We start from the raw sequence: 70,613 nt of genomic DNA, 5'->3' as shown, positions 1-70,613 counted from the left end.
TCCATTCATATTGAGGCAGTGAGAGACCAGTGATTGGATTAGAGAGAGGAGGAGGAACTAAGAGAAGTGAGGGGCGGAGAGAGAGGGAGCCTGGGGCCAGAGGAGGAGATGCCCAGATCCAGATGGCGTCAGATGTGTTTCTGGTGGGCTGAGAGATTAGAAATATCAGGATACCCAGCACTCTGGGAGGCAGAGGCAGGCAGATTTCTGAGTTTGAGGCCACCCTGGTCTACAGAGTGAGTTCCAAGATAGCCAGGGCTACACAGAGAAACCCTGTCTCGAAAAACCCAAATCCTCCCCCCCCCCCCAAAAAAAGTCATGCTTTGCCGAATACTTGGAAGGAGTCGGTGCTGGGCAGGAGAGAGAGACCTGTTGGGACTTGGAGCAGAGGCCCGGTGGGGCAGTACTATATTTTAATACGTTCCCACTACAGGGGAGCACCCTCATAGAGGCAGGGGGAGAGGTTATGGGATAGGGAGTTTCTGAAGGGGAGACCTGGAAAGGGGAAAACATTTGACATGTAAATAAAGAAAATATCCAATAAAAAATAGTTAAAACAAAAATAAATATTAAAAACAAAGATATTGTATGTTTGTCATGTTTTCTCTTTTTTATGGTTCCTAGATTTTACATAACTACAGGAAATCATGTAAGTATGTGTCATGTGAAAGTGGAAGCAAAACTCTTTAGAAGAACAAAAAGGACTAATACGGAAGAAGAGAAGGGGTACGTTCAGACTCATTCCATCCGTGTGTGAAAACGCGCTTAGGTGTCAGCATCGTGCCCAAGAACACGCACAATAAGAACAAGTTTCAAAAGCAGGAGAGAAAATCAGTCTTCGATATTTAAAAGCAGTCTGTTACATTATTTGTTTTAAAACCACCTCAATAGGATCAGCTGACGTTGAGAATGATGAGTGGTTTTGAGGGGGATGGTGTTTTTTTAGATTTTGTGGAGTGTTTGTTTGTTTGTTTGTTTGAGACAGGGTTTCTCTGTGTAGCCCTGGCTGTCCTGGAACTCACTCTGTAGACCAGGCTGGCCTCAAACTCAGAAATCTGCCTGCCTCTGCCTCCCAAGTGCTGGGATCAAAGGCGTGGGCCACCACCGCCCGGCTTGATTTTGTGTATTTTATCTGCATGTATATAGGGTCACACTGCATGTATGTTTGGTGTCAAGTTTGTAATATTTCCCCTAAATAATTCCCAGGTCAGCACCCTACATTTGCTTGTGTCTAGGGCCCAGAAAGGCCAGTAGAGCCTGTCAGTTCCTCTGGAACTACAGCCTCCATGTGGGTGAAGTGAATCAGACCCACATCCTTTGCAAGAGCAACAGGTGCCCTGACCACTGAGCCTCCTAGGCCTTCTTTCCTGGACAGTACCCCTGATGTCATTTTTGTCACTTTGTTGCTTTGTTTCTTCGTTTGTTTGGTGGTGTTTTTGAGTTTTTGTTTTGTTGTTTAGTGACAAGGGCTCACTATATAGCTCTGGCTGTCCTGAAACTCACTATGTAGATTAGGCTGGCCTCAAATTTAGAGACTTCCCTGCCTCTGCCCCACCCACCATGCTGAGATTAAAGGTCTGTGCCACTATGCCTGGCTTTGATGTAATTTTAAATGGAATTTAAAAGGGAACAATTTCAGGTTATTGAAAGGATAAAAAAATGATTAAAAAAAATACAGCCTAACTCTCTAATGACCCCAAAAAGTCAGAAGTTCCAGACCCCGCTCTTTGTTAGAAACTAGGTGGAAGGTCACATTCCTTGAGCTCACTGTTTGTTAGGAACTAGGCAAAAGGGCCTTGAGTACGTGATCCTGGCTCCTTAAGGCAACGGGAAATGAGCTAACTAGCTGTAGCTCTGGACCTTCGAGAAAATAGGAAACTGATTGGTCCACAGAATGCGGGCTAGGATAATCCAAACTGATTGGCCTAAAAACTATGGAGTGGTACAAATCGATTGGCTCACACTAAGTGGGCTCTCAATGCTAAGGAATGATTGGTTTGTGATTCTCCAGCTTTGTTTCAAACCCATAAAAGCTGTCCCGATTCTGCACTCAGGGTCCCACAGTCCTCTACCCCTGCGTGATGTACGATGTACGACTGTGGACCCCAGAGCCTCTGGAATAAAAATCCTCTTGCTATTGCATCAAGACCGTTTCTCGTGAGTGATATTGGTGTTGCCTTCCGAGGTGTGGGGCGCTAGGGCGCCCTCGGTTTTTTCGGGTCTTACATTATAAAATCTCTCCTCTTAAAAAGTATTCATATATGATATTTTAATTCTTTTATAATACATATGGATATTTGTTTCTATGTATGGGTTTATTTACTTATTTTAGAGAAGAGTGTTTAGTTTTGGACCCAGGACAAGGGACTAAAGTGCATATTTTGGACACCAAAGTAGATCTGGCCTCCAGGTTCTCCCAGGAGCTCTCAGTCCCTACCTGGCATACTCTGACCGGAACTCGGGACTTTCCAGTCCAGGGACAGGGCTGCCCTTCCCCCCAGAGGATCTTCCCAGTGTAAACCAGACATTTGGTTCTCTCTCTCTCTCTCTCTCTCTCTCTCTCTCTCTCTCTCTTAACTCCTCTCCCCATGCCCAGAATAAACTCCATTCTACACCATCCTGTCGAGGGCCTGGTCCCTGGGGGGCGGGGGAGATGCCTCAGCGTGGGCCTGCGGAGGCACCCCTTCCCCACACCTGTCCCCTGCTGGGTAAGTCCCTTCAAAGGGAGAAGTTGCAGGCTGAGAGCTCAGTGGGTTGGGGGAGGGGTGTATGTTGAGAAGCCTGATGACCCGAATTCCAGCCCCAGAAACAGAGTAAAGGTGAAGAGAGGATTTCCCTCACAAAGCTGACCTGTGACTTCCTCATGCTCACATGCCTGCCCCCCAGTAATAATAAAAAAGCCGCCTTAAGAGGCCAAGTTGAAAAGCACCGGAACTAGGGAACAGTGTCTGGAGGGTTGGGAGCTGATTGATCTGGGAGGGTCCTGTACAAACAGAAGTGAGAACTCTGTTTTTTTTTTAAAGATTTATTTATTTATTATATGTAAGTACACTGTAGCTCTCTTTAGACACTCCAGAAGAGGGTGTCAGATCTCATTACGAATGGTTGTGAGGCACCATGTGGTTACCATGATTTGAACTCAGGACCTTTGGAAAGAGCAGACAGTGCTCTTAACCACTGAGCCATCTCTCCAGCCCCTCTCCCCCCTTTTTTGGTTTTTTTTGAGACAGGGTTTCTCTGTATAGCCCGGACTGTTCTGGAATTCACTCTGTAGACCAGGCTGGCCTCAAACTCAGAAATCTGCCTGTCTCTGCTTCCCAAGTGCTGGGATCAAAGGTGTGCGCCACCACTGCCTGGACTCCTCCCTTTTTTTAAAATGAGCATCCGTATTTTTTTAATAATTTATTTTATGTACTTTGGTGTTTTGACTGTATATATGTCCGTGTGAGAGTGTTGGATCCCTAGAACAGGAGTTAACAAACAGTTGTGAGAGTCCATATGGGTGCTGGGAATTGAACCAGTGCCCTGGAAGAACAGCCAGTGTTCTTAACTGTTGAGCCATCTCTCCACTTTTTTTTTTTTTTATATAAAACAGTTGTTTGTTTGTTTTTTTAAGATTTATTTATTATATGTGACTACACTGTAGCTGTCTTCAGACACACCAGAAGAGGGCATCAGATCCATTACAGATGGTTGTGAGCCACCATGTGGTTGCTGGGAATTGAACTCAGGACCTCTGGAAGAGCAGTCAGTGCGCTTAACTACAGAGCCATCTCTCCAGCCCCAGCAGTGAGAATTCTAAGAGAGTAATTAACTTCATAAACAATAGGGTGATCAAGATGGCTCAGCTGGTAAAGGCCTGACTGCCTGAGTGCGATCTCTGGAATCCACAGGGTCGAAGGAAAGAATTGATCCCTGAAGGAGATAATCCTGCTCCACCCATACACACAAACTAAATCAATAAAAATGCAATGCCAGGGGTTGTTTTGGTTTATTTTATGTATGTATTACATGGCCACTGTCTTCAGACACACCAGAGAGGGCATTGGATCTCATAGAGAGTTGTGAGCCACCACGTGGTTGCTGGGAACTTAACTCAGGACCTCTGGAAGAGTAGTCAGTGCTCTCAACTGCTGAGCCATCTCTCCAGCCTGCATAATACGTTTTAAAATCTCTGTCACTGATAGATTATAATATAGCGTGTTGATGTATTTAGGAAGAAATGTAACAATATTTTTCCAAAAGAAAAGAAATTTCCACTGATTTCCTAAGTTGTTATACCAAACCCCAAACTGTAAAAACAAACCCACAGAATTCTTCAAATGTCATCATGATTGGATTCAATTTCAAAAATACCCATCCTTAGGGGACAGAGAGAAAGCTCAGCAGGTAGGAGCTCACACTGCTCCTTCAGAGGGTCTCAGTTCCCAGCTCACGACCACCTGTGTAACTCTACTTCAGGAGATCTGATGCCCTCTTCTGGATTCTGTGCTCACCCGCACTCACACACGCACAGACATGAACACACATACACGTTTTGGTTTGGGTTTTGTTTGTTTTAAGTCTCTTTTTTTGTCGTCTTGAGACTGGCCTCATTATATACCCCTAACTGACTTACTATGTAGACCAGACTGAGCACTGGGATTAAAGGAATGCACTACCATGTCTGTAAAATAAATAAATAAATAAATAACATCTTTACAAATGTATTCATGATAACTTAGTAACCTCAATCACAATAATTTCCTCCTTCTCACTAGGTAACAACTCTGTCTAAATTAAAATCAGATCTTAAATTTCAGAAACTCCCCCATTTAACTGTCTGCATCGAGTTTGCCTCATTTGTTGACCAAACTTAACTTTGGTTCATAGTTATACAATATTCTTTCAAAACACTGTTTTAGGCAGTGCCTGCCAAGTTCAGGCCGGCCCTGAAGTCCTTCTGCTGAATTCCCACGCTGGCTCCCACCTCAGTATCTTCCTGTGTCTGCCTCCCGGGTGTCAGGAGTTCAGACATGCATCACCACAACCAGCTTGTCCTTTAGAAGCTCAATAACAAAGATGAATCTATTTTATTTTTCTTCTAAACATGGACTATGTCCGACAAGCAGACAGAGTGGCCAGCTTGGAAGGGGTGGACGGAGGCCATCTAGGCTTCTTGTCTACCTCCATCCAGAATAAGGCTCCTGTAGTATTTTTTCTTTGCTTGAGAAGATAACATTTCGCAAGTATCAATGCAAATATTTAATGTGAAGTGTCTCATTTTCTCCATATTCATAAAGCAAACAAATTCTTAGTAAAATGCACATGCCAGGTGTTGGGACTCTGAGTTTCAAAGATGGTTCTGCTGGCTTCCATGGGAATACTGAGGGTCACCTTCCTGAGGAAACGGAAGATTTACTTTGGCTCCTGTTGACACGGCTGTAACGGGTAACCTTAACTGTCTCCTTTACACAACTCAAAGTCACTTGGGAAGAGAGTTTCCAAGAGGGATTGTCTAGATCAGGATGGCCTGTGGACACGTCTGTGAGGGATTATCTCGATTGCTTAAAATGCTGTCAGATTCAACCCGAAAGTGAGTGCACCATGCCGGCTTTTGGGTGCTGGGTTGTACAAGAACAGAGATAAAGGAACGGGGAGCAAGCATTTATTTCCCTCTGCTGTTCACTAGCCCCAGGCCTCAGGGCTCCGTCTTCACAGCTCTGCTAGGAAGGAGTGTAACCTGAAACTGGGAGCTAAAACAAACTCTTGTTCCCCTAAGTCGATTTTTGTCTGAATGTGTAACACAGCAATGGAAATGCAATGGGGACAGTCGCGGTTCTGCTCTTTTTGACTAAACTAGAGAGTCAACCTCAAGACTCAGACAGAAAGGCCTCAGGGGAAGAGAAGGGAAGCCTCGCCAGTAGATGTGAGAAATGAAAGAGATAGGAGGAGGCTGTGGGAGTTACTTCTCTCACTGCTGTGGTAAAACACCTGACAAACGGGACTTAGGGGAAGTGGGGAGGACAGTGGGGAGCACAGTCTCTGCGTGTAGCAACAGGCCTCTGAGGAAAGTGGTTACACTTCATCCACCGCCAGGAAGCCACAGAGAGATGAGTGCTGGTTCCTAGCTCACTAGCTCCTTTGTCCTTTCAGTCTAGGACTCTCAGCCAAAGAAGGTGCCACCCACATTCAGGGTGAGTCGAATCTTCTCAGTAAACCTCTCAGCAAACACCTTCCCTAGGATGAGTCACTTAAGTGATTCTAAATCCAGTGAAGTCGACCAGGAAATGAACTGTCACAAGGCACAACTGAGAATTCAGAAGGAGGAGGAGCCTACACAATCTTAGGATCAAGAAAAATCTTCAAGATGCAGTGAACTGTCAACAGATCATTGATGTGTATTGGAGTTGGACAGGCAAGGGTCAGAGGAACATCAAAGGGCAGGAAAGGCTAAGCAGATTGCAAGAGGCAGAAGAGGAGACAGAATAGTATCTTAATGCCCTGTATCCCCAGTGCCCCACACAACAACCAGCATGCAATAGACTGATTTAGATATTACACAGAATAAGGTTAGTTTGGGCCTTAGTCTGATAGATAGTATCACCCAATGCAATCTTGAACAAATCACTCCACTTTTGCAGTCTTGCTGTCCTTTCTGTAAAGATAAATAATTTAGGAAGATTTGACAGAAGACCCAGGATCTACCTGTGAAGACTATTGTCAGGAAGGGCTGTAAAGTAATCAAACCAGGACAGCAGGACAACAGGACAGCAGGACAGCACACTTGAAAGAAGGGCACCTTTTGTTTTACTTTGTTTTATGTTTTTCCAAGACAGGGTCTCACTATGTAGCTCTGGCTGTCTTGTATCTTACTATGTATATCAGGCTAGCCTTGAACTCTCAGAGATCTGCCTGCCTCTGCCTACAGAGTGCTAGAATCAAAGGTGTTCACCACTATGCCAAGCTTGAAAGCAAGCACATTAAGAACTAAGTTTTGGTTAATGATAAAAAAAAATTAAGTACTGTCTTAGGTAGGGTTTCTATTCCTGCACAAACATCATGACCAAGAAGCAAGTTGGGGAGGAAAGGGAATTCAGCTTACACTTCCACATTGTGGTTCATCACTAAAGGAAGTGAGGACTGGAACTAAGCAGGTCAGGAAGCAGGAGCTGATACAGGGGCCTTGGAGGGATGTTACTTACTGGCTTGCTTCCCCTGGCTTGCTCAGCTTGCTTTCTTACAGAACCCAAGACTACCAGTCCAGGGATGGCACCACCCACAAGGGGTCCTCCCCCCTTGATCACTAATTGAGAAAATGTCCCACAGCTGGATCTCATGGAGGCACTTCCCCAACTGAAGCTCCTTTCTCTGTGATAACTCCAGCCTGTGTCAAGTTGACTCACAAAACCAGCCAGTACAAGTACCTTTTGGTGCAGGCTTTTAATTTTAGTGACCTGGGAGGTTGAGGCAGGAGGACCTCAAGTGCACAGTGCCCCTGGACTATAGAATCAGTTCAAGGCCAACCTGGGCAACTTAGTGAGACTGTCTACAAACTGAGGGTTGGGGGATATAACTTAAATGGGACAATGTTCACCTAGCATACACAAAGCCCTGCTTCCAATCCCCTGCAAAAATAAAAGAAACAAGTACATATAAAGATAAGTACATCTATCCTTTTATCAATAAGAACTTGCTGTCAGACTTAAGGACGATTTTGTGGTCCGATAGGCCTCACAGAAGGTCTCACTGAGGTCGGTTTGGAATAGATTAGCAAGTGAACTTGTGGAGTCAGGAAACTAACTCTGAGGGTTCAGTCCCAGCACTGAAAAATAAAATGTGGTAAACCAAGAGGGAAAATGTGTGAGTATGTTTAAATGGTGCTAGAAAAGAGTCAGTAGATGGGAAAGGTTGAGGGTGGCCAGGGAAAGACGACGTACGAGGAGAGCGTGGGCTGCAAAGGGAAGCCAGAAGAGGGGTTTCCTGGCGTGCAGAAGAGGCCCTCCCAGGCATGTATCAGCTACACTACACAGGGTGCATTATTTTTAGCACAAATGTGCACGCGCACCATATGACAAAATTATTTTCAGAAATAAGTGTGAAATGAAGCATGGAATAAAATCCTAGGCAGTAAATGCAGAAAGAAAAAATGTTCTGTTCTTGGGAGCTCCCTAACCCTCACCAGGCGAAGTCCTGTCTTGCCACAATGAGAGGTTACCAGCAAGAAACAAACAAATGAAAACAAAACAAGATGCTTCCCCCTGACCTTGATCCAGAAACTGGTGGGCTCAAAGGTCAACTATATCAGGACATTTAGGATCTGTCTAGAAAGGAAGAGTGTTCTTTTACATCAAGATGGACTCTAACTATGCAGTCCAGACTAGCCACAAATTTATAGCCACAAATTTATAATCCTTCTGCTCCCACCTCCTGAGTATGGAATTACAGGCATATACCACCACATCAAGCAGGGGTTCTGTAGTAGCATCATCTTTTCCACAAAGCTAATCCCTCTAAGAAAGTTGCCACCAGCAAGAAGACTCACGGGGACCCAGCTCCTCAACTTCCCAACCGCCAGATCTGTGAGGATAGAACTTCCTTTTCTTATAAACTGTGCAATCTTGAGTTTCTTCTTCTTCTTCAGTCTTGCGTCTTCTCGGACTAAGACATTGGTTGTTCAGCCAGAGTTTCACGAATCTGCTTATTGAGCTTGTGGCATGGCTATCAAGTTGGGATATGACACAGGTTCTAAAACTATGGGTCACAGCCCTAAAATGGGGATCATGTGGCTGAAAGTTGGGGGTGTCACAAAAGTTGGGAGTAGAAAAAGGGTTTCTGAATGCATGAAGACCAAAAATTAATTCAAAATCAGACATTATGAATCTGGGTGTTGGCAGCAGCGCTGCCCATAGTGGACTGGGTATGTCCCTGTGTATGTCCCATAGTGGACTGTGTATGTCCCATAGTGGACTGTGTATGTCCCTGTGAATGTCCCATAGTGGACTGTGTATGTCCCTGTGTATGTCCCATAGTGGACTGTGTATATCCCTGTGTATGTTCCATAGTGGACTGTGTATGTCCCTGTGTATGTCCCATAGTGGACTGTGTATGTCCCTGTGTATGTCCCATAGTGGACTGGGTATGTCCCTGTGTATGTCCCATAGTGGACTGTGTATGTCCCTGTGTATGTCCCATAGTGAACTGTGTATATCCCTGTGTATGTCCCGTAGTGGACTGTGTATGTCCCATAGTGGACTGTGTATGTCCCATAGTGGACTGGGTATGTCCCTGTGTATGTCCCATAGTGGACTGTGTATGTCCCTGTGTATGTCCCATAGTGGACTGTGTATATCCCTGTGTATGTCCCATAGTGGACTGTGTATGTCCCATAGTGGACTGTGTATGTCCCATAGTGGACTGTGTATGTCCCTGTGTATGTCCCATAGTGGACTGTGTATGTCCCTGTGTATGTCCCATAGTGGACTGTGTATGTCCCTGTGTATGTCCCATAGTGGACTGTGTATGTCCCTGCACCCTCAGTCATGTATCCGTTTCTCTTCTGTTGCTGTGGCCAAAAGCGACTTACAGAAGTTTACTGTAGCTTACTCTTCCAGAGGACTCACTTGTCCATCATGGAGGGGAGGCATGGCAGCAGGAGCAGGAGCTGAAAAGGGAATGTACTAAAGACAGGCTGAAGCTCTGAGACCTGAGAGCCTCACCCCAGTGACATACTTCCTCCAGTAGGGCATCTCTGCTAAAGGCTCCATGACCTCCCCCAAACAGTACCAACTGAGACCAAGTGTTCCAGACCTGAGCCCATGGGAGGCTTTTCTCACGTAAACCACCACGGTTCTTTTTTTTTTTTTTTTTTTTTGGTTTTGTTTTGTTTTTGTTTTTGTTTTTTGGATTTGGTTTTTTCAAGACAGGGTTTCTCTGTGTAGCCCTGGCTGTCCTGGAACTCACTCTGTAGACCAGGCTGGCCTCGAACTCAGAAATCCACCTGCCTCTGCCTCCCAGAGTGCTGGGATTACAGGCATGTGCCACCACGGCCCCACAACCACCACGCGTTCTAAACATACAAGTGTGTGCTATTGTGTTACATGATACCAAGAAACCCTGCCTAAAACACCTCAACTCACATATAAGACTATTGTCTGTTGTTATACTGGGTTTTCCTTGTTCTGTTTATACAAAGGTTTTGCTCAGATTGAAAACATAATAGTTTAATTGTGGAAAATGCTTTTAATATTGTCCTACCGTCGTTCCTCAGCGTGCATCAAATTAGTATGCCTTTGGGTTGAACTGGGATGGAGCGTCTGGACGCAGGCGGAAAGCATTTCAGAGGGCCTGCACATAGAGCGATGCACCCTTTACAGTGTTATCTAAAAACCAAACCACTAAAACAAGAAGATAGGCTGTAGCTCGTTATTAGAGCTGCGTACACACTGCTTACATGGGTCAACCTCCAGGTTTTAAAAAGGCAAAAATAAATGAATAATAAAGGTGAAACTACATTTAAAGATGCTGAGATTTCTAAAATTCAAGGCCAGCCTGTGCTATGTGCTGAACCATAAGGCCTCTTAGAGTTACACAGCAAGCCCCAAAAGGCCTCCCCGGGACAGCAGATTCATTGCCATAATTTAAGCAGCTGGCAGTAGGCAGAGTACGTCTTTGAGACAATTACCCTGGTTTCTTTTCCTAATGCTCTGACAAACGTGACTGAAGGGAGAACACTTTATCCGGGCCCTGTTGGACATAACCCTGTAGTCAGCATTCTGGCTGGACTCCACCCCGAGAGTCACCTGGCTACAGCCAGGTTCCCCACCCCCACCCCTGCCCCCGCCCCACAGTTACCTGGCTATTGCCTTTTTTTTATTTTTTATTTTTATTTTTTTGGGTTTTTTTTTTTTTTTTTTTTTTTGGTTTTTTCGAGACAGGGTTTCTCTGTATAGCCCTGGCTGTCTGCCTCCCAGAGTGCTGGGATTACAGGCATGCGTCAGCACCGCCTGGCTCCCTGGAGACTTTTCAATGGTATGTTTAAATGCAGCTGTTTTAAACTAGGTGAAACTTAATAATACTATGATTTCTTTTTCTTGGTACCCATAATTTTTTTTAACATAATTAAGCTATAAGCTTACTTTTAGACAATGGAGCCAGGTTGGCTGGGTTTAAGTCTTGTTCTGGATTTGGGCTGGCTTGGTCTTGCACAAGTTTTGTGTGTTGCAATGACTGTGGGTTCACATGAGTCCAGATGTTTCCTTGTGTTCATCCACTGCCTCCGGCTCACACACTCCTTCCACTTCCTCTTCTGAAACGACCCTCGCATCTCAGGAGGGGGTGTGTGTGGCATACATGTTCCCCTTAGGGTTGAACATTCTGTGGTCCCTCACGCTGGGCTCCTTAGCCAGCTGCAGGTCTGTGTTAATTACCTTTCTATTGCAAATAGAAAGCTCTTCAGAGAAGAGTTGAGAGGTACATTGATTTCTACATGTATTCCAAATGAAACACACATCTGACGGTCTTTTTATTTTTATTTATTTATTTTTATGTTTGGTTTTCTGAGACAGGGTTTATCTGTGTAGCTCTGGCTGTCCTGGAACTCACTCTGTAGACCAGGCTGGCCTCAAACTCAGAAATCCGCCTGCCTCTGCCTCCCAACTGCTGGGACTAAAGGCGTGCGCCACCACCGCCCGGCCGTTCTTTTTATTTTTAAGGTGTTCATGTTTAATGCTCATGAATGCACTGAGGCCAAAGGCTAGTCTTGGGTGTCATTTCTCAGGAACCATCCACTTTTTAAATTTTTTCTAAAATTATATTTACCACTTTATTGTGGTGGATGTGGGGTTGGGGAGAGGCTAGGCAAAGATTCTCCTGCTCCCGACTCCTGAATGCTGGGATTAAGGGCATTTGCCACCCACCTTGGCTTAATACTTTTGTTTTCAAGATTTGTTATGTGTCCTGTGTGTCTGTGTCTGGGTATGTGCACATGAGTGGTCATGTAGGCCACAGGGGTCACTCTGGAGTTGGGGTTACAGGTGACTGTGTGCCACATGACATGGGTGCTAGGAACCCAACTCGGGTCCTCTGCAAATTGAGAGAGGTGTGTGCTCATAACAGCTGTGCCATCTCAAGCCACCAGCAGCACTGTCTTTTGTGAGGCATGTACTCAGCCCAGGGGTAAGTCACCATGAGGTAACTAGTCTGTGTTCATTCGTGGGCATCCCTTAAATCTAAGAGAAGCTAGTCACATGACCAGTAAGCTTTGAGGCCGTGTCCACTGAAAGAAACGTTTCCTTGAGAACAGCCCCCGAAGGGCTCCTGTTGTCTGCCTTTCCACTATGATATTAGGAACTATCGCAACTATTTCAAAGTCATGAATCACCACGCATAAGATCTGGCAGAGCAGGAGGAAGGAAGGATACCAGCTAACAAGCTGCAGTGTGACTCACGCTCTCACTTCCAACTCTGCAAAAAAAGCCATGATTAATCTGGTTTGGCACAACATTTCTCTGCAAAGCTGCTGTCTCAGGAATTTAGCTATTTCGCTTAGGGCAAAGAAGGTACTTGATTTTGTGCTAAAATCCTTCCGAGCAGAGGAGCTTACAGGTTTCCTTCCTGCCATTTAAGTGACCTTGCTGTTCTGCGTGTGGTGCAGAATTCTGGATCGCTGGAAAGGGTGATCCAGTGATAGGAAATGGTTCTGGAATTCGTAAGGTCACAGGCACTGCATCCAGTCAACTGCTGCCAACCATCCTTGACTTGTTCCTATACACACTTCTTCCGTTGGTGGCCCACTATTACCATTCCTTGGCATTGTTTACTGCTGTCTTATGGACTTCTAGGATCCTGTCTAATAGAACATTCTCCCTCTCCCTCTCCTTTCCCGGTCCCCTTCCCCACCCCCACCCTCCCCCACTCCCCTTCCCCTTCCTCAACCCCTTCTCCCCTCCCCTCCCTCTCCCCACTCCCTTCCCCTTCTCCCTCTCCCTGTCCCTCTCTTCTACTCTCTCCACCCCCCCCTCCCCTCAAGCCTATCTCCACGTTTTTGTCCTTACCTTCACTGATTTCCTTCCTGTGTCACTGATTCAAATATTCTAATTTCTCCACTCCCAAATCTTCAAAGCCATCTTATCTCTGTCCAGGTTATCTCTGTCCTGCAAACCTTAGTTTCCACCCCACCCCACCCACCCCTACCACATTTCCTTACCCTCTTTCCCTGGCTTTATTTCTTTCCAGGCATGCCAGGATCAACCTAGGGGTTCAGGCACACTGCTGGTCATCTAGGAGCTCTGCTATGGAGTTAATAGAGTTGCAACCTCAATCCCTCCCCACACCCACACTTCCTTTAAAAAATGAACCCATCCCTGGGGCTACCTTGGAGGACTCCAAGTCTGTAAGGTCTCTCTCTTCTCCGTTTCCATTGATTCCTTCTGCAATGATTTTCTATTTTTTTTATTTTCTTTTTTTTTTTCAAAGATTTATTTGTATGTGAGTACACTGTTGCTATCTTCAAACACTCCAGAAGAGGGCATCAGATCCCATTACAGATGGTTGTGAGCCATCATGTGGTTGCTGGGAATTGAACTTAGGACCTCTGGAAGAACAGTCAGTGCTCTTAACCTCTGAGCCATCTCTCTAGCTCCTTGTTCTGCATTGATTTTCAACTGTTTTGTGCAACAGGACCTTGAAGGGCAGTCAGTCTTGGTCTGAACCTCACACACTCTCTCTAGGGCTAGTTTCACTCCAAATGAATGACCTGTGTACCCTGGGATCCCATCCATTCTGTCAATGTCTATACCTACAGCATATGTGACCTCAAGTTTCCATTCAAATAGCTACCCTGTTCTCTAAACAGTCAGTAGTGACTTCTGTTTAGTTGAATCCACTCATCTTTTCAGGCTCCTCGTTCTCTTTTTAGTAATTAACAACAGCAACAACATAATAGTAGTAGTATTGAGATATACTATATCTCATATAACCCAGGATATCATATAACCCAGGCTGGCCTCTAACTTGATGGCCATCCAGTAGTTGTTTAAGATGACCTTGAACCCATGTCTACCTCCAAAATGCCAGCACTATATACATGCACTTATTTTTCATGCCTAGCACTTATTTTCATTTTCTCTCCTCCTATTCCATCTCTTCTTCCTTCTCTGTCTCGGGTTCTGCCATAGGCCTTGCACTCACTGCTCACATCAGCGTTGCCGTGGACATGTGGCAATCTTCCAGCCACTCATCCTGACTCCAGCCATTTATAGTTAAAAAAACAAAGTTGTGATTTGGGCAGGCTGTGAAGGAGACAGTTCCGCTCTAATCTCCAGAGCATCAGCTGGAGCCGCTCAAAGGCCAAGATGGGCTACACGGCAGTGGAGGCTGGGATCCTAAGAAGGCTGCTCACATATGCTTGGCATTTGTCTAGGGCTTCTGGGTGCTGGACAGAACAGCTAGACACGTACATTCCAAGTGGGTATACGAATAGCCTTCATCCTGGTGGTTGGATTCCAAAAGTAAACATCTTAGGAGACAGAGAGTTACCAGTTTCTAAAGGCCTGGCCTAATCATTGGCAGAGTTGTATCTATGAATTAAGCTAAATGTTGAATCAACATTTAGGGGCAGAGACTAGGGCCCCACTACCTGATGACAGGGCAAACTTTAAAACTGCTGAAGTCTTTACCTATTGGGGTACGAAAAGTTGATTTCTAGGTTCTGGTTTGAGCCAGGTGGTAACTATATAAATGCCTTCACTTCCTAATGTGGCATTAATCTATTTGTTTTGGGTCCCATGTGGGTCAGGATGGCCTTGAACTTGATATACAGCCAAGGATAACCTGGAAGTCATGATCCTCCTGCCTCTAGCTCCCAACTTCTGGGATTACAAATGTGCCAGGACTGCTTTTATTCGGTACTGGAGATCCAACGCAAGACTTCATGCATGCTAGGCAACTTAACTACATGTATGGTCCTACAATAGCATGACATATCTCCCTGTAATAGCATTGTCTGAAAAACGAGCTTAAAATAAAGTCTCACGTTATAGTCCATGCTGGCTTAGAATTTATAGTCTAGGCTGACCTCAAACTTGAAGCAATTCTCCAGCCTCAACTTACTGAATGCTGGAGTTCTAGGCATGAAAGATCATGGCAGGGCTGGCAGCAGCATTTTAGAATCAAAAAAGACCCTTGAAGCTAAATGTAGATCCTGTCTCTAAGTAAGTCAATAAACCAACTATCATCCCGCAAATACTACTTCGTATTATGATCTGCAATGATACATCGTTTAGGAACTCACAAATACATTCTCCCTACACTTTTATCTGAAAATAAAATGCAATTTGCAATTTCTACTGTTTGAGGTGGAGGAAATAGCATGAAACTGAATTGAGAATAAACCTATGCTCCCCCCACAAAGGCCAGCAAAGACCACATAGTGCTTTTCTGCCTTGTTTGGTAGTCTTGTGTTTTAAGATATAGGGGACATTACTGTGTGTCAGTGTACTATTGTGATTCACTCTTGCTCCTGTGATTTCATTGGGCCATATTCCATCTCCCACAGAAGAGGAAAAACCTTAGGTTGAAATTTGGAGGACCCCTGGCTGTTACTGCTACTTTTGTGACCAAACTTTGCTGTCCACAAACAAGTTAGTCTGGTGCATAGACTTTTTTTGAGTAGATCTTTATTCCACTTATGCAACTGTTAAGCATAAAGAAAGCCTGTGTCTGATTAATCTCAGATAAAAATGATGGGAGAATGTATTTGTGAGTTCCTGAACAATGTGGTATCATTGCTGATCATAAATACAAAACGGAACAAGTGATTCTGTAACAGGAGAGCAAATGTGTGTAATCTATGTTAAAGTCAATAAGCTAGTAAACACTTCATGGCTTCTCCCTTTCCTCTTCCCCCATTTTCTTGTTGGTCTTTGGTTTTTTGTCATTTGAAATATGTTTTCATTTGGTAAGCCAGAGCTTTAGGCAGTTCTCCCAAGGTCTGGAGTTAGGGCGAGCCACCATGCTTGCTGTTGGCAGTCTTACTGCCTTATGTGTAGTTGGTGTAAGCACCTGCTTGAATAAGTCTTTCTTAATCTAATATAAAGGCAGGAGACTGGGCCACCTAGTGATGCCCTTCTGCCAGGGTCAGAGGGGAACCTACGAGTAGTCTTTTACATTGACTGGTCTTGATTCTTCAAAAAAGGCTGGCACTGGGCTGGAGAGATGGCTCAGCAGTTAAGACCACTGACTGCTCTTCCAGAGGTCCAAAGTTCAATTCCCAGCAACCACAGGATGGCTCACAACCATCTGTAATGGGCTCTGATGCCCTCTTCTGGTGTGTCTAAAAGGCTGGCTCAGGATCTTTACAGCATGTTTCTTTATTACAGATGTGACTGAACTCTAGATGTGGTGGTGTATGCTGTATTACCAGCACTTGGAAGCTGAAGTACGAGGGGGCTTGAACCCAGGGCTTCTGGGACCCTTTCTAAAAATGAAAGAGTAACCCCCTTTTATGCTATCTGCCTTTCCACCAAAGAAATTCCAGTGTATTTGGTAGTATAAATTAAAACTCTGATGATGTGACCATGAATCTTTTTTTTATTTCTCATTAAATGAGCACAGGCATTAGCATATTAATAATAGATATGTTTATTACTACATATCCATCAGTGCGACTTTCAATACCACTTGAAACATGCATATCACCCTAGAGAAGGATTGGTTTTTCTAGTGCTTATTTGATACATATTACTGCAAAGCTATTATAAATTACTGAGTTGTTTAAAACAAACAAACAAACAAACAATAAATCACACTGCCCATAGACATCAACTCTTGTTACCAGAGGAGAGTTGAACAGTATTTATATGGTAATTCCTATGTCATTCCTATGAAAAACTTTATGGATATATTTCATTATTCTTTACTATTGGTACAACTGTATATGTTTTTGCAGATAGTTTCACTATTGTAGCAGGTAGTTTGGTATAACGGTTTTATTCAATTTATAAAAGCCCCCAAACCCTCTATATTTTAAATTAAATCAATTACCAATGGGGGAAAAACAATTTTTTGTAAAATCTGTTTTCTGAAAAGTCTGTACTCGTGGCAGTAAAAAACTTCTCTCAAATTAAGGCACTAATAGGGTAATGCAGCTCCCACTGAAAGTGTTCTAAGAATAATTTACATTTCAAACCGTGCATACATTTTTATATGTTTGTTAACTTAATGTCTTTTCACTTGACCATGAACTCTTTTAATCCCAACAGAAGGGAGGGTGCCTGGGCTACATAGTGAGACCCTGTTACTTAAAAATAAATAAAATCCTGCTTTATGTTTGCCTGCATGTATGTTTGTGCCCAGACATCAGAAGAAAGTATCAGCCGGGCGGTGGTGGCGCACGCCTGTAATCCCAGCACTCTGGGAGGCAGCGGCAGGCGGATTTCTGACTTCGAGACCAGCCTGGTCTACAGAGTGAGCTCCAGGACAGCCAGGGCTATAAGAGAGACCCTGTCTTAAAAAACAAAAAAACAAAACAAAACAAAAAAAGTATCAGATCCCCTAGAACTGGAGTTAAAATGATTGAGAGCACCATGCAGGAACTGGTCATCAAATCCAGTATATTTAGATAACATGTGCCATCTTAAAAAAAAAAAAAAAATCCAGAAGAATTTAAACAGATAATTTTAACCAAAGTGCTACCATCATGGCTCCACCAATCCTGCTGTTTGGAGCATCCTAACTCAAAATAGGTAGTTTCTAACATAACTGTGTGTGTTCCAGAGTTGGTGTGGTTGATGTTGATGATCGTCCTGTCCTTACCTCTCAGGTGCTAGAGTCATTCCTATCAAACCCTATTTATTTACTTACCTATTATGCGTGTCGGGGGCAGATGTAAGGATGCACACGCCGCCTCAGGTGCTCCTGGGAGGACTCTGGGTGTCCTGCTCTTCCAGCCTCTGCCTCATCCCCTTGAGGCGGGTTTATCAGTAGCTTGGCTGTAGGCCAGCAAACCCCAGCAATCCTGTTTCAGGCCAGCACAGTGCTAGGGTCATGGGCACACTCAGCCACGCCCACATGCTGGGATCTGAACTCGGGTCACCGTGGCTGTACATCAGCACTAACTGGTTAAGCCGTCTTTCCAGCTTCCCCAGAAAAAAAAATATTGAATTCACAGCATTTTAATTTCCCTGGAGAACATTATGGTCAGAGGGTTTTTTTTTTTCATTGCCTTTGCTCGCTGTGTTTTACTGCCTTTCCAAGTTTCAGAGGAGAGTGAGCCAGAGCAGTCTCCCCCAAGCCCCTTTAAGGTACATTACTCCTATTTTGTGGCTCATTTCAGCCGCTGAACTACGCAGCACAAATCGTGGGGTTTGTTCAGCTCATAACCAGTTATGTTCTTCTTCTTCTTTAAAGATTTATTTATTATATGTGAGTACACTGTAGCTGTCTTCAGAGGCCCCAGAAGAAGGCATCAGATCTCATTACGGAGAATTGTGAGCCACCATGTGGTTGCTGGGATTTGAACTCAGGACCTTTGGAAGAACAGTCAATGCTCTCAACCTCTGAGCCATCTCTCCAGCCCCCAACCAGTTACCTTCAATTCTGAAACTAAAAAGTACAAATTCCCTTAACATTTCTCCATCTTAATTTTATTTTGGATACAGGGACTCTATATTGACTTCAGGTGTCTCAGACTCTTGGGTTTTATGTGATCCTCCTGTCTCAGGTACCTATCATATTGTCCAGCTGCCCCTCCATGCCTATAGTTAGTTACTACAGCAGTATAAAAATTCTTCATTGGTCTTAGATATGACACCAAAAGTACAAACACAAGAGAAAGTAATGAATTTGACTTCTATGCCATGAAGGCTATCACCAAAAGAAATAAAAGCAATATACACAGGAGAAAATACCCGAAATGTATTCCTACATCTCAATAACAAATATTAAATAGGAAAACAAAACAAAACCCAAAATTCTAAATAGACAATCTTTCCAATAAAGACAGAAAAAATAGCCAGAAAGTAGATGACACAGAAATTCTCCTCCTCGGTTACTAACCTGGGAGAATTTGAAGAGCCGTGTGTAGACAAACTCTTAAGCAAATGTTCATAACAGCATTACAGCAGCAAAGGCCAGGGACAAAGTTCATGCTCAACAGCTGAAGGGCAGGCAAAAACAGAATACCTTACGATAGAATATTTATCAGCAAAAGGAGCGTATTGGTAAATTATGAATAGATCTTAAAACATGTTAAGGGGGCTGAAGAGGTGGCTCAGGGGAAGGGTTTGTACTGTTTTTATAAAGGACCCACGTCTGGGGGGCTGACAACTGCCTCCAATTCCAGCTCCAGAGACTATGACATCTCTGGTTTCCACGGACACTTAGGTTTTTTTTTTTTTTTAATCTTAAGAAAATAATCACAAAACATTGTATACTGCATCATTTACATAAAGCTCTAAAAAGGGTAAACTTAAATCATATAAATTGGTGACTTTCTGGGGCCAGGAAGGGGAATGACTAATATATGGGTACTGGGTCTTCTTATGGTGAGAATGTGATGCTTATTCTACTCTGCAAAAATCCCAAATACCATTACAGGGTATACCTTAGATTATGGATAACAAATGTACTCATTTCTATAAAGGCCTTGAAAATGATCATGTATACACATATTCTTGCTAATACCATTGACTCTAAAATGTTGTTTTACCCATGTGAACTTTTCAGTCATTTGATTGTGAGATAAATCACCAAATGAGTATTACAAGCTTTATTATATATATTTAATTGAAAATTATATTTACTGTATGTAGTGGTGTATGTGCTCATGACACACTGGTGGGCCTTTACTCACTGAATCATCTCCCAGTCATTCTTTTGTTTTTTTTTTTTTAAAACAGGGTCCTACTACATAGCCCTGGCTTTGCCTGGAACATGTGATATAGACTAGGCTGACCTTGAACAGCGGTCACCTTGTCAGCCTCCCCAATTCTGGAATTACAAACCTGTGTCACCACACTGATTTTATTTATATTTATTTTGTGGAGGTGGTGGTGACAGAGAGACAGGGTTTCTATGGCATTCCAGGTTGGCCTTGAACTTGTGCAGAATGATTTCGAAGTCACAACAAACCTCCTGCTTCAGCCTCCTGAGTGCTCGGATTACAGCCACTCCGGCAGACTCATTTTAATGTTGGAAATAAATTGGAATGATCAGGAATGCCAACCTTGGTTCTGGACAACTTATACTGAAGAATAGGCCCTAGTAATGCCTTTGGCTTATGGATAAAGGGTGATTATAGCTAATACATTTTGATTTCACGAACTGAAAAGCAGCAATTTAGGAACTGGACTTTTAAGAGTTTCAACCGAGTAATCAGGAATGGAGCACACAGGCTCTGCTCCACGTGGAGTATCGACCTTCGGCTGATTAATTATATAACTTAGTTTTTATCACACCAGAGGCGCTCTTTGGGGTCAAGGACGGCGTGATTCAGCAGCAAACGTCCCAGTGTCCCCTTTACCGTTGAGGTTAGAGAGCCAGGAGTAGATGGGATGTAGGTCTGAGGTCCGCCGGGATCCCTGTTCACCGTGGTGGGGAATCACGCGTAGAGTTCGGCTGCCTCTTCCGATCCCAGAAACAACGCACACAGGGCGTCTGTCGCTTAGAGCCCCAGGTCGGTTCGCCGTGGTGGCGCCGGAAGAGGGGTGAGGGTAGAGCTGCGTGGACTGAGGCTAGACTTGCTGGGGCGCAAGCGAGTTTCATTCCGCGAACTCGAAATGAATTCTCCGTTGATACCAACCGGCCGACTTCTAGAGATAATTAAAATGACCCTAACCATCCCTAAGTCTTCCGGGTTTCTTCCCCATCCTGTCCCTTCCAACACCCATTTCTCCACCCACTTCCCCGGCTTTGGCGCTTGGGTGTCTCGGAAGCAGTGATTCTCAACCTTCCCATTGCGGAGATCCTTTAATACTGTTCCTCATATTGTGGTGACTCCCAACCATAAATTTCTGTTGCTACTTAGCTGTAATTTTGCTGCTGTTATGAATCTTAGTGTTTTCCGAAGATCTCAGGCAACCCTTATAAAAGGATCGTTGGGTCCCCGCGAGGGTCGCGACCCACAGGTCGAGAACTGCTGCTTTAACGGGACCCTCCCCCACCCAAGTCCAACTACAGCTCCCCAGCAAAGCCCAGGACGGAGCGACGCTAGCGGGAGCTTCGTCACGAAGGGCGTAGGGGGCGTACTTTTATGACGTAAAAGGACGGGGCGGGGGGGCCAACGCTGGAAACCTGGACAACCTGCCCGAGGGACAGAGGGGGCGGAGGGAGTGGCGGGAGACCCTTTCCACGCCTTAGGACTTTCCATATTGATGGAGAGGGGAGTATGTGTCCTCAAACACCCCTAGGAAAGAGAAATAGCTTCGGTGAAAGCTTAATTTCAAAGCTACTCCCTCTTTATAACAACTTTTACGTATCATGTGTTACTGGACTTTTGGTTTTCTGTCTTCATCATTGTGGAAAAACCTTCGCTCTTCTTTTCCTGTCTTCCCCTTCGGTTTTGCACCTATGGTAGCGTCCCGAGTGCGCGCAGGCGTAGAGCGCTCGGGGCGGTGCCGCTGAGGGGCGGGTGACGCAGCAGCCGTCGCTGCCATTTTAAGTTGTTTGTTCTTGTTTCTTTTCCTCAAACGCGACTCAGCCCCGGACCCGGGAGGTTCCCGAGGCAGCCGCCGCTTCTGAAGCCACTCCGGTGCGGGTGGGGGAGACGAGGCTGTGGCCCCGCGGACGCTCGACCTCCTCCGTCTCGGCTTTTTCACCCCTTTCGTCGGGGGCTCTCTTGGACTATTTCCTTGAACTAGACTGTTGGGCGAAGTAGGCCTCGGGAGCCGACGCTTGAACTGAGACAACTTTGCCGGACTCACTCCGCGGACAGGCCGTAGCGCAGGGCTTCCCCTCCCTCCCTCCCTCTCCCTCCCGCGCGCTTTTCCTCTTCCTCGCCGTCCCCCCCCTACCCGCGCCGCGTCCTTCCCTCCGTCGCCGCCCGGGGCGCCGAGCCCGACTATGGGGCCCAGGTGGGGGCTGAGTGGCGGCAGCAGCGCGCGCGGCCCGGCCACAGAGCGCAGCGCAGCGGGCATGGAGGGGCTCCGTCGGCTCGTCGTGTTCTCTTGACATGGCTCCCGCCCGCGCCACGAGCAGCGCCCCCGCCGCCGCCGCCGCCTCCTCCTCCGCAGCCGCCGCTCCGCCCGCAGGCTGCGGCTAGACGGCCCACCGACGGTCGGCCTGCGAGTCCCGCTGTCCTCTCCGCGGGGACCCCGCCCTGCCGCCTAGATCCCGGCCTCTGCCCCCTCGGGAAACCACCCAGCCGCCCCCACTCGGGAAACATGGGCTGTTGAACGGGAAAGCGAATCCAGAATCCGGAAACTTCATTCCTTTCTTTTTTTTTTTTTTTTTTTTTGGGTGGGAGGGTGGTCTTCCTTTTAAGAAGTAATTATTATTAACACGATTATTTTCTTCCCTCCCCACCCCCCTTTCCAACTGTTCCTTCCCACTTATTCTCTTCCCGCCTCCTCTACCCGGGCGGGAATTGTTTCCACGTTGAAATGAGTGAGAACCCGAGTGATCCAGTGTCTCCCGTGGTGCGAGTGAGTCGCTGCCGCTGAAGGCCAGGGGTTGGGGGTGGGACCTGGGGGTCGAAGGCAGGTGATCCCCGGGCCCGGCCTGGGACGTGGGAGAACCCGCCACCTTTGCCTCAGCCATGCTCACACGAAGATAATCGAACTCCCTACCATCCCGAACCTGAACGGGGTCAAATTTATACGGAGGGCTCCCCGGGGAATGTAGAACCCACCGCAGGGCTAAGGGTGCTTGGATCCCGGGCATTAATCAGGGCTAATCACAGAGCCGGAATAACTATTAATACCGTTTAATAGACCCCCCCTTTCCCTCTGCCATCATGGTTCTCCTTGGCAGCAGCGTTCGCAGCCGCTTGAGGGTGAAAACGTGGGTGATGGGGAAGCTGGTAATGACTCCGCTGTTTTTTCTCATGACTCCTTTGGGCAACAGCTGTCCACCCCCGGTATACACTGTAGTTGATTGCAGGGAAACCCTGTACCTCTCCCCTTCTTTCTCTGCTGATTTTGCACTTTTCTCTTTGCTCACCACCAAGTGTAATCAATAGCAAAGCACTGACAGTACATAGCAGTAGTGAAATCTGAAATAACTAAGAATTAATCAGGTACTACAGCCATGGGTCTGGCTGGGTAAAATCCAACTGGGGATTTCAGTTTCATTCACCTACCCTGTTTTGGTGGTTTTCGGTTTTTTGGGGGTTTTTTTGTTTTTTTGTTTTTTTTTTCTGTTTTGGGTTTTTGTTTTTTTTTTTTTTTTGGTTTTGGTTTTTATTTCTGTATTTGGGAAGCAACATCACAATTTTCCCTTCCTTTTCTCAATTTCTAATCCCTTTTCTGAAAAGGGGGAAAATCCGGATGGATTTCACCGATTGGACTGGTGTCGACTGTGTTTTATTGCACACCTAAATCCTGATGATAGGTTTTTCATTTTCCCCTCAATGCCTTTTATTTTGGCAGTTTAGCCACATGTGTTTTCCAGAAAGTTAGTTCCAAGTTTTTTCTCCTCTTTCTTTCCTTCCCTTCCCCTTTCCCATCTAACCCCCAAACATTATTGTCCAAACATGACTGGACAGCAACTTTTGTTTCTTGACCCTGTGGTATGACAGTCTGCTAATATTGCCAGAAGGTGCAGTTTGGGGGTTACAGTTGTGATTTTAGCTATTCAATCATATTAGCAGGGGGAAAAAATGACTTGTTTCTGTTGTACTTGAGTCTTAAGAAAAAGTGCCCATAGTTTAGTGACAATTTCCAAAGGCTTTAGTACCACCTGTATTTCAAAATGGGGGACCCAAACTCCCGGAAGAAACAAGCTCTGAACAGACTACGTGCTCAGCTTAGAAAGAAAAAAGAATCTCTAGCTGACCAGTTTGACTTCAAGATGTATATTGCCTTTGTGTTCAAGGAGAAGGTAATTTAAAGTTCTTACTGTGAATTAGCACAAGTGATTTTTGTAAGTGTATATTATTTGTTACTAAAGTGTTTTGTAAATATTAGGTTTAAGAGTGTTTGGAGAAAGACTACAGCTTTTTACTCTTGGGGGTGATTCTGTGAATTGAGACCTTAGAGAAAATGGAGGGCTCATCTATATTAATTGACTTTGAAATACTTAATTCTGAGGGCTTAGTGTAGAATACACTTTTAGTTGACATTATGGACTATATAACTGAAACTTTTATGTGGAACAAAAGAGGGAACTTTGGTAAAGTTATATATAGGATATCTTAATGTAGGTGACATTTCTTATGATACAGTTAATGAAAGAATACTTTTAAATTTTTAGAAGCAGTTAAAACAAATGGTAAATTTTTGTTTAGAATTGCTATTTTTTTTGACAATTAAAAAAATCATCTAAGAGGATGTTGGGTGTGTTTATGATCTAGTTCCACAGTTAAATATCAGGTGAATTTGAGTTGTGAAAGGCAAAGAAAATTCAATGAAAGCAGTGTTGTTTTGCAATTCAAGATGGAATGGACATTTATCAACAGGGCTGTTTGACATAAGAAAGTTTCCATGCAGCCAGGCGGTGGTGGCGCACACCTGTAATCCAAGCACTTGGGAGACAGAGGCAGGCGGATTTCTGTGTTTGAGGCCAGCCTGGTCTACAGAGTTTGAGGACAGCCAGGGCTACACAGAGAAATCCTGTCTCAAAAAAAACCAAAAAAAAAAAAAAAAAAAGAAAGAAAAAGAAAGAAAGTTTCCATGCTTATTACCCCAATCTTAAGGGTTTTTTGTGCTTAAGAACCTTTACCTGTTAGATTAAGAACATTGCAAAGTGGTTCCAGAGTAGTTTTTATATTGAAGTATTTTGCAGATGCTATTTGAATATTTTCTGGGTGTGTGTGTGTGTGTGTGTGCTTGTTGTTTGACATGATGGAAAAATTGATAAGATGGATTAGTTGAAGGTATTGTTATATAGGTTCTCAGAATCTTAAATAATTTGGAAAGAATTTGTTTTTTACCTTTTATTAAACATTGATAGTTGTAGTCAGAAAATATCCAGCAATATTGACTATCATTGAACTTGACTCCATTTCAGGAATAAAATTGTTAATTTGTTTGAATATTTGCATGTTTTAAACTTGAGATTTTTGTTGTCTATAGAACCAGTTAAATTATATCAATGGTGTATCACTGAATTTTTTCTTTTAGAAGAAAAAGTCAGCACTTTTTGAAGTGTCTGAGGTTATACCAGTCATGACAAATAATTATGAAGAAAATATTCTGAAAGGTGTGCGAGATTCCAGCTATTCCTTGGAAAGTTCTCTAGAGCTTCTGCAGAAGGATGTGGTGCAGCTCCATGCCCCTCGGTACCAGTCTATGAGGAGGGTAAGTCTGGGGGGCTCCACTAAGGAGGTGTGTGTGTGTGTGAATTAAAGTTCGCAGTTTTTCCCTGAAAATCAGTAATTAGCTATTGTTATGCTTAGAGGCCTCAGACAAAGTAAAAGACATGGAGAAGCATGTAAAGCACCCGACGTTCCCTATTAGGTACTTAAGTGTTATAAATAAAACCACCTTCAAGCACCTTTTAAAAAAGATTGATTTCTAATAAAAGCATTGGTCAATTAGATCAGTGATAATGATGTATGTGATTAACTGTGACTGGTTTCTCTTTTTGTGGGGAGAATATCATGCCCCCTTTGTAATTAAAAAAAATCTACTAAAGAAAATACATGACTGCTAACCTTCCAAACTGCATTGCATTGAAGTTAATTTGGTGCATAATCCAAAATTAGTTAAAGCAGAGGAAACCTGGAAATAAATGTACTGGTCTGGAAGACGTGCATTAGCCTTGGAACAGATAGATGGCGGATGTTTGGAACAAGAGTGGAGAAAAGTAGCTAACAAAAGATTAAACTTCTGTGTAATAAGCGTGGTTTGTAGAAACTTGGAGACATTTTTGCAAAATTGCATTTGGTTTTGAAAGATGAAAATAAAGGTATAGGCACAAATAGCATCAGCTGAAGCTTTGTCACCCACTGAGAAAGCTAGGTCGTTACTGTGAGAGACACTGGTGGCCAAATGACTAGGTCCTACAGTGTAAAAGTTAGTGCTAGAGCTGGGATTAGATCGTATGCAGTCTGTTACCCTGAAGGTACAAAGGGAGAAAGTGTGACCTTTTGCACTGATGGAATGACACTGTAGTTGAACCCTATATTTGTACCTTTTGTTACCACTTTGCTTCTTTAAAACTTAAAAAAAAAAAAACGTTGTTATCATTTCTAGGATGTAATTGGCTGTACTCAGGAGATGGATTTCATTCTTTGGCCTCGGAATGATATTGAGAAGATTGTTTGTCTCCTGTTTTCTAGGTGGAAGGAATCTGATGAACCTTTTAGGCCTGTTCAGGTATTTTGTTCTAAATATAGTAGTGAGCACTTCGGTGGCAGCACCTATGATTGGCGTTACATTGTAGTCTTTGGGAATATGCTTCTATAGCTCATGAGTCTTTTCTGTCTTTTTAAATATTATATTCGAAGAAAACATTAGAATTATAGAATCCCTAGCTCCTCTGGTTTTGAATGAACTTTATTAAAATCTTTTAGTTTTTTTTCCCTTGACAAAGTCTGTTGCCTAGGCTGACCTAGAATTGCCTGTGTACCCAGGGTGACCTTGAACTTCAGATCCTCCTGGCTGCATGCCTGGTTTACTTAGCTGAACATGGACCCTGGGCCTCAATCACAGTGAGAGAGAGCTCCAACTCTAGTCCTCTTTGATGACTTGTAGCCATAGTTTTCTACAATGAATACTCAGATTTTAGATTTAAAAAAAAATGATGACTCAGCCATTAAAGGCTAGGTTCACAACCAAAAAAAAAAAAATAATAATGTTTGAACCTATTTTAATTAGGTATATGGAACTAAATGTTGAATAACTTAGGAATATGAAAATTGTCATTCACAATTTTTTTTTACCTGTTAAATTAGGATTTCATCTTTCTGTTTGTGTGTGACCTAGGCCATTAAATTGGTTAAGTATCTCTTGCCCCATGGTAATAAAACTGTTAAACTAGATGGATATAAGAGAAGTTCTTAACAACAACAAAAATTAGAAAAGAAAATTCGTAGATTAAATATTGGGAAAATTACTTTTTTCCCAGTAGCTAATTACAGTATCTATTCTGGGAAACTAGAGCAATGGTTCCCAGTCTGTGGGTTGCGACTCCTGCAGAATTGCATATCAGATAGGATTTATAACAGCTACATAAGTAGCAAGGAAATAATTTTATAGTTGGGTCACCGCAACATGAGAAACCGGAAAGGACCATAGCACTAGCAAGGTTGGGACGCACTGTGCTAGGGAATAGAAGGTATAAACTCAGTAAAAGGGGTGCAGTGGGAATACAAAGGTCTGAAGGCACAGATGCCTTAGTTCTAGACTGCTCACTGTGCATTAAAGAAGCTGTTGTCAGTTTGCAGTTTACCATTGGGGAAAAAGATATTTTTTAAAATTTTACTTGTTTTTATGTAGCACTGGCTGTCTTAAACTCCCTACGTGTGCCAGATTGACTTGGAACTCAGAGATAAGGCTGTGGGATTAAAGGTGTATAGCATCATACCCAGTTTATTTTTAAATATTTAATCTATCTTTTCCTCTGGGGTGGTATTTGAAATAGTTAGAATAGTCTTTTCTCAAGTACTACTTTTATTTGAAATCATGTGTAAAGGTTACTAAAAGCCATTTGTTTAATCAGCACTAAACAAATATGAAATCCTCACCTTGTATCATTTCCTAAATATTGTATCTTCTAAATACTTTATATTTAACCTAAATACTAGTGATGAGTAGGTGTGTGAGCCTCCTGCAGAAAAAGAAATGAGGCAGTTAAAAAAAGAGAGAGTATCGGGCCGTGGTGGCTGGCGCACGCCTGTAATCCCAGCACTCTGGGAGGCAGAAGCAGGTGGATTTCTGAGTTCGAGGCCAGCCTGGTATATAGAGTGAGTTCCAGGACAGCCAGGGCTATACAGAGAAACCCTGTCTTGAAAAAACCAAATCTAAAAAAAAAAAGAGAGAGAGAGAGAGAGAAAGTAATAGTGGGCCTGGGGTCATTCAGTTAAGACGAATCCAGATAAACTATAAGCCAAATAAACCCTTCTTTAAAAGCAGGGTCTAGAGAGCTGGCTCAGAGGTTAAGAGCACTTGACTGCTCTTCCATTTTACTGGATTTAATTTCTAGCATGCACATGGTGGCTCACAACCCTCTAACCCTTCAGTTCCAGGGAATCTGATGATATTTTCTGGCCTCCAAGGACACCAGACATACACACGGACACATGCATGCAGGCAAAACAACCATATTCAAAACAGTAATTTAGTAAAAGGAAAAGTAAGGTAAAGTAAACAAGATAAAAAAGTATTCTCGGGACTAACTGCTTTCTACAGAAAGTTCCTTTAAGCCGGGCGGTGGTGGCGCACGCCTTTACTTTAATCCCAGCACTTAGGAGGCAGAGGCAGGAGGATCTCTGAGTTCAAGGATAGCCAGGTCTACACAGAGAAACCTATTTTGAAAAACAAAGGCAACAACAACAACCCACTCCCCCCCAAAAAAGTAGGAGTTGAGAGAATTTAAATATAAAGGAAAATGTAAAAAGGAAAGATAGATTTTAACTTGGACTACTTTTTTTTAGAAAACCAAAAATTGAAACTTCTAACTCTGAGGATATCTATAGTGATGTTTAGTAGGGAGTAGTGGCTGAGTGTAGACTTGTATAGTGAGGTACTTGGGAGTTACGATAAAGCATGTTATCTCTCCCTGTTTTCATTCATGTTACTGCCCTATTCCTATTTTGTAACTTCAGAGAATTCCTTATTAGCCTCTTTATGCAAATTGTTATGTATGTGTAGAACATTCCTTAAGAAGAAATTCAGTAGGATATAATAAACATGCTCTAGAATTATATGGTGACTCTCAGACTACTTTTCAATTTGATTATTTGCTGCTTGTAATAGAAGAGTAATGTATGTGGGGTTTGGGTTGGGGGAATTGAGGGTTTTTTCTGGTGGATTTCTTTGATTTGTTTGAGATGGTCTTATGTAGCGTTGGCTCACTTGGAACTCTGAGAAATCCACTTGCTTCTGCCTCCTGAAATAATGGGACTAAAGGTGCAAACACCAAGCTCTGGCCCTGAAAGCTAGGTTTAAATTTAAAGCTATTGAGAGCTAGGGTCATGGCTTTGGGGAACACTCGGCATGTATGTGGCCTGAACTCATCCGTAGTGCCACTGGAGAGATAAGTAGTACAATTCAAGAACCCAGGGTCTACAAGGCACTAGTAAAATTTTAGAGCTTAATGCCTACTATTAGTAGTAAAAATTGTTCAAAGCAAATGGAATTCAGAATTTACAGATTGAATTATCTGAAAAGATGTTAAACGTTTATTATCTATTATTAAAGCTTTGTCTTTTTTCTTCAAGATTTATTTATTTTATATATGAGTGCTCTATCTGCATGTACACCTGTGTGCCAGAAAAGGGCATCAGATCCCATCATAGATGGTTGTGAGCTACCATGTGGTTGCTGGGAATTGAACTAAGGACCTCTGGAAGAGCAATTGGTGCTCTTAACTGCTGAGCCATCTCTCGAGCCCCAAGCTTGGTCTTTTTGCTCAGCATTTGCTGCCTTCTACTGCTCTTAGATGTGTAGAAGGATCAAGTTGATTTGCTTAATAGATAAGTTTTGCTTCCATATATTTTCAGAAGCCTGTTTGTACAAGTGGGACTACTTTGTACACTGAGGACTTTGCTTTCCATTGGGTTCATTTGGTTTTCATTTCCTCTTTTGGTTTTTTGAGGCAGAGTTTCTGTGTAGCCCTGGCTGTCCTGGAACTCACTCTGTAAACCAGACTGGCCTTGAATTCAGAAATTCTGCCTCTGCCTCCCAAGTGCTGGGATCAAAGGTGTGTGCCACCACTTCCCAGTTCTCATTTCTTCTTTAATTGTAAGTATTAGAGATCACAAAATTTTATGGTAGAATTTTTTTCTGTATGAAGAAAATGTCCTGTGTTTCAGGAAACTATCTGGATGTGAAGTGTCACTAATGTTAACTGAAGATTTTTTTATGTGTGTGGGGTTTGTTTTGTTTTTTGTTTTAAATTTGTCTTTATTTTGAGAAGGTGTCTATCCTGTCCTTCTGCCTCATTCTGATTGCTGGAATAACAGCCATGTACTACTATGCACTGAATTCATTTTATTTGTTTGTTTGTTTGTTTGTTTGTTTATAAAGATTGATTAATACACACACACACACAGTAGCTGTTTGCAGACACACCGAAGGGGGCATCAGATCCCATTACAGATGGTTGTAAGCCTCCATGTGGTTGCTGGTAATTGAACTCAGGACCTCTGGAAGAGCACTTAGTGCTCTTAACCGCTGAGCCATCTCTAGCCCAAGAACTGAATTTATTTTTTATTTGATTTTCTTGAAATAAATTGAGTTTTACACTGTATATAATTTTAATTAAATCTAATTACCTGTTTGTCTCTTGACTATATTAGTTAGCACAAAAATGCATGTGGAAACAGTAGATGATGGTTGGGCAGTGCCATATAATTGTAGCTATATAAAATATTTGTATTTTGCAATTAGGCCAAATTTGAATTTCATCACGGTGACTATGAGAAACAGTTTCTGCATGTACTGAGCCGCAAGGACAAGACAGGAATTGTTGTCAACAATCCTAACCAGTCAGTGTTTCTCTTCATTGACAGACAGCATTTGCAGGTAAGAATATTTTTTAGGACTAATTTGGGGCTCTTTTGAAGTTAAGAAACCTGTCTTAGGCTCCTCCTGAGAAGTTCCTGATGTTTCTAAGTTCCAGTCAATGGCCTGGGAGCTAATTAAAAATAGACTCTCAGTCCCTGCTCTACTTTGAGTTGATCATAGTATGTATTGTAAATAAATACATGATCTGTGTGTCTGAGGGGAGGGGTGCAGGGATGCAGATATGTATGCCTTCCTGTGGGTCTGCTTCCTCAGGCAGTGGCCAGGTCCTAGGGAATCAGAATTACGCATGCCACTCAGCTCCTCATGCTTGCTCTCCCAAGCACTTTCCTGACTGAACTCTCCCCAGCCCTGGCATAGATGGTTTAAATGAGAATTTAAAAAAAAAAAAAAGACTCTTAAACAGCAATCCAGGTTTTCATCAGAACAGTTTCAACAGACATTCTGCAGTAAAATTTCAGGCTGAGAAATGAGAGAAATGTCTAGGGCTGTTAACTTATCCATAGCAGGACAAGGTAAGGAACTCAGACATCTGAAGAGACTGTGTGTGTGTGTGTGTGCGTGTGTGTGTGTGTGTGTGTGTGTGTGTGTGTGTGTGTGTGTGTGTGTGTGTGCGCGCTCCAAAGCTATGGTACAAGTTCCACTTGCAGGGGTAGATGTGCTGAGTAGATCTTGGCTCCAGAGAATGTGTTTCTGCTTGGTGTGAAGTGCACAAATCGTACTCATACAGTTCCTGTGACTTGGTTTTGTGACATTTTAAATCTTTTTCTGTTTTTGACACAGGGTCTCTCTACAAAGACCAGGCTGTCCTTTAACTAACTCAGATCTGTCTGCCTTTCCCTCCTGAGTGTTGTGGCTCGCCACACCAGCTTCCTTCCTCATGTTTTTGTGACATTTTAATTGAAACTTGGTCTAGTATGTTTAAGACCTGTGATTTAGTCAATAACGATGAAAGCATATTGTGAGCCCCCTTCAAGATCTGACTCTACTATATAGAAAAGATTAAATTAACAAGTTAGTACATTTCTCCAAGCTCTTAAAAGGTTTAGGACTCTGATTTCTGCATCTGGGTTTCAGTGACCATCAAGAATAGAGTGGAAAGATAGCAGCTTTAAGTAAATTTGGAAATAAATCAAGATATAAGTTGGTTGTTGGGCTGGAGAGATGGCTCAGCAGTTAAGAGCACTGACTGCTCTTACAAAGATTCTGAGTTCAATTCCCAACAACCACATATATGGTGACTCACAACCATTTTTAATAATGTGATCTGACGTTCTGGTGCGTCTGAAGACAACTACAGTGTACTCATACATAAATAAATCTTTAAAACAAAATTATAAAGTCGGTTGTTTGAAATCAGGCAGTGTTGGTGCATGCCCTTACTCCCGGGAGGCAGATCTCTGTGAGTTTTAAGGCCAGCCTGGTCTACAGAGTGAGTTCCAGGGTTGTCAAGGCCATACAGAAAATCTTGTCTCAAAAAACTGGGGGAAAAGAGATGTTGTTTGTCTATATTTGAAGCCAGATCTCTATAGTTCCTGTCTAGGTGCAGACAGGAAGCCTAGCTCTTCATTTCCCACTAGAGGGGCTGGAGGTTGAGGCACAGGACAGTTCTGTTGACTTCCCAGGTGTTGTGTTTTAATCTTAAATATGTACAAGTCTATGCACAGATTCTCTGTATTTATTTCAAATGTCTCTACCTTCTTCTCATATCCTGCATGGATAGTGAACTACATATCTGTCACCTTGTTATCACAGTGCCATAAGCTTTAAATTTTTGACAGTTTAAAACTATTAAAATTATTAAAAATGTGTTTCTTTCTAGACTCCAAAAAACAAAGCCACCATCTTCAAGTTATGCAGCATCTGCCTCTACCTGCCGCAGGAACAGCTCACCCACTGGGCAGTTGGCACCATAGAGGATCACCTCCGTCCTTACATGCCAGAGTAAAGAAGAGCATTGACCAGCACAACGGAGAAGACCAGAGAATGCAGCAGCTATTTTCTTTTCTTGTTTTCTTACCACTTTTCTTTCAGAGTTTAAAGAAAATGGACTCATGCACAGAACACTATGCATTTTGAAACTTGTTCATCCTGGATTTATTTTAATCATTTGTATCAGAACTTTAAAAAAAATTAGATGTCTTCTGCACGGACTGTGTGAAAGAAGGTGCTTTGCAGAGTGCTGCACTGCATCGGCATCTTACTAAAATGTGAAGGAAGGACTATTGTACACTGAAATGCTTACTGTATCTGAAAGCACAGGGGTGCTCAGTGTGGGTCTTCATGTTTGTGCTGGTTTGTGCCTCTGACATCTGTCATCAGTGTTGAGGGTGAGAGTGAATGTAACAGGTTTAATAACACTTAAAAACCTAATAGCTTTGCTATAATCACCGTTGTTCCAGAGCACTGTCAGATTCATTCTATTGACCAGATGGTTGTTACAAAAAGAAATCACAACCATGGGAAAGAAATCTTATTGAAAAAAGCATCTCATTGAGGTCTTTCTGCCTCATGTGCACTGGGCCATGTTTGTTTTCTTGGTACTCATCAGTACATGTATTTTTTCCCAGATCTCTTTCCCCGAGTTGCTGTTATAGAGTGCTCTGCTGTGTGCAGATGCATTTATACACATCAAAGCAGATCTGGAGTCTGTGTGGCTAAAGCAGCTACAAACCTGAGGAACATTCATAGCTGCAAAACCATCATAAATAGAGGACTTCTTGGTTTTTGTTTTGTTTTTTGGTGTTAGAAATTTTAATTACAAATAAAAAATCCAGTGAATTTTGCAGAAATACTGGTTTCTACACCATCCTAAAGAAGTTGAGTGTTTGGGATAGAAAACAAAAGTGGGGAATCTTACATTGTAAAAAGCTACAGAGTGAAGAGTTCTGAAGGCAGAGCTCACGTGTGCAATGACATAAGGAGAGACTACTGTACAGCTTTGACTTTTGTTTTTTTGTTTTTTGTTTCTTTTAAATGAAGAAAAGCTTTGCTTAAGGGTTGCATACTTTTATTGGAGTAAATCGGAATGATCCTACTCTTGGAGTAAAACTAGTGCTTACTGGTTTCCATTTGTATTTAGCTTCTGGTTGGAATTTGAAAAAAAAAAAAAAGGAAATAAACCTAAATAAAATAGGTGAAAGCTTCCCGGCTATTGAGATGAATATATAAACATTGCAGTGATAAGCTTTTATTATCCCATGTGTCTGGTCACTTCAGAAGGTTGTTTTATCAGAAGAATTTGACAGACAATTTTGAATGTTTCTCAGCATTCTGTGAGCATTGTCACATGATGTGGCCATCAACATGATTTTGAACCCTTAGTTGGAATAGAAATCAAATCTAGGTTTCCTGTTTGTCCACAACTGAGGAGTCTAGATCTGCTAAGATAATTTTTTTAAAGATTTATATATATGTACACTGTAGCTGTCTTCACACGCACCAGAAGAGGGCGTCAGATCCCTTTATGGATGGATGGATGCTTGTGAGCCACCACATGGTTGCGGGATTTAAACTTAGGATAGTCAGTGCTCTTCACTGCTGAGCCAGTAGATGACTTTTTACTTGGCGTGTTTCAATCTGCTGAAAGCTGCTGTCTTTCCACCTGTTTTGATGTTCACTGAAAAGCAAGAGACCTAATTTTTGAGATCTTTGAGAAATACACTAATTACTGTAGGCAGTGAGCTTCAAAGGAGCTCATGATTTGTTCCTTCTATACAAGAGATGTCAGGTCCAGATATACTAAACCAGCAAAGAACAATATTTCTAGGGTCAGCAGCTTTGCTTCAAAATGTTGCACCATCTGTCCCAGGCTTTTTAATTTCCTAGTATGGCTGTAGTTTATCCATTTGGAAGTTTGATAATTTTTGTCTCATAAAAGAAGTGGAAATTATGGCACTATTTTAAAGCTGAGAAAGACCTAAAATTTCATTAAGGATTATTACTATGTTGGGATGCCTGTGTCTCTCTTGGGCCCTCAGGTAATAAATGGTTTTTGGAAGTGGAGTCTTTGGAAAGCCCTTGGCTAACTCTTGGCCCTATGAAGAAGGGCAGTGGTGGCGCATGCTGTTAATCCAGCACTTGAGAAGCAGAAGCAAGCTTGGTCTACATAGTTCCAGGACAGCCAGGGTTATACAGAGACAGGGTCATGAGCTTGGGAGAGCTATGTCACCAGCTGCAGTACTGGAGAATGGGCTCTTCATCTTGCCTGGACAGTACAGCAAACCTGACACTGGTGGGAGTGCGGGAGGGAGTGGAGGACAGGGGAGCCAACTGAGGGAGAGCTGGCCCAGTCACTCCTGCCATGGTGTGACAGGTGTAGGGTTAGGGTTGATGCTCTCCCTTGCCCTCCCCCTTGCTCCTTGCCACCTGCAGCAATCCAGAGAACTGATTCTGGGGTCATGAGTGGGCGAGCTGGCCCAGCTCCTTGCGGGAGGGTGAACTGCTCCTGACTGGGAGAGCACGGGAAAGCTGGTCCCTACCTCTTATCTGTATTGAGTGGCCCTGAGGTCATGAGAGCAGACAGCCCAGCCCCATCACTGGCTGTAGCACTGGGAGAGCAGACCCTGTACCTTACCTGGGCAACAGAATGGAGCTGGCCCTGGACGACAAAGGCACTGGTGGACCAGCCCCAAGGGTGTGAGAGCCAGAGAGCTGGCCTAGCCCTTCACAGTCTGCAGCATTTGGGCAGGTGGGCTCCACCTCTTGACTGGGCAGCCGTGGAGCTGGTTCTGGAGGCATGGGTGAAGGTGAGCCCCCCCTGATTGCAGGAGAGCTGACCCTGCATCCTGGAGATGGCGCCATTGGGTGGTCTAGGCAGAGCAGTACTAGTTTGCCCTGGTGCGTGGGTAAGGGAGAGCTGACCAATTCAGCTCCCACCTGGGCTCAGATCTAGGACTCTGAATTGACCCACCCCCAAATTTCTATGGTCTTCGAATGGTTGGGAGGTGTGAAAGGGCCAGTCTTGTGGACCCAAAGCTGCAGGATCCCCATGACACAGCAACGACAGGATATATGGGGGAGTCCGGATGAGGATCTAAGACTGATGTCACAGAAGCCTGAGATCTCAGACCAGATCAATGACTCACTGCAACGAACATTTGCAAGTGATGTGTGGACAGGAATGCATTGTGGGACATACTGTGACATACAACAGCTTCCACGAGATGTTTTCTATGCTTTGTTGGTTTGTGTGTATGTTTTATTTTGGGTGGGAGGCTGCAGGGTGAAGAGGGGATAGGGAAAAGGACTGGGGTGTATGATGTGGAACTTGAATAAGAAGTTAAAAAAAAAAACCCAAACCTACAGAACCCGAAGCAAACTAGCCAGGCACAAAGGTGGTTTCTACCTATAATCCCAGCACTCAGGAGGCTGAGGCAGAAGACTGAGCTCAAAACCATCCTGGTGCTACAAAGCCAGACTCAAATACCACAACTCAAAACTTTGAACAAAGAACTCCATCCAATCATCACGCACCTCACCTAAACAAGATGCTTCAAAAGAAAATGATACACCCGCCTATGTGTTGTGGTGCACACCTTTAGTCCCAGCACTCAAGAGACAGAGGAAGGCAGTTCCAGGCCAGCCTGGTCTACATAATTCTAGGACAGTCAGACTCGCTGTTTAGGAAGAAATAAAACCCCCTCCCCAACTTTCATATTAGTTGCATTTTGGTTTCTTAGGTTTCTCTTGCTCCCCCACCACCACCACCACCAAAGAAAATACTTCCTTAGCCACTTCCGGTTCTGATCATTTATTTCAGAAAGCTGCTCACAGACCATACCCAGCTTTGTTGGGCTTCTTCGGGTAGTCCTGCTGTTCTCAGTTCCCCAGGTGTTTTGTGTGTCTGCCTTGCGCTATTAATTTCCCTGTGGTTTTGTTGGTCAGGTCCACGGAAGCAAATGCAAGCGTCTTTCCCTGCTTCAGAATATGTGCTGTGATCACTACCACTTCTCCTATCTTAGCAGGCGACATGTACCTTAAAGAAAACAGGTTTAAATATAGTTTAGTGGTAAGGAACTGTTAAAAGATCCAACCAGCTTTCCTGTGTTAACAACCTACGAATAATTTTGGTACCAAATTATTGGGCCTCAGGCTGGGCTGCCTGAGGCTCTACCTGATCCATCCTTCACTTATCCATGTTTCTTTTCACATAAAAATGAGATTTCCGTGCCTTTTAAAAAAAAGAGTTTCCTAGCTGGACCGTGGTGGCGCACGCCTTTCTATTTCCTATTTCTTACCTCTAGCTTTCACTTAATCCGCTTAGCTTCCTCAGCATCCGGGTGTCTACAACTCATCAGCATACTTTATTCAACACCAAAATGACAGTAGAACTACAAGGAGTGGACTGGAGAGATGGCCCAGCAGTTAAGAGGACTGGCTGCTCTAGAAGACCCATGTTCAATTCCCAGCACTCACAATGGCAGATCACAACCCTCTGTAACTCCAATTCCAGGGGATCTGATGACTCTTCCAATCTCTGGTTCCTGTATGTTTGTGGTATATACACATGTACTCTGATACATACACATAAAAGAAACTACAAGGTGAAGTGAATATGAAGTTTTTAGCCATCAAGAATAAACTGCATATACAGCTGTCCTGTATTCATGAGGATGGTGTAGATACATCTGTCTACACTAAGCCAATAAACTCTCAGGTCCCTTATATAAAACATGCAGGTCAAGATTTACTTCACATGGAGTTGGAGAGATGGCTCAGCGGTTAAGAGCACTGACTGCTCTTATGAAGGTCCTGAGTTCAAATCCCAGCAACCACATGGTGGTTCACAACCATCTGTAATGAGATCTGATGCCCTCTTCTGGGTGTCTGAAGTCAGTTATAGTGTACTTACATATACTAAATAAACAAATACATCTTTTAAAAAAAAAGATCCACTTCACAAGCAATTGTAGGGTTTTTAATTATTACATTTGCATTTATGGGCCAGCAGAAAACTTGATGCCATTTTTCTCCTTCCATGTGAGTTCCAGGGCTCAACCTCATGCCATCAGGTTTGGCAACAAGTGCGTTCACCCACTCAGTCAGCTCTCCCACAAGCTGTTTATGATGCTTATCCACCAACCTGTCTCTCCAGCCCTGTCTTATTTTAATTATACATGTACCCCGTGTGGATATGTGCTTATGAGTGTCCAAGGAGGCCAGAGGTATCAGGTCTCTCTGGACTGGAGTTACTGGCAGTCTGCTTGATGTGGGTATTGGGAACCAAATTCAGGTCTTCCGTGAGAACCGTTAAGCTCTTAACCACTGAGATATCCCTCCACCACTTCCACCCATTTAAGAGTCCTCATGTAAAAATATCACCAATTGGGCTTTACCACACAAGGTAAATTAAGGCCCCCTGAATGTGGCTCAGCGCAGGCTCTCTTCTGTCCAGCTTGCCTTCTACATTTTGTCCTGTGATTTGTTTACTGAACTCTCAGTTTATTTCCAGGTTTAAGAGAAACTGATAAGGTGCTACATTTTTGTTGTTGTTGTTTTTTGAGACAGGGTTTTGCTTTGTAGCCTAGGCTAACCTTAAACTGAAGATTCTCTTGCTTCAATCTCCCAAGTGCTGGGATCCCAAGTGGATATGAGCCACCATGCCTAGCTTTAGAACTCAAATTTTCCAATAGTGACCTCCACAGACGTTTTCTAACAGTGACAGGCTGAGGTCTAGAGCACAGACTACTGCGTCATTTAAATAGTAGTCACCAGAGAGATTCAGGATCCCTTCCTGGTGCCTGTGCTCACCTTGTTGCAAGATTTTGGTAATATATGGAAATGGCCAATGACTTTCCTCCAAATGTCATTCACTTTTCTTGGGGGATGTGGAGGATAGGTGTGGGGAACACAGGGTTTCATAGAGCAGAGGCTGGCTTTGAACTTCTCTGATCCTGTCTCTACCACGTGTTGGGATTATAGCACTACATCTTGCTAATTAGCTATACTTTTGTTTTTGGTATTGTCGTTTTGTTTAAAACCAATCAGCCTGGATGGAACTCAGAGGTCCATCTGCCTCTGCCTCCCAAGTGCTAGGACTAAAGGTCTGTCTGACCACACCTGACTCAAGCGATAGCTTTTTTTGGTTTTGTTTCTGGAGACAGGATTTCTCTGTGTAGCTTTGGCTATCCTGGAACTCACTTTGTAGACAAGGCTGTCCTTGAACCCAGAGATTTGTCTGTTTCTGCTGGGATCAAAGGAATGTGCTCACAAGTGATACTTTAAAGGATTCTATCAAAGTTATAAATCGTGAGTTTAAACAACTGTGGATTGAAAGTAGTTGACAAAAAGGGACACCTGTCCCCAAAATGTACAGATTTTTGTCATCCCCTAAACAATACAGTATGAGTTATTTGAAATGAATATCGGGTGTTTTTTTTTAGAAACCATCTGGGATGGCCTCTGGATACATACGTTATGTTCATGTCAACGCTGACTCCGGGTACCCCTCTTTCTGTGCACATCAGAGCCAAGGTCGATATGTTGTCCACTAGGGTTGCTGTCAGTCCTCCGTGGAGTGTACCATACTTGTTAGCATGCTGCTCTTCCACCTCCATCTCACAGATAAGTTTTTCAGGAGCAGCGGAGACAAGTGTCACCTAAGTATTAAATGTGAAAAGAAAAGAAAAAAAGAACATTAATTCTGTGTATTAGAATGGCTCAGATGCAAACAGCACAGCAAGAACGATCTTGAAGCTGGAAGCTTGGGGGCTTGGTTCAAAGGCACACACCTGTGATTCTAGCATGAGGAGGGCTTGCTGAGTCAAGGTAGGTACGGAGCCTACAACAACGAGCTCTTTAAAATATATATTTTAGTTAAAATCATGCTTCTGTGTGCGGGTCTATAAGTGTGCACACATGGCATGTAGGTTTTGAGGCCAGAACAGGGTGTACGAGAGCCCAGAGACAGAGTTACCAACAGTTGTCAGCCAGCTACCTACCCCGGGAGCCAGGAACCAAATCAGGGCTTCAGGGCTTCAGCAAGAGTGGTGTGTGGTTTGAACCACAGAGCTCTCTCTCTAGCCTTTTGTCTTTAACTAAGTGTGTGTGTGTGTGTGTGTGTGTGTGTATTTTGCCTGCAAGTGTGCCCAGCTTTGAGATATTGTCTTTAAAAAGTTATTTGTAGAAACATAATCTGCCTAAAAAGGTGGGCAAAGAAAACCACTTCACTTACCAGTTAATGGTAGAAATTAATATTTGTATAAATCAATTTTTTTTAATTTTTGTTTTGTTTTGTTTGGGTTTTTCAAGACAGGGTTTCTCTGTGTAGTCATGGCTGTCCTGGAACTCACTCTGTAGACCAGGCTGGCCTCGAACTCAGAAATCCGCCTGCCTCTGCCTCCCAAGTGCTGGGATTACAGGTGTGCGCCACCACGCCCAGCTACACTTTTATTTTATTTACTTATTCTTTTTTGATTAGAACAGCTTATTTTCTAGCTCAACTTCCAACGGACTCCAGCATTCAGAGTAAGCTGTGACAGGAGTGTAGATGCTCAGATTCCTGCCTTCTGAAAGCTGGGCTTTGATTCTGGGTTCCAGGCCTAGCACGCAGCTGGAGTCTGTATGCCAGGGACACAACCAACCAACCAACCAACCAACAATGTTATTTCTTTTTCTTTTCTTTTCTTTTCTTTTCTTTTTGCTACTCCTCACTGCCTAGCACGCAGCTGGAGTCTGTATGCCAGGGACACAACCAACCAACCAACCAACCAACAATGTTATTTCTTTTTCTTTTCTTTTTGAACTCCTCAGAGTTCAGATCAATGGGCTGAGAGGTGGCCCAGCAGTTAGGAACACTTAATACTCTTGCAGAGGATCCAAGTTTCATTCCTAGCACCCAAACAGCAGCTCACAACCACCTGCAACTCCAGTTCTAGCAGATTCTTCTGGTCTCCACAGGCACCTCCACAAGAAAATAAACACAAAAAATAAAAATAAATATTAAAAAATTTTTTAGAGGGTTGTATATACCAGAATCTCCTAAACTATTTTGAAATATTTAAATTTACTATTTTTGTAACTGAATATCTTTGTGTGTGTGTGTGTGTGTGTGTGTGTACATATCATGAATATGCCTGGTGCCCACTTAGAAAATCCCTGTAACTGGGTTATGGATGGTTGTGAGCCACTATGTGAGGATGGGAACTGAACCCAGATCCTTTGCAAGAGTGACAAGTGTTCTTAACAGCTAAGCCATCCCTCTAGCCCCCCCCCCCAATAACTTACATGTGACTTAACAAACATGTAGACTATATGACGTATAATTATTAAATGCTATGCAGATCACTTTTATTTTGCTGATATACTCAGTAGTTAATTTCAGGGTCACCTCATATGTGATAGAACTGAGACATTGCTCAAGGCCTGTCACTTTTACGTACCTCCTGTCTTAGGGTTTTTCTACTGTGAACAGACATCATGACCTTGGTAAGTCTTACAAAGAACAACATTTAATTGGGACTGGCTTACAGGTTCAGAGGTTGAATCCATTATCATCAAGGTGGGAGCATGGCAGCATCCAGGCAGACATGGTGCAGGCAGAGCTACATTGTTATCTGAGGGCTGCTAGCGGAATATTAACTTCCAGGCAACTAGGATGAAGGTCTCAAGCCAATGCTCACAATGACACACCTACTCTAACAAGGCCACACCTCCTAATAGTGCTACTTCCTGGGCTGAGCATATACAAACACCTCCTATCATCAATATTTTAATGTTTGAGACAGGGTCTCCTACAATCCAGGCTGACTCTATCTCTGAGAAACCCTTCCCCACACACCCCAGCCTCCACCCTGTGTTGGGATTATAAGCACACTCTACTATTCCTCAATTCCAATCACTGACTTAAAATCAGAGGCTTTGTAGCTTCTATATGTGCTTGATTCTACAAAGACCATGAAGGGGAAAAAACTGAAATGGTACAAGTCACCTCAAACAATGCTGTGTTTTATACAACAGGTAAATAAAAAGGGAAAAAGTCAGGTTTACTTGTTTATATTACAATAAAGGGTCTAGCCACAGGATGTCTTCACAAACCAATACCACATAGCAGGGAGGCCCAGAATATAGCCCAGGGCCTTGTTATGTATTCTATCAGTGAGCTGCACCCAACATGAGTCTTTTAGTCAAGAATTGGCAGGGCAAAAGGAATGAGTTTCATTTTTGTTTCGAGATTAAGTCTTGAGTAGTCAGTGCCGAGGTCCACCTTGAGCTCCTGATCCTCTGGTCAACCTTCCAGATGTGCCACCAGCCCCTGCCACGTGAGTGAGATTTAACACCTGCCTCAGCAGGGCTCAGGCATGCGAAGCAGCCGTGGGAAGCTACTGCAGACAGCATGAACGAGGCTGGCCTCCCTGCTTCCTCCCTTTGTCCTTTTAGAGGAGGTCTCATTGTGGCCTCCTCAAGCTGCCTTCAGACTCAAGATCACCTTCTTAAGCCTCCTGACTGCTGAGATTGTAGGTGTGTGCCACCATGACTAGTCTGATACTGATTTCTTGAAGTAGATACTTTTAAAATAAAGGAAGCCTTTATTTCCTGTTTTAATGTATGTACCTCACTTTCAACGCCGTGTTCTTATGAGGGATCAGGAAAGGCTTACAGGAAAATGATACCTTAAATTCTTATAAAGGTCAGTTAGCAAAGACAGGAAAAAGCCAGATAGTTCAAGGAACATGAGAGACATGTGGACACCAAAAGTTCCTGGAGGTTTGTTCTTTAACAGGGTAAAGAACTTTGTGTTTACTTTATGTCTTTACTCATGTGTTTGTATGCATATGCCAGATTGCAGTGGACACAAAGGATAACTGCAGGTCAGTTTTGTCTTTCTAACACATACTAGCTCTTTAAATGTTTAGTCCTTAGAAGTTCCCTTTCATCTTTAATTCCAGCACTTCGGAGGCAGAGGCAGGCAGATAGGATCGCTGTGGGTTCCAGGCTAGCCTGGTCTCCCCAGTGAGTTCCAGGAGAGTCAGGGCTACATAGAGAAAGTGTCTTGAGAAACAAACAAACAAACAAACAAACAAGCAGGTTCTCTTTGAGTCTGGAGTGTTGCTTTGGCTAAGATGACAAAAGCAAAGCAAGTGACAGATTCTCTACTACAGAATTTATCTGTGCTCACTTTAAGTCATCGGCTTGCAGTATGTTTGCTTGTTTGTGGATTTAGAGACAGGCTTTCACTATATAACCCAGGCTGGGCTGGCTGGGCTTCTAACAGACTTCCTGCCTCTGCTTGGAGCCCAAGTCCGTCCCATTCCCAAGATGCTAGGGGTTGAATGACGTCTCTTACCAGAACCTTATATACTCATATGGGTTAACTATATAGGACTCACACTATTACACCATTTCTGACCCTTCCCCCTCTAACCTCAAATGCTATTACAGATAGCCTTGTCTGGGTGACAAGCACAGGTCTCTTTCTTCATTTGCTTTCCCAGTGATGTGCCTAATAACATCAGTGCTTGATCCACTGGCTTCAAAGAAGCTAGGCACTGGAATTCCTGGCATTTGGAGGTGGAGGCAGGCTGATCAAGAGTTCAAGGCTGCCGGGCAGTGGTGGCGCACGCCTGTAATCCCAGCCCTGTGGGAGGCAGAGGCAGGCGGATTTCTGAGTCCAAGGCCAGCCTGGTCTACAGAGTGAGTTCCAGGATAGCCAAAGCTATACAGAGAAACCCTGTCTCTAAAACAACAAATCTCCCCCCCCCCCAAAAAGAAAAGAAAAAAAAAAGAAAGAAAGAAAAAGAGTTCAAGGTCATCCTCAGCTATAGAGCAATCGAGTTCAAACCCAGGATGCATCAAAACCTGCAAGTACAGGGCTGGAGAGATGGCCCAGCTGTTAAGAATGTGTATTGTTCTTCCAGAAGTCAAGAGTTCAGTTCCCAATACCCATGTCAGATGGCTCACAATTGTCTGTGGCTCCAGGCCAGGGAAATCCAATACCTTTTGTAGCCTCCATGGGGACCTGCACTCACAAGTATATATTCATACACAGACACACACAAATCCTTGCAAAATAAAAACTTTGGAAACCTAAGTAAAGTATTCCTTGCCTTAAAAGTCTCTAGCGTCACATTTAAATAACCAGAGAGTCAACCTACGTTCATAAAATCTTAAGATGGTCCAGGGGTGACATAGCAGTGAACAAAAGATCATATAAGGAATCAGTTATTTGTTGGTAGTGGAACTGAACCCAGGACCTCATGTGTGCACTTTACCACTGTGTAACAGCCCCGAGTCCTTAGATAACAATCATTAACCAGAGATTTAGGGGAAAGCTACATTCTCTCATGAGCCAACATATGAGATGTCTCAAGGTGAACAAAGAACTCTTAAGTTCAGGGTATAAGGACACAGCATATGTTTAGAAAAGATAGGTTAGCAATTTAACCAGTTTGGACTCAAAGCAAAGTATTTAATTAACAGAGCAGCCTAATTCCTCCACCTCAGTCCTGATGCCATGTGGATTGGGTAATTCTTCATTCATGATAGCGGCACTGGGGGACAAAGTGTGCATGGTAGGTTACTGATTACCAACTCCAGTCTCTACTCATTAGTTGCTGGAACATCTCTGTCTCTTATTCCATTAAAACTGTGGTTACAAAAAAAAAAAGTCTCTAAAGTTCAAGTGTCTTCCCCACAAGACAGTGTCAATGTACTTGTGAACTCAGCAGCGGTGGGTACCAGAATAAGGCCTTCACAGAATCAAGTCAGTAGGCATTGCAGCATGGAGGAAAGAGGCTCATGACTCTCCACCCCAGCTGAAGACATACTAAGAGGTGACTACTTCTGAGGGAGAGGGTACTCCCTAGGGTACCCCCTTCCTCAGTGACACTCCAGCTGATGGCCCCATACTCATGAGGATATGAACAGCACACACTGGACTCAATGGGTTATCTTAAAAAAAAAAAAAAAGCTATGGTGCCACATGCCTTTAATTTCAGCACTTGGGAGACAGACAGAAGGATCTCTGGGGTCAGTGTCAGACTATAGCCTAGTCTACTCAGGGAGCTCCAGGTCAGCCAATACTGAAGTTTCAAAAAATACCAGAAAGACAGCCAGGCCCAGTAGTAAAAAGCCTTTGATCCTAATACCCAGGAAGCAGGGGCAGGGAGATCTCTGTGAGTTTATGGCCAGCCTGATCTACAGAGTGAGTTCCAGGGCTGTTACACAGAAAACCCCCGAATTAATAAAACCGATCCAAAACAAAATAAAATAAAAAAACAAAAAGGTGACATCACACTGAGAGGCATCAGGGAGTGGATCAGGGAGAGAGATCCTGGAGGAGAGCTAGGGAGTGAGCAGGATTAAAATACACTCCGTTTGAAGCTCTCAAAGAATAATCAACGCACAAAAAAATAGTTTCGGAAAACGTGCTGCTTTATATAATGAAGTAGTGCTCAATTCTAGAATTGAAAAGGCCAACTAGAATCTATGAGTAAATGTGTCCTTGGATAGGTCTCCAAAGGAGGCAGCAAGTGAAGGCTGGTGAAAATACCTGAGCCTCTGGCAGGAACCCAGGAAGGCACTGCTGGCCCTTTGGAGATCTCCTGCTTCCTTGTAGAACCTCAAAAGTTATAAGCACTTAAGTGTCTTCCAGTAGTCTTCATACTCAGATGTTGCTAGAAAGAGGGTATTTGAATAAAGTACACTATATCTACAAAATGTAATAAAATCTTTCTAAAAGGAAGGCAAGGCCTGGGAGTTCTGTCCTGCAGCTGGCCGGAAGCTCTTTTGCAAGCTTTGTAAATGCATTGTAAAGCTCAGGTTCATTCACCAAGATGCGGTAGTGTGTTTGAGTCCTGCTAACATGGTGTGCAAATTGTGTGTCCTTGTGACTGGATTTCCAAAGCTGCCCAAGAATTAGACAATTTGGAAAATGGGAAAGATTCCCTTTTGGAAGTAAAAAAAACTTGCAAGAACGGTGGGAAGACATATTTTCCTGCTAGGCCTGCCTCTGCAAGTAGGGCACTTCCAAGATGAGGCAATACTGAGTTCCCTCTCATGGAGGGGTGGGCTTTTCAGTGATCCAGCTGCCTCTGAGTGTGCCAGCTCACAGTGTTAGCAAGCCTATCTACCGTTGGCCCCCTACCCGGGGCAGACATGTTTGCTCATTTCTCCCTAGGGGAAGTTACTCAGCAGGAAAACATGTATCACGGAGACATCATTTCTTTTATATTTCTTTTTTTGAGACAAGGTCTCTTATATAATTCAGGTTAGCCTTGAACTAGGTATGAAGTTGAGGACAATTTTGACCTTCTGACCTTTCTGCCTCTACTTCCCTGAATGTTGCTGGGATTACAGGTGTGTGCTATCACATCTTCTTTTCTCTCATGCTAGAGATGTAACATAGGGTTTGTACGTGCCAGGTAAACATTCTACCAGCTGAGCCACATGAGGACAAAGAATTTGAAAGTGAAGAGTTGCTTTGTTTTGTCTTATGAAATCAAGACTTGACCAGGATGTTGAAGTCCGTGCAAAATTAGCAAGTATAATAATCTTTTATGAATCACTGGTGACAGTATACACCACATGAATAACAGCAGCACTCAGGAGACAGAGGCATGGAAGATCAGTACAAGTTCCAGGCCAGCCAGGATCCTGTCTCAAAAATAAAACAAAGGAAACTGCAAAACCCACACATAAACATATATAAGCCACTATACAAAGATATATCCTTTAGGGGCTGGAGAGATGGCTCAGCGGTTAAGTGCACTGACTGTTCTTCCGGAGGTCCTGAGTTCAAATCCCAGCAACCACAAGGTGGCTCACAACCATCTGTAATCAGGACACTTTCCCGGGGGCCTGGATTTAAGTGCTTCCTCCTTGCCTGGCTGCTTGTCTTCTCACTGCTGTGATCTGTTCCCAGATGGCTTGGATGTATGTGAAGCAGGAAGGAACACAGAAGCCATTGTAATCATAGCTTTACAGAAATCGGCCACTCAGACAGGCTGCAGTGAGAAGAGGAAGGGTGTCCCTGTGCCAGCCAAAATCCAGGAGGCAGGGAGAGTACAGAAGGGCAGGGGCTGGGCTTCCAAGGGGCTGGGCAGCATTAGTAATTTATAGGAATATAGGGCTGGAGAGATGGCTCAGCGGTTAAGAGCACTGACTGCTCTTCCAGAGGTCCTGAGTTCAAATCCCAGAAACCACACAGTGGCTCATAACCATCTGTAATCAGATCAGATGTTCTCTTCTGGTGTGTCTGAAGACAGTTACAGTGTACTCACATATAATAAATAAATAAATCTTTAAAAAATAAATATATGTATATATATACATACATATGTGTGTATATATATATATATATATATATATATATATATATATATATACATACTTTAGTCTTAGCTTCTCATCCCACATAAAACATGTGCTTATCTGTTGTGAGTCAAGCTATCAATCACACAATGACTATTGTTGTATTATCAACCGTGTGTGGCTTAATAGCCACTAGCTGCTAACTACAAATACTAAAGTTGTGTGGCTAGTCATACTAGAAATGTGAAATTTATGCTGATTTTCAAAGATTAAATGTTTAAAAAACTCATTTTTTTTTTTGAGGGATTTGTTTATGTAACTGGCCTGAGTCAGCCTCCCTTACGTAGGAATTACAGGCAGGTCCCACCAAGCTGGACTTAGGTATGAGCATTTTAACTAGTTACTCAAAAGCAATCAAACCAACATCAAAATTATCTCACACAAAACAGTCAGACGTGGTGGCACATACCATTCATCCCAGTACTCAAGTGGCAGAGGCTGATGAATCCTCTGTGAGTTCTAGGCCAACCTGGACTACATATCAAGTTCTGGGACAGCTAGGGTTACATAGAGAGGCCCTGTTTAAATAGAAAAAAAGAAAAAAAACCAAATAAATATATTAAGAAATATTATAACACCCACAAGGGCTCCCTCTTGCTTAGGGAGAAGTGGCTATGGGACGTCACCAACGAAGGGCTCCCTCCTGAAGGGCTCCCTCCTGCAAGCTTGTTACTAACTACATCCCAATTCTCAAAAGATTTTTTTTTTTTTGTAAAGAGTTAAATTTTCTCTTAGATCAAGAAAATTCTTTTTAGGTAATATTATCTTTCCAAAAGTCACTGTCAAATGATGTCCTTAGTTTTTAAATATTTCCTATTGGAAAACATTAAATACATTTACCTTAAATACATTTACCTAAGGGTTGTTTCCTATTTTTGACACTTTATGAACACAGTTAAAAAAAATCTAAGAGATGGGTGTTCAGGAGAAAGATTTCAAACGCCTGTAGTTGACCAATACTTACATTTCATGCCAAATTCTTTTTAAATTTCCAAGTATTTTTCTTAATCAGAAAAATAGACATGTGTGCATTAAAACATTTATAAAAAAAAGTCTGCAAGTTTTCAGGTTAAGAGTCTTTCTACTCTGACAATACCATGCACTGGACTTCTGCTACTGATGCTTCCTATAAAATGCAATGACTTTCAATAAAGTCTGGAAAATAGTAGTAGTCTATGTTAGTTCATGTGGAATGGCAGGGTACTGGTCCTGGTTAACTCCAGGCCAGCCTGGGCTACATGAGTTCTCAGCCAATCAGCATAGACATATGTTACATAGGTTACATGTTACATCGTTACATAGACCTAGTTACAAAGACCTAGTCTCAAAACCAAGAAACACAACACAGGTCCAGGTTGTCCCCTTATTCACTTCTGTACCTGTTCTTAGCTCTTATACCCCACGAGAAACAATTCCTATACATTAGTCCTGCAGATTCCAGTGTCCCTTAAATGGTACATAGACTTTTTTCTCGGCGCCTTCCTATAGTTGGCTGGTTAAAAATCTAAACATGCCTATTTACGTTTCGATAGGAATCCACGCCCTTCCCCTGCGATTGAGAGGCCGCTAAGGTGTTTTCTTAGGTTCGCTCCCTTCACCAGAGGCTTCGCCTACAATACCTTTTCCAAAACTCTATCAAAGCCGGGAACTTTGAACATAACCTTCATTATTTCCCGGAGATTCTGGGTCATGCTGCTCATCGTGGACACAAAGCAAGAGGCTGGGCTCTGCGAGAATGAACTCTGGAAGAGACGACTGTGAAAGTACAAGGAAGGTCACGTCTGAGGGCCCGGCAGGTGTCGTGTGGCGCTCCGGAGAAAGGGTCGCGCGCTCAGGTCACCCGGGTTCTTGAAGATCGAGTGTTACTGTCAACCTCTAGCACCCCAGCGCGCACGCGCAGCCTTCAGTCCCTTTTTTTTTTTTTTCCCTTCCATTCCCCGCCCCCTCCGTCCCTCCCCTTCCCCCGCCCCCGCCCGCATCTGCGCCTTGCTCGCCGCCGCCCGGGACCAGAGAGGGCGGTCTTCCGGCCGGAAGGTGGACGCGGAAGCGCTCGCACGCAGCGCGCCTGCGCAGGTCCTGCGTTTGCCATCAGTCGCGCGGGAAGCGGTGTGAAGAGCGGGCGTTTTGAGACCCTGTGGCGATGGCGTCTAGCCGCAGTTCGGAGGCGGCGGAGCCGGCAGAGCCTGCGGCGGCGCCCGCAGCAGCAGAGACCGAAGAGGACCAGGTGAAGAGGCGGCGGCTTCAGTGCTTGGGCTTTGCGTTGGTGGGGAGATGCGGCACCGCGATGGCCCCCACGTTCCCGTCGGAGAACAACTGGCAGACGCAGGTGAGTTCGCGTCCCTCGCTCCCGCCGCTCTTCCCAGGTAGGCGGAGCGCGCCCTGCATCCTTGTGCCTTTGCTTTTCAGACAGCGTTGAGCGCCTACTTCGAACAGCCAGAGAATGACCTAGCGTGGCCGCGCCAGCCTCCGACGCCTTTCAAGTCCGAGGCCTAGTAAGCGACGGGGGTCGCGGGCGGCTTGCCGGGATCCGGGAGGGACCGACCGCCTGCTGGGGTTGGGCGGCAGCGCACCTGACCTGGAAATGGCAGCCGGCGCCCCAGCCCTGGGAATCTCAGGGAATGCAGGGTCACTTCCCAGCGTGACTCGCCTTTGTTGTTTTGGGATCGGGGTCTCCTGGTGTAGCGCTTGGCTGTCCTAGAACTCTGTGTGAGCCAAGCTGGCCTCGAACTCAGAGATCAGCTTGCTTCTGCCTCCTCGGTGCTCAGTGCTGGCACTTGGAAGGCACATAATAGGACTGGAAGCTGAAATGTATTTTATGTAATTTGAGGCAGAGTCTCACTTTTATCCCTGGGTGGCTGTTTCAGGGCCCTGCCTCCAATTTTTATTGTTGTTGTTCTACTGTTTGCAGAATAAAACTAAGGTGCCTTAACTGGGTCTTCTAGGAATTGGCCACTGTTCTTTCCAGAGTCTCTTACATGGGAATTAATTGTGTCCATCAGAAGAGATGGGTAATCATCATAAAACAGTCGTGCTGAAATTACTTGGAAAGTTTTTTAGAAAATGTTGGGATGCCACACTCCAGAGATTATAAATAAATAAGGAATGGAATCCACTTATCCACTAGTGACTTTTGAGCCCCCAACAACTCCATCTCGTAGAACGCAGAGTTTCCTAAATGACCTGTCAGGCTTGTGTGGCTAACTTTTTTTTTTTTTTTTTTTACCAGTTGAACCCTATCTGAAGCCTGTGACCTTTTCTATCTTGAAAAGATCTAAAGGAGGCCAGCGCAAAAGGCTGTGTCTTATAGCTTTGTTACTTAGAATATAGGTCTTGAGCCAGCAACTTTACACCATTTGGGATTCTGGTAGACTTGCAGACATATCGGCTCCATACCCACTGGATCAGATTCTGCTTTCTGTCAAGATCTCAGGTGGCTTAAAGTTGAAGAGAGTGGAACATAAGAGGCCAAGGCTATCACTTTAAGGAGTCAATAAATGATGCTCCCAAGATTGACTAGGCATTTCAGCTACTTTAAGGTTTTTACTCAGCACCACATTTAGAGACTCTTTATTTATTTTTTATTTTTTATTTTTGGAGGGGAATTATTTCTCAGGTTTACTGTTTTCCCTTGTTAATTGTGGATGTTTCATGAAATTGTATTACAGTAAGACACATTTTGAAGTGCAGCTTGTGAAAGAAATGACAAATAAGGAATCTGATCTTGTTGTTAATGCTTTTGCTTTTAAAATGTGTACAAGCCTGATTTTAGGCAAGTGCCCACAGCCTAGAAGAGGGCATCAGAACCCATAAAACTGGGGTTAAATAGTTATGAGCCACCCTTGCTGCAGTTCTAGGGTTTGAACCCAGGTCCTCTGCAAGACCAAGTGCTCCTAAACACAGCGGATCTCTTCTGTCTCAAATGTTTTCAGTTAAAAATGAAGGGCCTAACATCTGACAAGGTTCTAAAATTACTTAGCCTTTTCTCTTTGGTAAGGCTGCAGAAAAAGTATAATATTGAATGTTAGGAAAGAAAACTTTCTGAGATGGATGAAGTTCCAAAAGGAACTTGGCTTTAAGCATAGTTTTTGGTGCTCTTTAAAATTACTTTTATGCATACAGATGATTTTTAGCCAGATGTAATGGCTTATGTTACTTGGGAAGCTGAGGCAGGATTGCCAAGGATTTGAGGCCAGCTTGGGCTATACATTGAGTCCTAGGGCAGTCTGGCCATATACTTGCTAAAGTTCTGACTTTATAAGCTTATAAGTTTGAGATCAACGGGTATACATTTTGAGACCTTGTTTCAAAGAGTACGTTGACACTTATATTTTGCTTTAGAATTGACATTAAATTATCCTGCATCAAGACCTTGGCTTCTAATCTTCACTAAAACGAACAAGATGACTCATGCCAGAGCAGGAGTGAGATAGGAGATGGACTCAGAATAATCTACAGTACTAGGAAGTATGGGAGTAGCCAGAGAATGTTGGAAACATTCCAGGAAAACATAGGAACAGATGTAAAGTAGGAGACAAGGAATACATGGGTATTTCAAAACAGGTTATAGTCTGTACAATAAAATGTCAATCCATACTTAAGTAAGTACCAGCTGTTCGTGGGACAAGTGACTCTTATAGGACAATTTAAACTGCTAAATTTCTAAGGCTTGAGGACCTAATTCCTCATAATGTCTTTTGAGAACTACCAAAGAAATGTTTCAGATAAGTTCAATCAGTGGACAGTAAAACTGGGATGAAAGTTGAGCCATAAATAAGATGCTTCCATAGTTAAAACCCACAAAATACTAAGTAGAAAGGGGAAAATCAGTATTTTTTAGTGGGGATATTTGGTTAACACCTTAACCACGCATTGGTAATACTGTCATTCTTGCTGTAAAGGGCATAACTAGAGTTGTAAGAAAACATCAAGCTTAACTGAAGGAGTGTATAAAACAGGTAGCCTATACTCTTCAAAAATGCCTCGTGAGAAAGACTTTTAAAAAAAGTAATATATTGGTGGTAATGGAGTTCACTGTTCAGGTTGTATAGTGTGTATGTGAGCAAGTGTTTAGGAAAGGATAGAAGTGAGCGTTTGGAAAGAGACTAAGTAAGGTAAGTAATTGGTAATTAAATAAGAAAGTGTTTGTATTTAGGAATTTTGGGTACATAGTTGGTTAGGGATTCTTTTTACTGCTTTTCTGTTTTGAAAGTCAGTAATTGTTAAGAATCAAAAGTTAACAAAATACCTAGAGGTGACTACTTCAAAGAAAGCCATTTCTTGTGTCATGCGGTTTGTATGATTAGTGTGTGCAAGGATCACATTGTAAAACAAGGAGCCAGAGTTTTTGAAGCAACTCTAGGAGAAAAGTATTCTGTCTACAGCAGACACACGCACATGCCAGTGAGTGGAGACAGGACATGTGCAGCTCTCACTTTACCTGTGGGTTCTGGAGATAGAGCTCAGGCCATCGGGCTTGGCAGCGAGCTCCCTGATGCTCCAGGCTCTCTCCAGCCCAGCTTTTCTTTTGCTAGAGTCTAGGATCCTTCAAAGAAAGAGATTTATAGGATAAGTATCTGTTATCTGAAATGCTTGGGGCTAAAAATTATTTTGAGTTCCATACACAATTTAGAAGATGGATTTTCTGATTAGGAGTGATATGCTTATATTTTCAAATTGAGGGCAAACAAGTACAACAAAATTCAAACAGTATGTACATCTGTTTGGAAGCCAGAGGTTAGAGTGGGCTCTCCAGGAGTAGTTCTCCTTGATTTTTCAGTCTCTCACTGCGACCACGCGCTCACCGTTTAGGGTAAGACTAGCCTCAATGATCTACTGGTCTCAGCCTCCCAGTGTTGAGATTACAAGTATGCCACAGCTTCCACGGGGTTCTTGCCTCCATAACCCCACTACAGCAATTCATATTGTGTTTTTTAAACCTTTATTTTGATCTTGCCAGTGTTGATCTAACCAACGAGGATGCAGATGATACCACCACTGTAGAAACCGGTCCAGCTGGAACTCCTCCAGAAGATAGCAGCACTATCTCTTTCATTACCTGGAATATTGATGGATTAGATGGATGCAATCTTTCAGAGAGGGCTCGAGGGGTGTGTTCCTGCCTAGCTTTGTAAGCATTCTCATTTCCATGGTAGGGTCTATGATAAGTGTTTTTAACGGTTCTACAAAGCAACAGTTCAAAGTTGTGTATCTGAAAATTTGACTTTAAGGTCAGCTTCTGAGTAAATATTTGAGAGTTAAGGTGTTTTGATCTGGGGAGGGTCTTGGTGAATTGGAACACCAGTTTATGTGAGATGCTTTCTAGAATTTTAAGCTTTACATACATAGTAAGTTTTTTTTTTTAATAAGTATTGTTATGAAGTGAAAAATACCTAAAAGATCTGTTTCTGGCTTCATGAGAGCTTTGTAACTAGGTAAAGCACTGAAGTTCTCTGGAACTGTTGGCACTGGACAGCTTTATAGAGAACCTGAAGAGATAAGATAACCCTGAATATATCTCTTGGTGTATATAACCATTCAAATGCTCAGTGTAGTATATATAGTGTTTTCTGTTTTAATTTCACCGGTATATTGTGTGTGGGTAATGTGTAGGGGGATGCTGGGATTGAATTTGCCTTGTTAGTGTTGCCACTGAACTGCACACCCAGCCTGTTGATCATTATGGCACTGTGTGGTAAATAATATATACAGGACAGTGTAAACATTGAGTACTAGGGGTCTAGGTATCAGTTGTTTTATATGTATATATTGTGGAATTTTCTCTAGGTAGCTGAAAATGAATGATATGCTGCTGTTAAATTGCTCTTTTTAATTAGATACAGTCCAGATGTGGTATTTCTACAGGAAGTTATTCCCCCATATTATGCCTACCTAAAGAAGAGAGCAACCAGTTATAAAATTATTACAGGTAATGCTCTTCTTGCCATCTAAGTTACCTTTTTCTTTGAAAAATAGATCAATGAAGAAAAAAAAAACGAGCGGCTGTTACAAAGGGCACAGATGTGTTTGAGGAAACTAAGCAAGACAGGATACTTAGAGGGTTATAGGTTATTTTACAGCTTAATGTTAAATGGAAAAATAATAGAAATGGATATTTTTAGGAAAACAAAGTTCTAAGATTTCAGACTTGGATATATGCTAAATTTGAATATCAAGGCATGCCCTTATCACCCTTTTGTTCTTATTTAAACATCATTTGTATCTCTTGTTAAACTTTGATAAGGGACAGTAATGTTGCACTTGGTTGACCTACTTCAAAGTAGAGGCTTAAAGATTTGATCCCATTTCAATGATTTAGCTCCTTGTGGTAAATCTCCAACTCTAATAAGCCCATGCAAAGAACATTCAAGGCAGTTGTAATATTTATGAGCTGCACGCCTAGCAGTACACACTGTTCCTCAGCCAAGAGATTCCCAGCTACTTGCGGCTCCTCCAGGCCGTGTGGTCCTGCTCCAGCTTCCTTCCTGCTCCTCCTGTCTTGCTCTCCTCCATCCCTTCGTTCTCCTTGCTCTCTTCTCCCTCTAAAACCTCCAGCCCCACCTTTCCCTTCCACTGCCCAATCACAGGCTCGAACCTTTATTGAACCAGTTAAAATGGGAGAGGTTCACAAGAATTTAACTAAGTGATCCACTCCTCCACCGCTGATTGGGGCTGCCCCTTTTGAGGAAGTAGAATTAACATCAAAATACAAACAGTACCTGGGCAGTCTACAACATTTCCCCTCTTTTGTTCAATTTGGAGGCTCTTTTCTCTCAGATGTAAATTAAGCACAACTGTCACAATTATGTAATTTATAAAGTATAAGATACCTTTAAAACTCTGTTCATCAATTTTGTCAATTGACTTTCTTCCATAAGTTTTTTTCCACAAATGTTTGAAGGTAATGAAGAAGGATATTTCACGGCTATCCTATTGAAGAAAGGAAGGGTGAAATTTAAAAGTCAAGAGATTATTCCTTTTCCAAACACCAAAATGATGAGAAACCTATTGTGTGTAAATGTAAGTTTTAAGTTTGGGGCATTTTGTTTGTTTGTTTGGTTGGTTGGTTTTTGAAAGAATTGCCTTTACAGATAAATTTATAAAGGCGCGCGCGCGGTGTGTCTGTGTGTCTGTGTTTGTGTCTGTCTGTATCAGTCAGTCAGGACTTTTTATGACTCAGTTCACTCTATCCACCACAGGTTCTAGGGATCAAACTCAGGTTGATTTAACAGAGGCTCTTAACTGCTGAGCCTTAATCACTGGGACAATTTTTTTAAACCCTGTTGTGTCTGTCTCTGTGGATCTGGAGGTCAGGACAACTTCTTGAAGTCAGATTTCATTTCCCACTGTGGTTCTGTGTATTGATTTCAGATCATCAGGCTTGTGAAGTAAGTGGTTTACCCACTGAGCCACCTCACTGGCCCTTTACGTCCTTTTTTTGGTTTGGTTTGGTTTGGTTTGGTTTGGTTTGGTTTGGTTTGGTTTTTTTTTTTTTTTTTTTTTTTTTTTTTTGGTTTTTTTGAATTTGGTTTTTCTGAGACAGGGTTTCTCTGTCTGTCCCCTGGCTGTCCTGGAGCTCACTCTGTAGAGCAGGCTGGCCTTGAACTCAGAAATCTGCCTGCCTCTGCCTCCCAAAGTGCTGGGATTACAGGTGTGTGCCACCACCGCCCTGCGACATACATATTTTAAATAGTCTCAGAAAGCTATCATCTCATAATTTTAGATGCAAACTTTAACATGTAAAATAAATATGCAAAAATTCAAAATAAAAAATGCAAAGTTGAATTCTTAATTGATTAGATATTTTCTTAATGTGACAACAGTTGGCTAAGGAGAACAACAGTTGTCAAGTAATCTGATGTAGCAGTGAGAACTCAGCACATAGATAGCTCCGTGTTCTAGTAGTCGGGGTGTGAAGTGGCTGGTCCTGTAGGGCTTCTGTAGACCAGGCTGCCCTTGAACTCAGGAATTAGATCAATGTGGTGCTCAGCTTCCTTTCTCTTTTCTCCTTTTTTATTCAGTGCATGAATGCACCCAGTGGAAATGGAAACACCCATGACAAACCTTTGCAAGCTGCAGCAAGGGTAAACCTGTGGGTGTGGATGAGCTTATGTTCATGTTGGTGTAATAAACACTGTGTTAGTTATTTTTCTAATTAGTGTGACAAAGTATCTGACAAAGGCAATTTTAAAAGAGTTTATTTTGACACATAGTTGTAGGGTACTGACATGGTAAGGCAGGAGCAGTCACATTTTGTCCACAGTCAGAAAGCAAAAGTGATGACTTCCAGTATCCAGCTTGCTTTCCCCTTTTTTAGTTTGGGACCTCATCTTCCACTGGTGCCCCTTAACATTTTAGGGTGACTCTTCCACCTTAAATAAGCTAATCTGAAATTTCCCTCAGACATTCCTAGAAATTTGTCTTCTAGGTGATTCTAGATTCTATAAAGTTTGACAGTATTAACCACCATCCTGAGTGTGGAGAGGTAGTGGAGTGTTGACAGGGGGTTAAGAAGTAGGCAGGATCCAGATTATAGGTTTGAACGAATTAAAATGACTGTAGGCATTGTAACACATCCTATATACTAGTACCTTAATTGCAAATGATAAATGACTTTCAGGTAACTGATTATCTTTGAGTGCCTAAGCTTGGCCATTATTGGAGCAATAAATAAGAGTTGTTTGTGTTTGCAAGTAACTCATGGCTTCATGGAAAAGGGAAGTAGTTGTCCTTTTACTTATTTGGGACCTTTTATAGCAGTCTGTTTACCTTGGAATTGGATCCTAGAGAGGTGTGAGCCATTGGCCCAGAGCTGCTGGAGAAGAGGCACAGATGAAGTATTATGTGGATAGTTCTTGTTCTAAATAGTTACCATGGGTGGGGTTGCACCTTCTGCTCTTCATTTAGGAATAGTACTGACTGCTTTCAGTTGAGTAAATACATTTCCAGTTAATTAATCTGCATTGAAGCCTGTTACCAGCATTAGTGGTCATTGGTCAATTCAATTGTAATTATTCTGTTTTAGGTGAGTTTGGGAGGAAATGAATTTTGCCTTATGACATCCCATTTGGAGAGTACCAGAGAACATTCTACGGAAAGAATGAGTCAATTAAAAACTGTTCTTCAAAAAATGCAAGAGGCTCCAGGTTCAACTACTGTTATATTTGCAGGAGATACAAATTTAAGAGACCAAGAAGTAAGTAACAGAATGGATTCAATGTGTGCGGGGGAGAGTATTCTTATGGAAATTAATTTGGGTTCATTTTATCCCAAGGTATTATGGACTTGAAATACAAGGTAGAAAACACTATTGTAGATTTTGTATAAAATATGCACAAAAGAGTCATTTACACTATTAGGGGAAACCCTGTTATATGTTAGATAAGCAACAAGTATTAGAATAATTATTAGAATTTTAATTTAAAAAGTTGAGGTGATTTGTAGCATTCCTATGGATAAGAAGACCTAATCCTCTTCTGAGTTGAAACCAACTTTTTAAAATACTTTATTGCTGGGTTTGGTGGCCCATGCCTTTAATCACAGCAGTTGGGAGACAGAGACAGGCAGATCTGTGAGTTCTACAGAGTAAATGCTAGCACAGCCAGGATTACACAGAAACCCTGGCTAGAAAAACAACAACAAAAGTTAGACTTCTAAGTGATAATATCAAACACCTTTTAAATTGGGGGTGGGGAGTAAATACATAAACCTTATATAATATTCTTTTTCTTGCCAGGTTACCAAATGTGGTGGTTTACCTAACAATGTTTTTGATGCCTGGGAATTTTTGGGCAAACCTAAACATTGCCAGTACACATGGGATACAAAAGCAAATAATAACCTCAGGATTCCTGCAGCTTGTAAGCATCGTTTTGATCGAATATTTTTCAGAGCAGAAGAGGGGCACCTTATTCCGCAAAGTTTAGACCTTGTTGGGTTGGAAAAACTGGACTGTGGTAGATTTCCTAGTGACCACTGGGGGCTCCTGTGCACCTTGAATGTAGTACTGTGAAAAGCTTCCCAAATTCCAGCTTTACACGTTGGTTTGCAATAGTTGTGAATATGTGCAGATCTCAACCTTTCAGGAAAGCTAGGTCTAATACAAAGAATTAATAAACTGGATGATTAGTGCAGCAAAAACAATTAACATTTTACTTTGTGTTGTGTGTCCTTGGAGTTAAGAATTGGTGTTTATAATAAATCAAAGCATGCTTATGTTCAGAATGTGTGGGCTTTTGTTTAAAGAACACAGACTTTTAGCTTTTAACAAACTCATTGTTGCCATTAGAACTTCAAGTAATGGCTGTTATCTTGGGGCTAACTATTGTTTGATTTAGGCACCAATATGATACTTTAAACCATTTTATTATGAGAAAAATAAGCCATTGTTACATTCTGTAAGTTCAGAAAGGTAAGTGAAAAAGCCACGGCCATCTGTAGTAAAGTAGATGACAGCTGTCGCATATCAAGACTTAATTTTGTCAGCTGATATTATATAGTGACTAAGTGGTGAGTCACATTTGCATTTTGATTATTGTTAGTGATTTGCTGATAACTGTCAAAGTTCAGCTTGCCAATGATTAAACCCAGTTTAGTAACATGAGGAATTTTTTTAAGAGGAAATTTCAGAAGAAAAGTAACTTTCAGTTTTGTTACTGTTAAGATGGAAATACTTTGCAGAGAGAATAAAGAATACTTTTTTGTAAATGTTCTGTAAAGAAAAAATGTACAGTAAATAAAGTGTTTTCTTTGTTTGTAGACTGAGTATGACTTTTTTGTCTGGTGGGATTCCCATGCCACTGGGAAAATAGCCCTGCATGTTACTTTTCAATGGGAATCACTAAATGAGTATGTTATATTAAATTCCTGACACTTTGGAGGCTGGGGCAGGAGGATTGTCATTAGTGTAAGGCTAGCCTGGGCTATAGAGTTAGACACTGACAAAAATGGAGAAATTTAGAATGAAGTCCCCAAGTTAAAACACCTTAACACAATGTGAACTTATAATAAGGGTGGTAAGATTTCGTGCTGACAAAGGAAAGGACAGGAACTGTCTATTTTAGTGACAATTTTAAACATTAAAGCTTGAAGGAGCAGTGTGATGCACATGGTTAAGTAGTATAGTAGAGGAGGGTGGTGCTTACTCATCTGGTAGAATTAAGTTTAAAAGAACACAATATGTCAGCAGGGCGGCGGTGGCGCACACCTGTAATCCCAGCACTCTGGGAGGCAGAGGCAGGCGGATTTCTGAGTTCAAGGCCAGCCTGGTCTACAGAGCAGAGTGAGTTCCTGGACAGCCAGGGCTATACAGAGAAACCCTGTCTCGAAAAAACCAAATCCAAAAATAAAAAAACAACAAAAACACAATATGTCACATTGCAGAGACATTGAAATGGGTTAATATCACAATATGAAATTTGTATTCTATTATTAGGCCATCAATTATAAAAACATGTAACTACAATTTTATTTATGTGTCTACATGAAATAATTGTTTAATTCTTATGGCAAAATATAAGTCAGGAGAAAAGGAACATAAGCCATTGTAGTCTTTAATGGGCAAACTGAAAGATTTGAGAACCTAGTAATTTGTAATACCTTTTTTAAAGGTTTGTTTGTTTATTGTGTGTATATGAGAACACTAGCTGTCTTCAGACACACCAAGGGAGCGGGGGCATTGGATCCCACTATAGATGGTTGTGAGCCACTATATGGTTGCTGGGAATTGAACTCAGGGACTTCTGGTAGAGCGATCAGTGCTCTTAACCATTGAGCCATCTCTCCAGCTCAATTTGTAATATCTTGAGTGTTTTTGGCTTGGGTTTTGAACAGAAAACAAAAATCTACTTTGGTGAAATTGCTACTCTTAAATTGGTAGCAGGCAAGTAGTCTGCCATTGAACTATATCCTGAGGCCCAGGATTTAACGTCCCTGCCCCAAGCTGTTTTTGCCATCCATGTGCAATGTGCAATGTGTGTTAACCTCGCTGAGCTTCACTTTGTCCCTTCTTCAGAAAGAGTGTCATGTTGTTACTGTGCAAAATTTCTTAGCATAGAAGTGAACAATCAGGAAAAAATACTACAAATGTTTACATCATTTCTCTTTGAACCTGTCTGGTAAATAGTGTGTGGGGTGGGTCACTCAGTGAATGTCCGCTGAACACTGGAGCAGTAGTTTCACATCAGTCTGAGGGAGACTGGCATTTCATTCAGCACATTGATGATGGACAAATGAAAGAAAAGCTGATTTTATTTTTCATGGTAAGCAGTTTGGTTGTTTTGGAGGGGGAATGTTGAAAGTAGGTCCTCATTTTCTAGTCTGTAGCGATGTGTAGTTTATCTCCATTAGTATCTCTGGTGACTTTGTTTTGCTCCTAAATCTGTTTGTTATGATGAGGGCTAAGAGAGTTGTACACTGATGTAACTATTCTCATCTTTGTCAACAACCCCGTGCCTCCTGGATGTACTGCTTGCGTCCTTTCATTTCTCTAGCTATCATTAAATATGTACCATGATAGGAGGAAATGTCTTCCTTCGGTGAGGTTTGGTGTTTGCCCTCTGAACCCATTTAATGACTGAATTAACGATTTTCCCCCACTTTTTAGTCCATGCTTATTCTCAGAGAATAAAGGTTTTGAGACAGCATTTCTCTGTGTAGCCTTGGCTATCCTGGAACTCCTCTGTAAACCACGTTGGCTTTGAGATGCGGCTGCCTCTGCAGCTGGAGGGCTGGGATTAAAAGCTTGGGCCCACTCTCAGTTTTACAGTTTACTCTCGTCACCTCCGCAGTGGCTCTTTATCTCCATTAGTTAACACGTTCACCTTATATGGTGCTCTTAAATGTATGGTGTTTGTAAGTACACGCGTGGAGGCCAGAGGGCAAGCTGTGGAGTTGTTTGCAATTTTATGTGTGTCTTCAGGGATCTAACTCAAGTCATCAGACTTGGTAAAGTAAGTTCCTTTACTGGCTGAGCCATCTCACTGTCCCTAAAAGAAAAGTCTCACTAGGTAGCCTGGGCTGGCCTGGAACTCGCTAGACACACTGGACAGCTTCAAACTCAGAGCATCCTGACTTGACTAACTGTATCTGGCTTTCCAATTTATTGTTTGAAAGAGTGTTATGTAGTCATTCTCCTGCTTCAGCCGCATGAGTCCTCTCCATTTTCTTTTAAAGATTTATTTGTTATATCTAAGTACAGTGTAGCTATGTGTTATGGATGGTTGTGAGCCACCATGTAGCTGCTAGGATTTGAATTCAGGACCTCTGGAAGAGCAGTCTGTGCTCTTAACCGCTGAGCCATCTCTCCAGCCCCTTATCTCCATTTTCTTTTTTCTTTACATTTCAAGTGATTTTCCCTTTCCTGGATCCCCCTCCCCGAAAGTACTATAAACCCTCTTCCCTCCCCCTGTTCCCCAAACCACCCCTTCCCACTTCCCTGTCCTGGTATTCCCCAACACTGCTGCACTAAGCTTTTCCAGGACCGGGGGCCACTCCTTCCTTCTTGGGCATCATTTGGTATTCCAAGCTTCTAAGCTAATATCCATTTATCAGTGAGTCCATTCCATGTGTATTCTTTTGAGACTGGGTTACCTCACTTAGTATGATGTTCTCCAGTTCAATCCATTTGTCTAAGAATTTCATGAATTCATTGTTTCTAATGGCTGAATAGTACTCCATTGTGTAGATATACCACATTTTCTGTATCCATTCCTCCGTTGAGGGACACTGGGTTCTTTCCAGCTTCTGGCTATTATAAATAGGACTGCTATGAACATAGTGGAGCATGTATCCTTATTACATGCTGGGGAATCCTCTGGGTATATGTCCAGGAGTGGTATAGTGGGGTCCTCCGGAAGTGTTGCCAATTTTCTGAGGAACTGCCAGACTGACTTCTAGTAGATTTGTAACTTGTCTGATGTGTCTCCACAAAGATGACAGTGCAGGATTATTCTGGTGTACAACTCAGTTATTAAACCACGATGGTATGTATAAGGAATACTCTGCTCATCCTTTCTGCCCATTGATACCAGTTCCTAGACACTTTCATGTCCTTATTACAAAACTAAAAATATGAGGAATAGTGTGCCACTGACTTAGAATTTCCTCTGACTCAAGATTCCCACTACAAAATGAAGAATGTTGAAATGCACTTGGCACCCATTTAACCAGTAAAGTAGAGTTGATCAGTGTCGACATCGGTTCAGTTTACCTTTGAAAGCAGCACTTAAAACCAAGCAGATAAGTTATGGGGCTCGGGCATCATGCAAAAGGCTTGGCTGAAAACATGACTTGAATAACCAGGTGACTTGACTTGGAGTAGTCTGAGCCAAGCAGTACTTGCTGCCCGGGTGGAGCAATTTTCTAGATTACCTGTCAATCCCCTCAGCAGTTTGGAACCGTGGCAGGAAAAAGGTGAGCGAGGGAGCAGAGCAGGGAAACAAACAGGCCCTCTGCTTTGTCGGGCAGTGCCGGCTGCAGCACAGGCCATCCCTAGGGGCGTGTGTGCGCGTGCGTGTGCGTCGCCCTGGTAACCCGGGAGGCAGAAAGGCGCTGAATCACCAGCGCGGGCTGGCAGCGCCTTTCTGTGCAGCCGCAGGGGTGGGCAGGTGGCGCCCGCCCGCAGGTGTGCCTCGCAGGTGTCGACTGGACATCAGCGGCTGGACGGGCAGGAGCAGCGCGGAGCCTGGAGATCGCGAGGATGGACGTAAGAGCGGCACTCAGCTGCCTGCATTCTCCTTGGATCGATGGGTTCCCAGCAGGGTGGAGTCAGGGAGACTTGGGCGGCTATCCTTAAACCTAAGAATCCGTTTCTTTAAAGTTCTTTCAGGGCTGGCATTTGTTAAATGCATTTCGTATCTGCTCCGTGCAGTAGTCAGAGGCTTTTAATCTGGGCTCCAATTCCCCAGATTTCTAGCTAGTGTGTAGTTGGGGTTCCTCCTTACCTCTGCCTAGGGATGCAGGGTGTGAATGTGTTTATGAGGCTGGGCGATGGGGTGTGGAATGAAGCTCCAATGAGCTAGCAGTGTTCATCTTCAGTGTCCCCAGCAGCCACCTCAGGTGCAGAACCCCATCTCCTAGCCCAGCTGGCCAACTGTCAGCAACGAAGCCAGCAAGCAGGTAGGAGGTGTCACTGAAAAAAAGCCAAGAGGGGGTGCTTCTAAGAGTTCCACTGGACATCTAGGAAAAGCAATCCTGGATAGTCGAGTGGTTTGATGGTTTCCCTGTTTGTTGGAGGAGGCAGATTTGGGGATCTTTCCAACCTCTCAAATTGCATGCTTTAGACTGAAGAATTGTTACCTTTAGATTTCGTTTAGTGCTGTTGATGTGGTCTTTCCTACCATTACCAAATGCGTTTATCTCTTCTCTTCACCGTCAGCGGAAGCTTAACGCGGGTGTAAAGGCTTTCTTTCCTGCTCTTTGAATTGCCTCCAAGGAATGGCCCAGGTTTATCAGGATTACAGAGCTGCAATCGCTAGTCATTATTCTCGACACCATTTGTTCTCAATTGTTTGAAGGGAGCAAGCAAGCGGGAGCGTATCCATGCTCATCTTTATTGCTGGCTTCACTGGACATTGTCATTTGTGGGTTAGGGGTTGGTATTTTTTCCTAGTGCTTGAACAGAAAAGTTGAATGGTATTTTTGTTAATAATGGAAAAAATATAGATCATATTTCCTAAAAACCACAGAATTTTTCAAGGTGAGTGTGTGTATTCATTTATTCCTGAAATGCATGGTGCCTGGGAAAGTTCCTCAGTGAGACAGCTGAAGTGATGCCACATGTAAATTTTTATTTTGTGCTCATGATTTTATTTATTTTTAATGCGGGGGGGGGGGGGAATTAGAGATAGCAATTTAGTTCTAAACTAAGAACTCACCGAGAAAGCTGAATTCTCTGCAAATTGAGAAGGAAATATTTAAAAAAAAAAAAAACCAAAAACCATGTAGCAGGAATTTTTAGAACCACAGGTAACAGGAGCATACATCACATCTTTGCTGCGTAAAATGCAGAGGTAGGAGTGTGTTTCCTTTCAGAAAGATACAAATCTCTGAGCTGCCTGGCATCCTCACAGTTTAGAGAGCTGAGGGAGAGCCTCAGGGAGTTATAAAGGAATGCGCATGTTTAAGGTTTGTTCTTGACTTGAGTCCCCCCACCCCAAACAGACAAGCTTTCCTTTTAAAACCAATCTGTGGAAATAAGGATGTCTTTTTGGGGCAGGGGTTGGTGTGTGTGTCTGTGTGTGTGTGTCTGTCTGTCTCTGTGTGTCTGTGCAGTGTTGGGTTACAGATAGCATGATGACAAAGGTGGGCTGCTTAGGGTTGTGGTCCAGCTGTTAGTGGTAACCTCACATTAAGGAAACTATAACCTCTAAGCCCCAGTGTTCTCATCTGTGAGACAGAGAAAATAGTAAGGCCTACTCAGTGGAATTTCTATGAGAATTAAAAGAAGACAATAAATAGAATTCCTACATGCTGGGCTGTAAGGATTGCTCAAACCCTAGTGTTGGAGGCCAGGTTTGGAAATACAGGGGGAAGTTATTTTTGTTTTTAGTAAACATTTTTATTTTTGATTTGTGTGTGACTGTGTCTGTATGCCACATGGAATTTGAACTCCTAGGGCTAGGATTCCAGGTACTTGTGTGCTTCCTGATCTAGGTGCTAGGATCCAAACTTAGAGGCCCATTGAGAAAATAATTACAATAAGATAATATTACACATGCTTTTTTTTTTTAAAAACCATGGTTTCTCTGTATAGCCCTAGTTGTCAAGGAACTCACTGTGTAGACCAGGGTGGCCTTAAACTAAGAGATCAACCTGCCTCTGCATTTGGAGTGCTGGGGTTAAAGGCATGTGCCCCCACACCCAGATTAATTACTGAATTCAGGCAAGAAGATCAAGATCATCTTTGGCTAATCTATCAAGTTCTAGGTCAGTTTGGCTTATTTGAGATCTTGTCTCAAAAGGACACTTACAAAACTTTAAGAACAAGTTACATTTTTAAAAAAAAAATTAAAAACTATTTATGTAGCTGTATGTATGGTACATGTGTCTGGGTACCACACAGAAGAGAGTGCTAGATCCTTTGGAGTTGGAGTTATAAGTGGTTGTGAGCTGCCTTGGGTGAGTATTGGGAACCACACTTGAGTTCTCTGGGAAAGCAGCAGTGCTCCTAGCCACTGAGCCAAGCCACCGAGCCAAGCCACCGAGCAAGTCCAATAAAAGTTATTTTGGATATAAAAATGTTCAGGAAAAATATTCATTTTTTCCCAAAATAATATGTCACTAAAAGAATTATTTTAATGCGGCCAAACCTTTTTTGATGAATAAAGTCAAGTTTCACTAGAAACAGAAAATTCATGCATCTTTCCCTGTGACATCTTTATAAAAACAGTAAATATAACAGATATGATCTAAGAGCATGCCACTTTAATACCCAGCTAATTATATTTAATACTCAGAAAGAAGATTTGCTTTCTTGCAAATATAAAATATAAAGGCATGAAGTAACTGTTAGGTTATTGTTCTGTTCTCTTTAAAAATCTTTTTACAAACTAGCCAAAAAACTACATAGATCCTGTCTCAAAAAGCCATATAATACAAATCCTATCCATTAGAGCCTCTGCCCTTATTATAATTCATAAAACGAGCTTAAGTTCCAATGCATTTTGGAAGAATCCAAATTCACACTGTTGCACCTGCTCAGAACTAGGGAATTTTTATTTTCTACCAGTTTCTATCAATTCTGGGAAGTTTCTGCCCCTTGTATTGCATTTTCTCCATCAGTTCTGTTGAAGTGTAGTTGAGGAATAAGATTGAGCATGGCTGATACAAGTCTGTAATTCTAGCACTAGGAAGAGGGAGGCAGGGGGATCTGGAATTCAAAGTCATCCTTGGCTAAATAGTAAGTTTGAAATTAATCTGGGCTGCATGATACCCTGCCCCCCCCAAAAAAAAACCCCTACAAACCCAAAAGCAACAGCACCAAAACCCCACCACCAGGGCCATCAGTATGGCTTAGTAGGTAAAGGTACCTCCTACCAGTTTGGCTGTTCTGATGTTAGTAGTTCTGGGTCTTCAGATGCCCAGTGCTGACCCAGAGGCTTCCAAGTCCAGGCCCTAAGAGCAGGAGCCCTATTGTACCTGACTTTAGAAGCCAGAGGCTTAGGCTCTGAGCACTGGGGGTTGGAGGCTGTGTCTGGGCTATTCTACCTGCAGCCCTAGCATGGGCTGGACTCCCTACCTTCTAGCAGCAGACTGTGCCTGCTCATGTACCAATATCTAGGAAAGCCTTGGGGCTTGAGGTCTTAGAGTGTCTGCTGTGACAGCGCTTGGGGCTAGACAGGAACTTTGGACAGCAGCCATAATTATAGTTCTTAGGAGTAAAACATCACAGATCCTCACCCATTACTTGGCAGCTTCCTGGAACTCTTTCAGAGACTGGGCCAGTGTTTTTGGACCTATGGCTCTTCTGCTCCTGATGTTTCTGCCCCGTCCGTCAGCTGCCTGGAACACTCCAGCTGTCTTCTTGCCACTGCCACTGCTGCTACCACCACCACTGGTGTGGTGGCTGCTGCCCTTGCCACTATGTGATCCCACGTGTCATCTTCCATCATCAGCTCAACCTGCTCTACTAATGAGGGAGCTACAGGTTGACAAGAGGGGCTGGGGCAATGGGTCAGCCATTAAGAGCACACACTGCTCTCTGGAAGACTCTTCCCAGCACTCCCGTCTGATGCCTCACAACCGCTCCAGAGGACCCGAGCCTTCTGCCCTCCGTGTGCACCATACACACATGCACATACCCACATAAAGATATTCCCTGTGCTGGTTAGACTTCTAATTTTTAAAAATATTTATTTTTAGTCACTTTACTCCTGATTGCAACCTCCCTAAGTTGTTTTGTTTTGTTTTGCTTTTTGGATTTGTTTTTTTTTTTGTTTTTTGAGACAGGGTTTCTCTGTATATCCCTGGCTGTCCTAGAACTCACTCTGTAGACCAGGCTGGCCTCTTGAACTCAGAAATCTGCCTGCCCCTGCCTCCCAAGTGCTAGGATTACAGGCGTGCGCCACCACCACCCGACTCCCCACTAATTAAAACCAATAAATTTATTACCAGTTTACTTGAAAAAACTCAGACTAAAGCTTTGTAAACTTACAAACAAACCACTTTTTAATTAAAATTAAAATAGATTGCAATCAGCTCTCTTGGTTAATATTTGAATAATTTTATGGAAAAAAATTGAGAACATGAGTTGGAAGAGGGAAAACTGCATGAAGAAAACATGCGCACACGCACGCACACATACATAGATACGCATATATATGGTTATTTGAGTAAGAATGGCACCCATAATTTCATATATTTGAACATTTAGTCATCAGGAAATGGCACTTTTTAAGAAGGATTATTAGGATCAGGAAGTGTGGCCTTGTTGGAGTTAGGTGGTAACCTTGTTGGAGGAGGTGCGTCACTGGGCCCACACAAGGCCCAACATCTCTCTTGCCTGCAGATCAGGATGCAGCTCTCAGACTGCACCAGCACCATGGGCGCCGCTAAGCTTCCACCATAATGACAGGATAACCCTCTGACACGGTAAGCAAGCTCACGGTTAAATCGCTTCCACCATGATGATAGGATAACCCTCTGACACGGTAAGCAATTAAAGTTGCCTTGGTCGTGACGCCTCTTCACAGCAATAGGACAGTGACTAGGACAGAAGTCAGAACCAGGGAGTTTTCTATTGCTGTGATAGGCCTGACCATGCTGTCTGTTGGAGGACTTATGGAAGACGTTGGGATTTTCAGTATCTAAGAGAAGTTTTTAATGATCCTGATACTGCGACACCAGGGACAGTACAGACGGTCCCACCTGGCTGCCCTACAAATTGAGCCAAACGCCTTGCTCATAATAGACGGGAGCATGGCAAAGGTTCTCATACCAACTGTAGCACAGTCCTTTAATGTACATGAAGGATTGTGCTTATACCTAAGGTCATAGGTCTTCTGCTGGGCCACCAAGAGACAGACCCTTCTTGTCCTGTGTGAAATGGTGGCAAAAGGCTGCTGGAGTCATGGCTGGAATAGTGGCTTTCACAGTAGAGTCTGACTTCAGCAGTAAACAGCTGTAGTTGCTTTGCAGCTTCCTCGAGGTGTCGGCAGAGTCTTCAGAGCAGTGGGTAGGAGGAAAACTGCCAGGACTAAGGTCGGCCAAGAGAACCTCCTTGGCTTGTACGACTCCTCAAGGCTGCTACCAACTACAAGTGAAATGGCAAGGGCTTTTTTTAAATTGTTCTTCATTTTGTTGTTGTTTAGGTTTGGTTTGGTTTTGGACAGGGTCTATTTCATATCTCTGGCTGTGTCGGAATTTGCTATATGGACCAGAAGACTGACTTCAGACTCACAGAGATCCACCAGCCCCTGCCTCACCAGAGCTGAAATTAAAAGTGTACTTCACCATTCCTGGCTAAATATCATGTTATTAATAGTCTCACTCAAAGAAATCATTAAAAGTGTGTTTGAAGTTAGGTATTTGATACATGCCTTTAATCCCAGCTCCCAGGAGGCAGAGGCTCCATGAGTCTGAGGACATCCTAGTATACATTAGCAAATCAGACATAAATTGTAAACCCTGTCTTAATCAGGGTTTCTATTCCTGCAAAAACATCATGACCAAGAAGCAAGTTGGGGAGGAAAGGGTTTATTCAGCTTACACTTCCACGTTGCAATTCACCATTAAAGGAAGTCAGGATTGGAAGTGGGTCAGGAAGCAGGAGCTGATGCAGAGGCCATGAAGAAATGTTCCTTATTGGCTTGCTTCCCCTGGTTTGCTCAGCCTGCTCTCTTATAGAACCCAAGAGCACCAGTCCAGGGATGGCACCACCCACAAGGTGCCCTCCCCCCTTGATCACTAATTGAGAAAATGCCTCACAGTTGGATCTCATGGAGGCACTTCCCCAACTGAAGCTCCTTTCTCTGTGATAACTCCAGCCTGTGTCAAGTTGACACACAAAACCAGCCAGAACAAAGACCCTGTCCAAAAAAATAAAATAAAATAAAATAAAATAAAATAAAATAAAATAAAGGTGTGTTTACTACAACAGTAAGGCCAACAGTTCTAATCACAGCAAGCTAAAGGTGATAGTTTTTAATAGTCTTTGAAAGGGCTTGTCTCCTGCTCCAGCATCCTAGGGAGAGCGGAGTCCCTTCAGTCTCTCTCAGTCTGATAACTTATATCTTCATTTTTTTAAATCTTCTTTTTTTTTTTTTTGTAGGAGGTTGTTGAGTTTCCTGGTGTATTTTTTAATTGGATATTTTCTTTATTTACATTTCAATTGTTTTCCCCTTTCCAGGTCTCCCCTTCAGAAACCCCCTATTCTATTCCCCTCCCATTACATCTTAAAATGTTTACCTCTTCCAAAATCTTGTAAATTTTGTCAGTAAATATATACTGAATTGTTTGTTACTTTATAGCCCCCCTTTTCCAGCTTTTTATTTCTTTGAGTTGCATTTTGGGCTATAGTTATCATATTATTTCAGCATTTTAGCTCAGGCCAAATCTAAATACAGTTTCTATTCTAAAACATGATGGGTTGCCTGCGTGTTTTTATTGAAACTTTTATCATTTAAAGATTTTTAAAGAGTTATTGTATTTGTGTGTGTGTGTGTGTGTGTGTACATGGGTGGTATACTGGCTGGTTTTGTGTGTCAACTTGACACCGGCTGGAGTTATCACAGAGAAAGGAGCTTCAGTTGGGGAAGGGCCTCCATGAGATCCAGCTGTGGGGCATTTTCTCAATTAGTGATCAAGTGGGGAGGGCCCCTTGTGGGTGGTGCCATCCCTGGGCTGGTATTCTTGGGTTCTATAAGAGAGCAGGCTGAGCAAGCCAGGGGAAGCAAGCCAGTAAGAAACATCCCTCCTTGGCCTCTGCATCAGCTCCTGCTTCCTGACCTGCTTGAGTTCCAGTCCTGACTTTCTTTAGTGATGAACAGCAATGTAGAAGTGTAAGCTGAATAAACCCTTTCCTCCCCAATTTGCTTCTTGGTCATGAAGTTTGTGCAGGGATAGAAACCCTGACTTAGACAGGTGGGTGCCTGTGGAGGCCAGAGAACATTAGATCCCCTGGAACTGTAGCTACATGTGGGTGTGAGCTGCCCAGTGTAGATGCTGGGAACCAAACTTGAGTCCTCTGCAGGAGCTGCAAGCACTCTTAACTCCTAAACCATCTCTACAGCCCATAAAAATGCTTACTCTATATGCCTATGCCACAGTCAGTGCAGAGATACTTCTAAATTAGCTCTTTACTGAGTTCCCAAATCAGCGTTCTAGTAATGACCGTATCTTCGCAATCCTATGTTTTTGATCTTGCAGTTTATGGCTCTGTGTTTTACCCACTACGCCCTCTTAGCCTGCAGTGCTGTTTATGAGACCTCATAACATCTTACAGTGTCGGTCACTCTGCCCCACTTGCCTGCTGTATTAGTCTGA

The 70,613-nt window shown here is 43.0% G+C and overlaps 3 protein-coding genes and 1 long non-coding RNA gene across 4 annotated transcripts; 2 read left to right on the top strand and 2 right to left on the bottom strand.

The window, feature by feature from the left end:
- Positions 1-16,551: 16,551 nt before the first annotated feature.
- LOC127665083 (uncharacterized) lies at positions 16,552-21,191 on the bottom strand. The gene is made up of 2 exons (XR_007973315.1): positions 20,501-21,191; positions 16,552-19,135 (listed from the first exon to the last, which is right to left on the bottom strand). It is a non-coding gene; the product is annotated as an uncharacterized LOC127665083 (long non-coding RNA).
- Positions 21,192-22,392: 1,201 nt separating this feature from the next.
- C14H6orf62 (chromosome 14 C6orf62 homolog) lies at positions 22,393-33,971 on the top strand. The gene is made up of 5 exons (XM_052156379.1): positions 22,393-24,015; positions 25,257-25,433; positions 26,331-26,453; positions 30,690-30,824; positions 32,647-33,971. Exons 1-5 carry the CDS (start codon positions 23,887-23,889, stop codon positions 32,770-32,772), a joined length of 690 nt encoding a protein of 229 aa, XP_052012339.1. The 5' UTR covers positions 22,393-23,886; the 3' UTR covers positions 32,773-33,971.
- Positions 33,972-36,560: 2,589 nt separating this feature from the next.
- On the bottom strand, positions 36,561-49,039 carry Acot13 (acyl-CoA thioesterase 13). Its single transcript, XM_052157274.1, has 3 exons — positions 48,755-49,039; positions 39,240-39,424; positions 36,561-36,801 (listed from the first exon to the last, which is right to left on the bottom strand). The coding sequence occupies exons 1-3, from the start codon at positions 48,833-48,835 to the stop codon at positions 36,645-36,647; spliced, it is 423 nt and encodes a 140-aa protein (XP_052013234.1). The 5' UTR covers positions 48,836-49,039; the 3' UTR covers positions 36,561-36,644.
- A 149-nt stretch (positions 49,040-49,188) lies between these two features.
- Positions 49,189-58,889, top strand: Tdp2 (tyrosyl-DNA phosphodiesterase 2). The gene is made up of 7 exons (XM_052156999.1): positions 49,189-49,461; positions 49,542-49,627; positions 53,092-53,262; positions 53,969-54,060; positions 55,033-55,151; positions 57,157-57,327; positions 57,868-58,889. The coding sequence occupies exons 1-7, from the start codon at positions 49,276-49,278 to the stop codon at positions 58,141-58,143; spliced, it is 1,101 nt and encodes a 366-aa protein (XP_052012959.1). The 5' UTR covers positions 49,189-49,275; the 3' UTR covers positions 58,144-58,889.
- Positions 58,890-70,613: the final 11,724 nt, after the last annotated feature.

Source organism: Apodemus sylvaticus, chromosome 14, assembly GCF_947179515.1.
Source record: "Apodemus sylvaticus chromosome 14, mApoSyl1.1, whole genome shotgun sequence".
Taxonomy (NCBI): Eukaryota; Metazoa; Chordata; class Mammalia; order Rodentia; family Muridae; genus Apodemus; species Apodemus sylvaticus.
The sequence above is the reverse complement of the archived record's forward strand: the minus strand, read 5'-3'. Positions and strand labels throughout refer to the sequence as shown.

Bases quoted from the DNA above. Each gene is read 5' to 3' on its own strand.
- Acot13 (XM_052157274.1), bottom strand. From the start codon at position 48,835: ATGAGCAGCATGACCCAGAATCTCCGGGAAATAATGAAGGTTATGTTC. The intron at 39,425-48,754 runs GTATTGTAGGCG...TTTAATACTTAG, and splicing joins TTGATAGAGTTTTGGAAAAG to GTGACACTTGTCTCCGCTGC. The intron at 36,802-39,239 runs GTATGTATCCAG...GTTTTCTTTAAG, and splicing joins AGCGTTGACATGAACATAAC to GTACATGTCGCCTGCTAAGA.
- C14H6orf62 (XM_052156379.1), top strand. From the start codon at position 23,887: ATGGGGGACCCAAACTCCCGGAAGAAACAAGCTCTGAACAGACTACGT. The intron at 24,016-25,256 runs GTAATTTAAAGT...TTTTTCTTTTAG, and splicing joins CCTTTGTGTTCAAGGAGAAG to AAGAAAAAGTCAGCACTTTT. The intron at 26,454-30,689 runs GTATTTTGTTCT...TTTTGCAATTAG, and splicing joins AACCTTTTAGGCCTGTTCAG to GCCAAATTTGAATTTCATCA.
- Tdp2 (XM_052156999.1), top strand. From the start codon at position 49,276: ATGGCGTCTAGCCGCAGTTCGGAGGCGGCGGAGCCGGCAGAGCCTGCG. The intron at 49,462-49,541 runs GTGAGTTCGCGT...TTTGCTTTTCAG, and splicing joins AGAACAACTGGCAGACGCAG to ACAGCGTTGAGCGCCTACTT. The intron at 57,328-57,867 runs GTAAGTAACAGA...TTTTCTTGCCAG, and splicing joins CAAATTTAAGAGACCAAGAA to GTTACCAAATGTGGTGGTTT.